Raw genomic sequence first — 71,642 nt, forward strand, 5'->3', positions numbered from 1 at the left:
GCACTTCTTGCGCTAGCATTTAAATGCAACCAGCTCATGACGATCCGACCCGCAGGACACGACGAGGGCTGAGGCTGTATTTACGTAGCGCACGTGCCACTGCCGCCATTCCGGACGGTGCAGCTGGTGCGGCAGGCTGACCGCGCCAGGGGCAGCCCCATTAGCCGCTCCCGCCACGCATGGACTCCTTCCGCCGCTGCCTCAGGCATCTGTGGCCACAGGGCCGGCGGCTCCGCCCCGCCATGTCCGCAGCTGCCGACACGAGCCGTTTCAGCTACATCGTGGACCTGCTGGAGCGAGCTAAGGTGCGCGGGGCAGGGAGAGGCTGCGGGTGCCGCTGCAGCCACCGTCGCGCGCGCTAACGGCCGCAGGTGCGCGCGGCGGGAACGGCCGTTAGGTGCCAACGGCCGCCGGGAGCAGCGGTGCCCGCCAGGCGAGCAGCCCTCCGAGGCGGGGGAGCGGCGGGGGACGGCGCCGGCCGCTCTCGGCTCGGTGAAATCCCCCCTCGTTCAGGCAGCGGGTCTGCGCGGTTCACGTGTCTTGGAGGCTCAGGCAGTGTTTGTGAGGCGCGCTCCCGAGGCTGACAGATGAGCAAGCGAAGCAAGACCCCCCTCTTCCCGAGAAAAGAGGGAAGCCCCAAACAAATGTGGCATGTTGCTCACTGGCATTTTTTTGCTCTCTGTGCTGTAAATGGCAGTTTGTCTTTCTGCTGGTTGGTAGGTGCCGTGTGCCTGTGTAGTGCATCCGTGCCAGCGTGTCACTTGGTGCTTTTCCTGACATCTGTAGCTGGTGCGGCTGCCGATTGTGCACATATTTCAGGGCAAACAGTACTACATGTGTTGGTTAAAACCAGGGAAAAGTCTGACCTCTCAGCTATTGAGGGCTGCTGATACCTATCAGAAAATGGAGCATTTCTCTACCCACCAAAGACTTTGCTGTGATGGATTTAAAAAAAAAAAAAAAAAAGCATGGAATTTTTGAATTTAAAAATAAGTGCAGTGTATGAAGGGCTTATTGGGAAGACACTCTTTTTGTCCTGAAGGCAGATCCATTCCAGGTCATTTCCAGAGACGGCTTTCAAACGGCGGTGCAGTTCACCCCCATCACTTCCCACTCCCTCTCCTGCACAGTCTGAAGGAGCATGTGGGGCAGGGCGAGAGGCAGCTTTCCTGGGTCACTTTCTGCCTCTTCTTGTGGGGAAGAGCTGCGCCTTCAGCTCTAAAGGACAGTGTGGGTGGCAGAGTCTTGTTTCTGTCACAGCCTTTGCACAAACGTGCTGTCAACTTTGCACAAACGTGCTGTCATAAGAGCTTCAGGCAAAGATCCCCTCTTGCCTGTGATTTCCCCTTGAAGGGGGATGATGCTTCTGTGCTGTCTCTCACAGTTAAACAGTCTGTGCTGGTACTCAAATTAGACTTCCCCCTGCAAGAGCATATGCTTCAGTAGACAACTGAGTTCGCACTTTCGAGTGAAATGTGCATATTTATTACAAACAGTGCTGTTCCCTATACACATAGCATCATAGTTGCCAAGTCTCATCTTGAGACTTGATGAACCTGAAGAAAAGAGGAGCCATAGGTGCATGGTGCTGTTAGCACACTGTTCTGCAGAGGTTGCCACTCTGTTTGAGACTCTTCAAGGGTCAGCTCTTGAGACCTCTCACTCTCCGCTTTCCCTTTTGCATTTCTTTCTCTGCACAGTGGGGTTTTAGGTTGCAGCTTGTTTGTAATTTATTGATGTTTTCCAGAAGCTTTGAGTTCAGATCACCACCTGCAGCTTTGCTTTCCCAGAGGCAGTACTGGAGCCCTAGTCTACACAGCCAAAACTACCCCATCCTACTGGCAGTGCCCAGGAGCAGCTCGGACCAGCAAAAGAGTAATTCTGATGGGATAATCACACTTCTTTCTCAAGTGACATAAGCCATGCCAGCAAAAGGACTGTCCTGCTTGTGAACCGTATTCACTTAGGGGCATGGTATTACTGCTTAGAGGTCTCATTAGCCTCATTTTTCCTTTCCCATTCTCTCATCAATAGTATTAAGATCAATAAAGCTGTTTCAACAAAGCCTGAGAGCAATAACATCCTCTGAATCCATAGGCTAGTAAATGCCTGTCACAGAACAATGAACTCCTACTGGAGAGCAGAATGTAATAGCAGTACTTTGCACACTCACCTGTCTGCTATGTAGGCTCCTAGCAGGTACAATAGAGCTGATTTATCAGCTTTTAAGCACTTTTATGGAGAGGGGTCATGCTGTTTTCCCACACAGCTTGCTTTCTGTGTCAAGCCTCTCAAATCAGAGCAAATCTCTCTATATCACTTTCCCAAGGGCATGTGGCTTCACAGACTTGCTCTCTTTAATACTCCAGTGTGATATTATTCTCCTGTAATTCGGTTCTACACTCACAACTTATGTGTTGTACCTGGAATACTAAAATGTTTCTATGTAAATGCATGCAGCATGGGGAATAAGCAAGGGAGATGCATGTGTGACTGCAGGGCTGCGATCTCATCGCAATTACTGAGACATGGTGGGACAGCTCTCATGACTGGACTGTGGCCATGGGATGGCTTTAGGGTTTTCTGAAAGGATAGGCCAGGAAGGCGAGGTGAGAATTGTTCATTACGTGAGAGAGCAACTGGAATGTACAGAGAGCAGTGTAGGGGAAGACAAAACGCGAGTCCCAAGCCTCTGAGTGAGGATTAAAGGGCAGGCCAACAGGGGCCACATGGTTGTGGGAGTTTACTACAGGCCTCCTGACCAGGGAGAGGAAGTGGATAAGGCCTTCTATGGGCAGCTGCAAGAAGCCTCGCGATCCCAGGCCCTGGTCCTTAGCGGAGACTTCAACCACCCAGCTGTCTGCTGGGATGACCACACAGCTAGGTACAGACAGTCCAGGAGGTTCCTGCAGAACATTGCAGATAACTTCCTGATGGAGGTGGTTGATGAGCCAACAAGGGAAGGGGCGCTGCTAGACCTGATCCTAACAAACAAACATGGTCTAGTGGGAAATGTGAAGGTTGGGGGCAGTCTTGGCTGCAGTGAACATGAGATGATTGAATTCATGATCCTGTGAGGAGGAAGCTGGGCAAGAAGTAGGGTTGCAACCTGGGACTTCAGGAGAAGTAACTTTGACCTCTTCAGGGAGCTCCTTGGAGGAAACCTGTGGGACAGGGTCCTAGAAGGAAAGGGGGTCCAGGAGAGTTGGCCCATATTCAAGCACCAGTTTCTCCAAGCTCAGGATTGGTGCATTCCTACCAGAAAGAAGTTGAGCAAGCAGGGCAAGAGATGTGCATGGATGGGCAAGGAGTTCCTAGGAAAACATAAAGGAAAATGGAGAGCATACATAATGTGGAAGAAGGGCCAAACCGCATGGGAAGTACATAGGAATATTGTCAGAGAACGCAGGGATGCAAGGAGGAAGGCCGAGGCCCATTTGGAATTAGCAAGAGATGTCAGGGACAACAGGAAGGGCTTCTACGGATATATCAGCAGCAAGAGGAAGACTAGGGAAAATGTTAGTCCGCTGCTGAATGGGGAGGGTGCCTTGGTGACGGAGGTTGCAGGGAAGACAGAGGTACTAAATGCCTTCTTTGCTTCTGTCTTTACTGCTAAGACCAGTTCCCATGAACTCCAGAGCTCAAAGAAAAGAGAAATAGCCAGGAGAGAGGAGGACTTTCCGCTGGTCAAGTAGGATTGGGTTAGGGATTATTTAGGCAAACTGGACACCCATAAATCTACGGGCCTGGATGGGATGCATTCAAGAGTGCTGAGGGAACTGGCAGGGGTCATTGCTCAGGCACCCACCATCATCTTCGAGAGGTCATGGAGGGCAGGGGAGGTGCCTGAGGGCTGGAGGAAACCAGTGTCACTCCAGTCTTCAAAAAGGGTAAGGGGGAGGAGCCGGGAAACTACAGGCTGGTCAGCCTCACCTCCATCCCTGGAAAGGTGGCAGAGCAGCTCATCCTGGAGACCATCTCTAGGCATGTGGAGGAAAAGAAGGTGATCAGGAGTCGTCAGCATGGATTCAGCAAGGAAAAGTTGTGTTTGACAAACCTGACAGCCTTCCACAATGAGGTGACTGGCTGGATGGACGATGGGAGAGCCATGGCTGTTGTCTACCTTGACTTCAGCAAGGCTTTCAACACTGTCTTCCTTCATGAAGAAGCTCAGAAAGTGTGGACTGGATGAGTGGACAGTGAGGTAGACTGAGACCTGCCTGGATGGCAGAGCCCAGAGAGTGGTAATAAAAGGGGCCGAGTCTAGTTGGAGGCCTGTGGCCAGTGGTGTCCCAGTGGTGTCCCAGTGGTGGGACCCCCATCAATACTGGACCCAGTGCTCTTCAACTTGTTCATCAATGACTTGGACGAGGGCACAGAGTGCACCCTCAGCAAGTTTGCAGATGACACCAAACTGGGAGGAGTGGCTGACACTCCCGAGGGCTGTGCTGCCATTCAGAGAGACCTGGACAGGCTGGAGAGTTTGGGTAGAGAGGAACCTCATGAGGTTCAGCAAGGACAAGTGCAGGGTCCTGCACCTGGACAGGAATAACCCCAGGCACCAGGACAGATTAGGGGTTGACCTGCTGGAAAGCAGCTCCGTGGAGAGGGATTTGGGAGTCCTGGTTGACAAGTTAACCATGAGGCAGCAGTGTGTCCTCGTGGCCAAGCAGGCCAGTGGGATCCTGGCCTGCATGAGGAGGAGCGTTGCCAGCAGGTGGAGGGAGGGGATCCTGCCCCCCTGCTCAGCTCTGCTGAGGCTGCACCTGGAGTATGGGGTGCAGTTCTGCGTTCCCCAGGACAAGAGGGACATGGAACTTCTAGAGAGGGTCCAGTGGAGAGTAACAAAGGTGATTAAGGGATTGGGGCAGCTATCTTATGAGGAAAGACTAAGTGAGCTGGGACTGCTTAGCCTGGAGAAGAGAAGACTGACAGGGGATCTTATGAACATGTACAAATACATGAGGGGAGAATGTAGAGAGGATGGGGCTAAATTCCTCTCCGTGGCGGCCAGTGACAGAACCAGGGGTAATGGGTACAAGCTGAAACACAGGCAGTTCCACTTCCATGTGAGGAAGAACTTCTTTACTGTGAGGTTGACAGAGCCCTGGAACAGGCTGCCCAGAAAGGTTGTGGAGTCTCCTTCTCTGGAGATCTTCAAAACCCACCTGGATGCCACCCTGTGTCCTGTGCTCCAGGTGTCCCTGCTTTAGCAGGGAGTTGGACTAGGTGCTCTCTGGGGTCCCCTCCAGCCTCAGCCTTTCTGTGATTCTGCGTAACACAAAGATGCATATAACAGCCCCACTATGATAGTCCTTGTGTAATCCATATGCTCACAGCATCTGTTCTGGCTCAATACAATAGTCTTTGAGACATCCTAGGCTTGCAAGGCACCTGTCACAATCGTCACAGTAGCATTTGAGCACTCCAAAATATCCTTGTGAGACAGATTAACTGCTGGCTACATTTTATAGTGGAGGCACTGAGACCGAAAGAGATCATATGACCTTCTTTCAGGGCTTTCAAGTCTCACTTCTGTTCTTAGCAAGGAAAGGCATTCAACTGCCTCAAAATCATATAACGTTCTAGAAATGGTTTGGGGCTCCCTTCCCTCTTCTTCACTGTCCATTTCCTTTTGCAATAGTTAGCACACAAATACAGCCACAATTATTCTCTCCTCCACTAAAAATTATATCTATTTTTATGGATTTATGTTTTCTTCAGGAAATGCATTGACTTCCTTTATAATAAGAACTTTAATGAAGTTTTAGCTGCTACGAATAAATACTTATTTTTATAGTGTAATTGATACCAATATGTCTCCGAGTAGTAGAAACGTCTTGAGGTATTCTTCTGTAAAAGTAATAAAATCTATAAATCAATATGAAACAATGTAAATTTCAGAGACAGGCTGGCATCACTGATACTGTGTGCACCAGCTGTTGATTTTGTTGAAATGAGGGTCTAAGCATACTCCGATTTTTTAATAAAATCCCTAGTGTCTTCTGTTATCTCCTCACCTCATTTTATCATCCATTTCTTCTCAGCATGGTTTGCAGAAGCTGAGAGCGTGTGATTCGTGAAGAACAGATTTGAAAGCAGTGCTTCAGGAAATGCATATTGAGAAATGAATGTTTCTAAAGAACAACTCCCAAACCCCATATAAGAACATGCCAGCTTTTCAAAATAATTGTTAAGAGCATAGGAAATTTTGCAAGCTCTTCACCCAGACCCTACAGATAACTGAACACCAGTTTTCTTTCCCTGTCTTCTGTCTGTTTTTATGTCATAACTGATGTACAATTCACTTGTAATGGCTTTTTTTTTCATTTCTTCAGAGAAGGATAAGGGATAAAGCTACATAGTGCTGTAAAAAACAAGTCACATGTGGAACTGAAAAGAGGAAATACAGTGAAAGTTTACAAGTGGCTGCAGAGTTGGTGAGTTTTTCTGAGCTCCCTGACTCACTCGATGAGAAGTTCTATTCCTCGACTCTTTGACTTCCAAAGCATAAAGCTGTTTCTTGCTTACATGTAGAAGGACATTTGGGTGTTTGGTTCCTTTGGGGAGACTATTTCTTTTTTTTTATCAGAAGTCTGTTTACAAAATATCCAAAAGTGTGTAAGATTCTGTGTTATGTGGAAACTTGTGCAAAAAGGTGGCTTGGATTAAAAGGTTTGGTTTAAAGAAGCACATAAAGGTAAGTAGGCGTTTGATTTTGTTTAACAGGTTAAGTAGATGTTACAGAGGAGTTTGAGTTTGAAATCTCATAGCTAAGAGGAATTTAAATCCACCTTGCCTATTTTTTCCACTTTTAATCTTAGTTACTTAGTTTCATTACTGAGTTACTGTATGTGTGTGACAAAGGTGCTTAGAAACACACAGCATGGACATGCCCTCATCATTTCAGTGATGACTTTTCTAAAGAGTCTACAACAGCAAGAGGTAGAAACATAGTTGCAGTGACATGTGAAGGTGGTGGGAACACAAGAGCGATACACTATGTGGCATATGTGTGTATTACTCATGTGTTTCATGACATATTTCATGTGGTGTCAGAAACTCTGTGGCTGAACTTACTGTATATTTGTGTTTTTTTTAATGTAAAGCTGTCACATTTAATATGCTTTTAAAAATAACTTTCGTTTCATTTCAACAGTAATATTTGCTTATAGATGTAGAGTATAAGTTTTGTTTTCTTTTTATTTTACGACCCCAAAACCTCAAGTCACCATCATTTCCTCTGTACTTTGAAATATCCAAGGCCCTTGCTGTCTGTTCAGAGTGACGCAGCTGTAGGGTAACTATCAAGAAGATGAAGGTGAGTCTGTGCTCCTAAGGCAAAAGCAGCACATTTCTCTTAGGCATCATGAGTACCAGCCTGATTGTTGAGCTAAATGTCTATAGCAACCTATGCGATGGAAAGAAACCTAGGAAAAATCAGGACCCTCAAGGTTCAACATTTAAACTCTTAAGTAGAGAAACAAACTGCACCATTGACTATACATAGAGCAGCTGTAGGCTGCAACTCTGCTGCTTCCATCCTGGCTGAAAATGCTTACTGCTCAGGGAGGAAAGTGTCTCTCTAGTAGCTTGCGCCTGTACTGCCACATTAGCTGTGGACAAATTTCACACTCCAAACGCCACGTGTCTTTATGCTGTGAACATACTGTCCCTGCTCTGATGCAAGCCTAGTGCGAGCCAGTGAGCACTTCAGCGGGGAAGCGCAGCGCCGGCAGGGAACCGGCGCACGCTCACGTGTTGGCCAGGAAACCAGTGCAAATAAAACTGTCTTGAATGAATCTGTCCTGGATTCAAACATGGCCTTGGGCGCAACTACCGGAGACAGGAGAGGGGTTGCCAGAACGCCCCGAGCTCTTCTATGCTGCAGAATCCCAAGCACAAGTAACACAGAACAGCTCAGGCTTTCTGCTGCTCGCCAAAAACTGCACCTGTCCTTCTTCAAATCATACTGATAGTGCAAATTAACACTTGGGAAACTGCTGTTTTTTGCTGATTAAGTTAGCAAGTACATTTTATCCCAGCTAGAGGGGGGAATAAAGATAATAAAACCATCCCTTATTTTCTCACCTATGCTGCTAACCATGGGAATGCAAAGCACTCCTTCTGTTCCCTCCTCAGTAAGTCCCACCTGCTGAGGAACAAGAGCAAATTATGCAGGAGGAGGTGAATTTTCCTGACACTTTCCAGGTATTTGTATATGTAACAGGAAGCCTATGGAACAGCTTCCTGACAGATGCACCTATGCAGCTAAGAACAAAACAGCTGGGTTGGTCTGACCGCGAGGCCAGGCTGTGCGTACTAGCCCCTTCTGCAGAGGCTACCAACAGGACTCTCTTCTGCTGGTGGGTTGCGCTTAATTGTATCAGCTATCAGTGCTTCATCACTGTTCTTCCTCTCAACACCTTACAGTTAATGCAGAGTTTGGCGCTGCACGGGCAGTGAGCCTAGGTGGGTGCTGGACCAGAAGACTAGCCAAAAGGTATGAGTGCGGAAGAGGGGGCTGTGCCCTTTGGAGGCCTTCAAAGACCTTTTCATCAATGTCACCTCTTAAACTGGTGGAGTAGATGGTAATTAAAATCCGGCTCTAAAGCACCAGAAGCCGGAGCAAACAAACAAGCTAATACCTTAATGATCTATTAAGGGATTGAAGAAGCACCCACTTGCAAGCCCTGGCTGGGACGGTGGTTGTCACTGTGATGCCACCGCAGATTGCTGGAGGATGGAAGGACATGAGTGCTCCAGGTGCTGCCAGTGTGGGCCCTGGCTGGCAAGTGCAGCTCCGTCGGGATGGAAACATGGTGTCCCTTGCTGTGCTGCCTGAGATGAAGCTTGTCACGCTGCTTCAAAGGCTTTGGTCCTGTCCGCAGTGGGCAGCTTATGTTGCTCCAGATCAATCACACCCAGGACCAGTGGTGCATAGTGTGCTTATGAAGAACAACAGCCTCTAAAACATGCCCCCAAAATCAGGAAATATAGGGATAGCAAAGGAGGTTAATTGATAATGTAATTATCCACAAGTGTCCAAATGGTTACTCAATGTTTAGCTGGAAGGCTGGCAACTAAGCAAGTCCTTATCAACCTGTTCTTCCTCCCTTGCTTGCTTTTATTGCTGCAGAATAGTATACGAACTTGGTCAAGTGCCGGGATTCATTTTGAATATATAAAGTCTACATCACTAGAGCATTATTAGTGTCATAATCAGAAAAATTTCAAGCCTAGTATATATTTTTATGAGGGTGGTTTCTGAGGTAAGAAGGTATCCTTAAATGTGATCTTACAGATTCTTCTAATTTTTCTTTGCTGTGCTGGACATGCAAAATCAACCTCTCTGTCTTCCTAATTTCCAAGTGTAATTTTCCATTTAAATTTCATGGCCAGGTTACAGAAGCCCAAATGCAAATAATGACCAAAACCAAATTAGAGTTTTCATATATGTTTGTCTTACTGACTCATATGAACTATAATTTTCAAGGGTGGGGGGAGGGAAGGAGCTTATGATGCCAGTGTTATTCTTTGAAATAGGCTATACAAAAAAAATGTAGGTCAAATGTAAGGTTTGTTGAACTGACAGCACTTCAGCATTCACGTAATCCCTACTCCATTTGTGTTAATTAACTGAACCTTCCATTGTGTAATATAAGGATGCTGTATGTCTTAACCTTGGATTTCCTAACTAGCGTGATTTTTCTCCCTGCTGCAGACAGACAGCACTGTTTCTGCGCCGAGAAGACGGGAGGTACAGACACAAACACTCACAAAGATTTTCAATTTTCAGCCTGTCTGGCTGCCACAGAAGCCGCTAGGGCTCACCTGGGGCATTTCTACCCCTGAAATACCATTGCCCAGCTTGCTTTCCCATGTCCTGAATGACATTATTCCCTATAGGGATAGATACACGTGTGACATTACGAACAGTGGTGATGAATGAAGGGATTTTGAATGGTAGAACAGAAACTATTTCCTCAAGGATGAGTAAGGACTAGGAACTTAAGCTCCTGGGAGAGTTTTGGGTTATTCCTGCAGCACTGGGAGCGTCCTGTGTAGTCCTGGGGCGCTGCAGACATGAAGCAGCCCTGGCCGGGGAGCCAAGGGGGCAGCGGGCAGGGAAGCAGCGGCTCTGAGGATGAGGGTCCAGAGGACCAGCCTGGGCCACAGCAGGCAGCAGTGGGGCGAAGCTGGGTGTTTTGAAGAGGAGAGCATGGGCGTTTTGATCCATCAGCCGTACGTGTCAATGGATGCCTGTTGCTGGGTGAACTGGCAACAAGGAAAATCCTGAATACTCTTTTCCTCGTCCTGTGGGGGTGTCTGGTTGGAAAGGAGAGCGTCGGGCGCTGTGTTTCGCCCTCTGGCATGCGCGGTGCTTTGTGTGCTCCACACCCCACGCCGGGGTCCGCAGCTTAGCGCAGCCGCGTCCCCGTGGGTGTCGCGTCCCTTGCGTGTGTGAGAGAAGTACTAATTTCTGCATTCACGAGGGCTGCCGCGCCCGTCGCTGCTCCCCGCGCGGCGCCACGGAGCGCCCATACACGCGGCCGCGGCAGCCGTTGGAGCCGTTGGAGCCGTTGGAGCCGCAGGAGCCGCGGGAGGCGGGGGCGGGCCCGTCGTGGGCGGGCCGCCCGCGCCGCTGGACAGCTCCGGCGCGGCGGCGGGCGGCGGCGCTGCCCCCTGGCGGCGCGGGGCGCTGCCGCTCGCGGTGCCGCGGCCGCCCGCCCGCCATTGTGCGCTGGGCGCCGCGGGCGGCCCCACCCGGCGCGGGCGGCACCGGGCGAGCGGCCGCCGCGGGGCAGCGCCGCCAGCGAGACGCCCTGCGCGCCGGCCCGCTCCGCGCCCCGCGCCGCCACCGCGGACAGGATGGAGGGCGACCGGCTGGAGCCCTCTGTGAGTGCGGGCGGGGGGCGGCCGGGGGCCGGGCGGGCTTGGCGGGGCCGCGGCCGCGCGGTGCTGCCGCGCCGGGGAGGCGCCCTGGTGCCCGCAGCGCCTGCGGCCGCGGCCGGCTCCGGTGTCCGCGTGTGCCCCTCGCTGCGGAGGGGGTGATTTGTGTCCCGTCCGCGCTGCTCGAAACGGCGCTTCCCGGGGGCTGCGGCTGCCCGAGCGCGGCCGCCGGGCTCCCCCGCGGCGCCTGGCGGCCGCCGGCACGTGCAGGCTGCCCCGGTGCCCTGCACATGCCGGCAGGGCTGCTCTTTGTGTGCAGAAAAGGGGGAGGAGGGTTCCCGGCCAGCTCCGCTGTCCTAATGCAGGCAAGGCAGTCTCAGTGCCTAAATGTGATTCACAGTTCGGGAAAAAGCCACGTTTTGCCGGTCTGGCTGCTGTGTGTGAGGCAGTTGTTCATTTGCTTGTTCTAAAAACTGCGCTAAACCTATGGATTCCTGTTCTGTAATAACTATGGTTGCTCTCGCCACAGAGGTTTCTTTTTACCCTGGGTTAGGACTACTCCCCTCCTCATTCCGCCCCTGCAATGCAGGCATGACCTGAGGATGAACTGAGTTTGCACAGTTTCAGTGGGAATGCGTATTGCCCAGTGCTTTCAGGAACGGTGGTTTAGGGCTGTGTGCAGTGTTAATCAGAGCTGTGCCTCCAAAAAGCTAATGCTGTGCAGAAAAAAAAAAAAGAAAAGAAAAGAAAAGAAAGAAAAAACGTTCTGCAGAGCTGGTCTTCAACAGCTGGTATGTGTACAGTAATGCAGTAAGTCCTCATGGCTTGTATTTTCCACACTTACACTTGCTTTCTCTCCCCATTCTGCCATGAAGGTTACCATAAAGAATATTGAGAGAGAACTCATTTGCCCAGCATGCAAGGAATTATTTACCCATCCGCTGATCCTTCCTTGTCAGCACAGTATTTGTCACAAATGTGTGAAAGAAATTCTCTTCACCCTCGAAGACTCTTTCACCGATGCAGGCTCCGAATCCTCTAATCAGAGCAGCCCTCGAATTCGAATGCATTCTCCAAGCATGGACAGAATCGATAGGATTAGTAGAGCAGGTATGTGTCAGAGATTTTCATTTTCGTGTCTTTCTAATTTTATCTGTGTTATGCTGATCTGAAGTGAATGGTATCTGTACTGTTGAAGCGTCATCCTGGTACTCCTGGCATCAGCAGTCAAATGGACAACTTTGGGAACAGTGCGAGTGTTGTTCATTTTGCACTAGGAACAATGGGAATATTTTTATTGGAAGGACAATGCACTCTATTTCATGTAGAAATAAATTAGTCTTTGTGGTATCATATAAATATTTGTAGCCATTGTTTTATTTTATTCCTATGTTCTAGTGACCACTGAGCATCAATATTTCAATTTCAACAACTTTATTATTTGTCTTGGTACTGTTAAGTTGTTCTCTCAGATCTTGCCTGCCTGAATTCTGTAGTTATGCCTTCCTCCCCTATGATCATCCTCCCTTTCCCAGTTTTCCAAGCTGAAATATTTCCTTTAACATGTCCTTAGTACTGATATTTTTTTTAAAGTAAGATGGAAAAGTAAATGTTGTCTTTGCCTTAATTTGGCTGATGCTTACATGATATGAGGGAATCCTCAGCCCAGTGGCCAGCTGTGGGATGAACAGTCCACAGTTGCTATTTATTGCTCAGTTTTTGTTAAGCTAGTTCCAGTTTCCCACAAACTTCAAGTGTAGAGAGCCTCATGGTAACTGACTTCTACTGAAGAGAAGTCCATGTACCTTTTTTCTTTTTAATCCCATAAGCATTATGTGCTTATATTCCTTCATGTGTTTTGCTTAAAGCTCTCACTGGTTTCAGTTGCAGCTTTCCACTTTATGTTTTTGCAAATTGGATATCAGACTTCCAGCGTGAGTGCCTGGGAAGTAATGAATACACAGTGGGCAACCTCCCTGTGAGAGCTGTGCCTATGAAACGTGGAAGTATCAGACAGGCAATGCACAGGGAGCAACCTCCCCATGCTGCATTCAGCAGCTTAAGCAAGGAGATAATCCCTTCTGTCCTGTCAAAACCTGTCTTCCTGCTAGCTTTCCACCAGCCACTGCAAATACAGATCTTACACTGCGTGCTCTCTGCTCGCTGTCACAGAGCCTGTGTACTGAATGAGGAAGAGGCTGTGTTGAGAGACTGATATTTAATTACTATGAGAAACCAAACACTAATGTCTCCTGTGTCAGGAGTGGGTAGCTTGGGAGATTTGAGAATTAAGATTGGAAGAGCTCAACTTGCAGCTCTACCAGACTTGTTGCATACCCTTTTCACAAGCCTTGATGTTACTGCTTCATTGTAACAATAAGGACTCCTCCCCGCTGTGATTTGTGCACTCAAGTTATTGCAGGGGCTGTAATTTTAAAATCCTAACAGCCATCCTAGCAACTGATAGGAAGTAGTACGTGTTATCTCACTTTACCTGTTGGTAGAGGGAGATGAAGGCTTTGTTAGTGGCCTTGGTACCTCTTTGATGGGCAGCAGCAGGGTGTAGAGATGTGGAAACATTAGGCTTTCTCCCTAAGGAGCATTGTGCAAATCCACATCATGGGAAAAATTAACATCTCAAGTGATTCAGATTCGCAAAATGGAAAGCATATGGAAATGGCACCTTTAAAGAATGAAAGTTAGATGTACAGGTTGTGCTGTCTTTGCTTGCAGTGTTAAAGACATTTGTAGGGTGGGAGATTGCTCTCAAAAATTTGATACCATCAGTATTCAATGAAATTGCAGCTGACATTTGCACGATTCTTGTGTCGCATCCCAAGGGACTATGTTCTTGCTTACTTCCTATGCAAGAAGACTTTATTTATTTAATTTATGAACTTATATATCCTGAGTGGGATTTGTAATAAAATATAAACAATATCCAAAGTTGTGCATCAAAAATAGTAGTTTTTGGCAGGTTTGTATAAGGCATGTTGCTGTACGTTATTTTCATACTTGAAAATACACGATACCTTTCTCATTTAATTATTTACTTTTCTTTCTTACGGAATCCTTATGATTTACTAAGGATACCAGCTATTTTGGCTTATTTTGGCCTTGAGAAACAAAAAAGCACTCATCCATATTTTGGATTAGCGTGCACACACAGCTTTCGTTTTCAAGTAAAGTTTATTGTGGTATAGAAAAGCTGGAACTGGTAGAACTGTTAATTTTCCAGTTGAAATTTAGTGTTCTTGTTAAATTTAGGGTTTTGGTTTAAAGCATGTAGTTTTATATGTAAAATGGTATTTTTTTTGATTAAGAAATCAATTTATGTTGTACATAAAGTGTGTATCATGTTGCTGATTGATTTTCTGTGATGTTAGTGTATTTAGAAAAGAACATGTGATGTGGTTATGTTGACACTTGTGCAGCATTGATGGATGATGAGAAATGGAGTAAGTTTGAAAAAAACATGTATATGTATTTATATATATTTTTTCCATCCACCTGTCCTTTCTTTTTCCTTCTTTCTACTTTAATGCTACAGTTGTTATGTGTTAGGAAAATAATCGACCTTTCCTTTCAGCCTTATAATAGTTTAACAGTCACAGGAAAGAAAACAATTGATGGTCTTCATCTGAGCCATTGTAAACCAATGGTATATCTCATTTTTTCAATTTCTAAAAACAGCTTTCTGTTCATTGTTCGCAGCCTCACAGAGGAGGTCTTTTGGGTGGAGAGGTAGAAATGCTTCACTTCTTGTATGGCTCTAGATAGTATAGTGTTTAGATCTCAAGTTAAATATTGTTGGTTAGCATTTAGTTTTCTTGTCAGTGGTCAAGTCCATCAAGTCTACAAAGTGGCTTTTGCAGTGAGCAAAGGTGCAGAAGACTTCTATTAGGCAAGCTTTTCATTCTGTTCTGCAATTGACTTAAAGGTCAACTGGACTGGAATTAAGATAAGAGTTGGATTTTTTTCATGTGTATATGTGTGACTAAACATACTTTACAGGTGCAAACACATCAGCTGTCTTTTCCAATTTAAAGCAAAAAGCAAAAAAAAAAGTTAACTGATCAATTTTCAGTAAAACTGCTGTCTTACCAATAGTGAAATACAATTATTCTGTTGATGTTTATAACACCAAGAGGTCATGGTCAACAGTATCACTTCTAAATGGAAAGCAATATCAGTTCTTCAATGGATCAGAGCCCCTTTAATTGCATCTAAGTAAAAAGGAAAGGACTGAAATTTACACCTTGCTGATTGGACCAGGTAGTTCTGCATCTCACAGTTCAGGATGGCACATACAGGTGTGAGGGAAAACTCAGTATGGAAAGCTGTCACTTTTTCTCATGCTTATCAAGCTGACTGACACGTCAGGTTGCAGGATAGATGATGTCTCTTTGTTTTGAATAGATGCAGTTCTCTGAACATGAGCAAAGATACTGGTCTGAGTGTCTCTGCCCCTGTTTGGGGCTTGTTCTGAGATGTTAGCATAAATGTTTCTTTTTAGGTGTGCTGTTCTGTCAAAAATGGGAAAAACAAATCCTCTTGTTGGCCTAATATTGGCAGACACTTGAGCAGCCTTTAAAATTCTGTATCCTTCAAAAAAGGAATGAATTGAACTAACCACAAATCCGAATTCTACACTCCACATCACTACACTTTTCGTGAAGGACAAAGCAGCTAATAGGAAGTCAGATTGCTTCAGCTGGAGAGTAGAAGTGTCATAAGCAAACAGAGATAGTGTAGGACACTTAAATACTGGAAAAGCTGAATTTATCTGCTCTGGTCACAGAAAGCACCCCTGAAGTAGGGAAGATTTTTGAAGTATTGGAAAATTACTTTTTAAACTATGAATTTGTCTCCATTTTTTTTCTTTCTTCCTACCTACAGATCTGTTTACAAGCATTAACTGAGTTTGAGGATGGCAGTATACATTTTTTTTTCTTTTTTATGCATCAGAATCCAGTTGACTTTTAAAAACTTTTTTTTTGTTTGTTTAAACTCTCACAGAATTAACATTCATGTTCTCCATAATCACTGAATGCTGGTGACACTATACTTGGAAAACACGGTTTTATCTTTAAGATGTCTTATCCCTTTGCAAACTCACAGCTGTAGGTTGGGTGACTTTTTCACAATTCAAGTGTTAGTATTTCCGTGTGGGAAGAGGATGCTTAAAAGGTGTATTTATAAGATGTGTCCGACCTAAGGGTGCTCCAGGTTACCTTTGCATATTGTAATATTTGTGAATTTAGAGTCTGAGTAGGAAAACATATTGTGATATATTTCATTTTTTAAACAAAAGTAAAAATATAACTATTTTTACTGCATCAGCAATAATCAGCTCCCCAGCTGTTCTCCAGTCAAGGTATTCACTGTTTCTGATCTGAGCTTTTTTGTGATAACCCCTAGTGCTCCACAGAATAAATACTTGTTGGAAACTGGATTGGCAAGGTGTAAAAGAGATTCTGGGAGGATCAAAGTTTTCTCTGAACTGCGCACCTAATATGCCTGTAGAATCCCTTTTTTTTTTTTTTTTTTGCTATTTGAGAGGTCTTTTTGATTGGTTGTTTTTTTTTTATGTGCGGAATTCAGTTTCAGCAAACTGAAAGTCAGACAAAGAAAAGACCATGCTCAAAGTAACATATTTCAACAGACTGCTTTTCAAAATATAAGTTTATAAATCATATAAATAATAAGCAGACTAATTCTTACTGCACGTTAATATTTTAACATTCTCACTAGGCAAAAAAGAGAATGTCTCCATGCTTTAAGTATTAAAGTGGCAGAGTATGCTGAAAGGAGCTAAGGAAGTACATTTACAGGCTTATACGTTTTGAAACAGAAAAGCAAAACAAACAAACAAATGCCTAAGCTTTAGTGGAAAGGGATGAGACATCTTAAGACACGCAGGAGTTACTTTCTGGGTGTTGGATTGCTTTCTGTAAGCATGGTGTCACCAGTATGTGTAGAGCATGGCTCATCACTACAGTCTTGTTTTGTTCCATGACTGGCAGAATGAAAGGCCTCAATTGGATTGCAACTAAACTCATCTTTGAGTTAAACCAATTCCACATTGGAGCCTCTTGGGCCAGGCTTCAAAAGCATGCTACTGGATAAGAATTTCAGACTGTATTTTAAACTTGACCACTGCACCATATTTTTCCTTGTTACCTTGCTTTGTCATTGCTTGCTTTCTGCTGTAGTGAACTGCTTGTTGGCAGTCTTGTACATACAACACTGTATCATTATTCTTCTAGTCTTAGAAATGTAAGTATTCCTTGTCCCCTTTTGGTAGCTGTTGACTGCATGATACTGCATGCAAAATCATCCTTCTGCTCAGGTCGTTGTAGAAGCCTGTGCAGAAGGTCTCTTTCCATTCTGTGCCGAGTGCTAGCTTGGAGCATACATTTTAAATAATATATATATAATGTATTTTACTGCCGTTTCTGTGCATTGCATGTGTGTGTTGCTGTATATGCCAAGTTACAGGTATTACAGGATGTACAGTTTGGGTTCTTAATTCACTTCAAGTAAGTACTAAAAAAACATAAAAAATCTCTGCTTCCCTTCACAAGAGAGTTGTAAATATACTGTTGGTTTGGGTTATTAGCACTGTGTCCTCTAAATGTGACCTCGTTGTACTGCTCGGAACCTGCAGAAAGGTGCAGGTTCCTCAGCTGAGCTTGAGACCCTCAGCTCTTATAAGCGCACTTATTCCTGCTCTGGTCCTGGCTTTTTAGCTGACCATAGTGCACAACTATTGCGGGGCATGTTTCACAGATTCGTAAAGGAATCAGTTCCTTATGGGAGTGTTTTTAAAGAGGCTGAGAAGTGCATGATAGGAAGGGAGGCTTGAAACTGCTGTTGTAGCAATCATAGAAGAACAACATAAACCAAGTGTCTCCTTGGCTAGCAGTGAAAGGACTTCAGAAATGTTGATGTTTCATTTCCTTTTGAGGGGAGCTGACTGAATACAGATGAACCAATTTCCCATCCTCGTAAAGAACCGATTTCGGCACTGTAAGCCTTTGGCTGCACACACACACACTAATCACACCTCCATTTACAGACTGATCAGTTGAGGCAGCCTGCGCTCTCCTCAAAGGGATGTTAAAATAGTGCTCCAGTTGGAGGGTGGTTTTTAGTTTCTTTGTATGTGTGAGTGCTGGTGTAGCCCTCTTCAGAACTGCTTGAGTGGCTCCTCTTCGTTGTTCCTCTTCATGAGTTAATGAGTGAGGCAGGTTGTGCTCCCTGCTCCGCAGCTTTGAGGGTGTGGAGCTGCGAGGAGCTTTGGGGTCTGCAGAGCCATTTCAGAACATGTCACAAGGGCTCTTTAAGTCTGCAGGGTTGCTTGAGCCTTGGATGGCTTTATTCTGGCGAGGAGGAGAAAGTTTCATGTAGCTCTTTGGTGGGAGTGTTACCTCTCTGCAATCAGTCTCTAAAACAAAAAGTGATAGGCTTAACTCTGTTTAATCATGCAGATCTGTGGTTCCCTTACTCGGAGTAAGGGAATCTCTCAAATATACTTGTCTCAGTGTTCAGTTTCCCTTTGATTTCTGTGCTAGTGTAGTTAGCAATCCTTTTCTATCAAGGCCATTGATGGGGGAAAGGCCGAGTCAGCCACAATAAATTTTGTCTAACTGATTTAGCTTGATTTGGTTCTTTGCTGGTTGTTTTTATGTCTCCTTTTGGGGAAAAAAATTAAGTTTACCTCAGCCAAAGCAAACTTCTGGAAGCTCAAAATTGTCTATATCCATGTGGAAATAACTATTTTTTCTCCCTCTGAGAGTAGTCGTTCTTCCCTTGAACGTGTTAGAAAGCTGGGACTATATCTGGGCAGCCTAATACTAACTGATTTCTGGAAAATACATGGTTAGTGTTTAAAAAAGGCTGCAACTTGAATGCATCCAAAACTAGATCAGGATCTCCAGGACATTCTCCTAAGGTAATGCCTTCTGAAGCTTTACATGCTGTGTAGTTGCCACAGAAGTGTTTTAGACTTATGAAAGAAAAGTTTGTTCTCCATGTAGGCACCCAGAATAGTGCCAAGTGACTTGCCATGAGTTCAGGCAGTTGTCTTCCACACTTGTGCAGAGATGGTGAGACATTCTGTAGAAAAAAGGAATTATATTGACAAACATCTGGCAATGCAGGAGCTGCTTTTAAGAAAAAAGGGTAGTGATGTTGACGTAGTGGTGTTGCAAGAAATAAAACTGCAGGAAGCAGATGATAGTATGGGAACAGTTAAATTCATCTTAACACTGAATTAAGCTTTAGAGTCGTTTGTAATGTATCTGTACTCAAACATTACAGTGGCAAATCTGTAATGGCAAATCTGTTCTCTTTGGCTTGGCAGAATGCATATGTATTAGTATTGTATTGGTTTGGATGATGTGCTAAAGTAATTTGGGATTGGTTCATAAAGTGCAGTGTTCCTAAAATACCTAAAACTCTTTGGTTTATACTCCTACTAAACCAGTATTTGCTGTCTATGCAGGCAGAAAACGCAATTCCCTGACTTCTAGAACAACTATGTTTCCTTGTCCTGGCTGTCGACATGATATTGATCTGGGAGAACGTGGCATCAGTGGCTTATTTCGAAACCTTACTTTGGAAACCATTGTGGAAAGATACAGGCAGGCAGCCAGGGCAGCCACAGCCATTATGTGCGATTTCTGCAAACCTCCGGCTCAAGAGTCCACCAAGAGCTGCATGGACTGCAGTGCAAGCTATTGCAATGAATGTTTCAAAGTGTACCACCCCTGGGGAACTGTAAAAGCCCAGCATGAGTATGTGGGACCAACCACCAACTTCAGACCCAAGGTAAGTGTGTATCTTAATACATTTAGTACAGGTTTGCATAGAGCTTGCAGACACATTTGTGCTGCAGTGGTTGTCTTTTAGGATCATTGTTGCTTTATTGACTTCTGCTGCTGTTTGAGTGAATCATAAAGCAGTGTTCTTGTTGATGATTAGGTGGTTGTTACTGGAAAGTACACAGAAGCCATATTTGAAGAGGACCCTAGACTAAAGGATATTTTTACTTTGAAGAATGGACTGTGTTATTTGTGATTTATTGTCCTTTTGTAACAGCTGATGATCTTGAACAACCAGAATTGCAGTCATTTCCTCCAGTGGTCAGGTCAAGCAGGACATATCTGCATGTGGTAAACTTAACCAAAAAAAAAAAAAAGGTCCTTTTCCTTCTCAGCTTTGCAGGTTCCCTTTGGATTTTTTTTTTCCCTGAACTCAATCTAAAATAGGGTGGGTTGGTTGGTTGTTTTATTCTTCCCTCTTTCTTCCCACCATGCGCTGGACAGTAGCAGGAGGTGGAGTTCATGTCTGCACTGTCACTACACCCCATTATTTCTTAGCTAAGAAATAATGAGGCAGAAGAGGAAAACCCAATGGCTAGTTTTCCACTTTTCAGACTTCTGCTGTATCTGAGTGATTACAAACTTTTGCAAAACAGAGTGATTGCAAACCTTCGTTTCTGCTGCTAAGCTGAAGCAGAACATGGCTGTGCCCTACTGAGTTGAAGGGACAATTGTCACAGCTCCATCTATAGCAAAAGATTCTCTTAATGTGCCTACCTGTGCAGCATGCCGTGTGGCCTGTGACAGGGGCTGATTTCTGTGAACTTGTTAGGGACAGCAAGGCCTGGCACTAGCCCTCGGGCCCAGGCAGCTGGAGCAAGGGGACACAGCAAACCCTATTAAAAGCACCTCCAGTAATGAGGCCATCTTCTGAAACTTCTTCTAGCACATTGCTTAGGTGTGTTACTGTAGAAGGGATATAGTGTGAGGGGTGTAGCTTTGGTGTTCAGGGAGTTTGGGTTTGTTATAGGCCAAAACAGAGTTTTGATCTTCCTGACCTTCATATACCACGTGCTAATGGGAACTCTGGCTTTCTAAAATCATATGTGAAGGTAGAGGTGTTGTTTAAAGAACAGCAGCAACAACAAAACCATAGTATAGATACATCAACTATAAGTATATGACTTCTTATAAAAGGTTCCACACACTTCACCGCTTTATTGTGCTGTTATAAAGATCTTTTTGAGGACTGTTTCAGTTTAGCACAAGGGGAAAGAATTGCGTATTCCATTACACTGCCCTGTTGAGGCCTGAACTGAATGCCTGGAGTATTTGTTAGTCTCCTACACAATGTTCCCAGTCATGATTTCAATTAATTTAAAACCAGACTGGAGAGCACTTTGTAACATGTGTGTTGCGGATGGGAGAGGCGCACACTGGACGGGTTGTTCCTGCCCTCCAGAGGCCTGGGCAAGGTAATCTGCTGACCTCTTCTGTCCCCAGCACTTGGCAACACCTCTTCGCATGAAGGCGAGCAAAAATAGATGGTTTCCCTTAGCGTGGCTAGACAGTGCTGCGGGAAAATTACTTCCGTGGGCTAACAGCATGACTACAGGGTTTCACAGATGCCAGTTTGCATGGCTGTCTTTCAGGAAAGCTTCCTTTCCATAAGCCAGTAGGTAATGACAGCAGAATATCTTATCACATTCTGCCTGATGACAGCCACGTGTACCAAGTTGCTGTGAGACTGATCTCTTTGCTCTGCTCATCAAAGCCTGAGGGAATGTTTTGGGGGCTGAGAGCTGGTTTCAGGGAAGACCTGCATTTTACCTTAGTGTTTCAGTATTTATACTGCTGGCAAATTTACTGTTTTGTGCTCTTCACCTTCCTTTTTTTTTTTTTTTTTTTTTTTTAATGGGTTGACTGTTTGGACCTATATTCTTCACAGCGCTGCATGCTGTTCACCTTGGCCTACAGCTGAGGACCTTTTCTTCTGTGATGGTGCAGAATAGATGGACACAAATGCTGCCTTTATGGCAGCTTTTCCAGGATTCTGGAATGGGGCAGATGTGTTTCCCTTTTTGATGTGTTTATCTGTTGTGTGAGCTTATAGTCAAACTGAATGTTATCTCTTAAGAAATTATTCCAGCTTATTCGATTTTTCCAGGTGATTTTTAGTGTACATCAGATTTTTTTTTAAAACATTTAATCTGATGCTGCAAAGGCACTCACTGTGAACAACTTCTAATTGTAGAGTCAGAAATATAAAGAAACAATTAGTAACTGGCATTAAAGGCAGCCTTTTATCTGTTGCTCCAAGAGCAAGGGGCTAAGCGGCTGCTTTGAGCCTGGCAGTTTAGCTTTGTAACATCACAGGGTTATGCCAGCACTGGCATTAGGAGATGGTTCGTAGCCCTTGCAGGAGGCAGCCGTGAGGTTGGTTTGGCAGAGGTACCCAATGGAAATCTCACTCACACTGTGGGTTCCTCCCTTGGATATCACTTGTGTGGACATGCATTAAATGATGGTGGATAAAATGACTGTACAAAGTAGTGAGGGAACTGGATACTGCTGTGGGGTTGTTTGTTTTAATGGCTGTTGAGCACCTCAGGATTTGGAAGTACACCTGCGTTCTCTCTGCTGTCTTTTCAGATTTTGATGTGTCCAGAACATGAAATGGAGAGAGTAAACATGTACTGTGAAATCTGCAGAAGGCCCGTTTGTCATCTTTGTAAACTAGGTGGATCTCATGCAAACCACAGAGTAACAACTATGAGCACTGCCTACAAAACTCTTAAGGTAAAAGTAAAATGGGGTTTGACCTGGCCTTAAGGAAGTGTACTGAAAGGGCAAACTCTCTGGCAGAAAGCCAGGATAGCACATTGTGCTAGTCTTGAGGTGTGCTCTTGTGCACCACCTATTAATGTGTGTGCCAATGTGACTGAGTGTGTGTTTGAGAAACCAAACTCTGTATTCTGTGAATTTTGAACCGTTTGAACCGTAGCTCCTTAAGAGTGCTTCCACTTTATTTTAGACAGCTGTACTGCAGCCAGCAGTATTGACCAAGGCAAAAGGTGTAAGCAGTTTTTCAGTCTGGTTTTGTGACTTGAATGAACTGACACCTTAAGAACACTCCAGATAAATTTGGATCTGAAGTAATTTGGGGGACCTTGCATGTTATGTATCTGTTAATTTCCTAAGTATAGTATAATAGGGAAGACTTGCAAGCATTGCTTTGTTATTAGAGAATGATTGCTGCCTGCTACTTCCACATTTCCCCACCACCACCCAAAAAAAAAAAAATCTGCTTACCTTGTGCTACTTGGCCTTCTGACTTGTGTTTGCAAAGCTACTGTACAGTTGCTGACCCTTTTGCAATCAGGGAAGCGCAGAGATGCTCAGAAAGTCACCATTCCAAACAAAATCTTACCGCAAAGAGTGATTAGTAACTGAGGAGGCATTTTGCTATGTTACAGAAATGCCTACAAGCCTCATTTTATTTGTTCTAAGAGAGGGCATTTGCTCTTGTGGTTGGGGAAGGGTGGGCCAACCCGGGCTGTTGCATGTTGGTGTTAGAAGCCTCTGCTCCTCTCCCTGTCCAAAGTGTTGGCCCATTTGCTGGTCGCGCTCGTCGTCGGTTTCTCCACTCCAGGTCTCCACAGTGCTGGGTTTTCAGAACCAGAACTGGTTTTCAGCCTCGTAGCCGGGCAAACTGAGTGCTAGCCAGGCTGCTTACATGCGCCAGGTGGAGATGAATATCCGTGTCCTGCAACTTGCTATTGTATTTTAACAGGAGAAGCTTTCAAAAGATATAGAATACCTCATCAGTAAGGAGAGCCAGGTAAAAAGTCAAATCTCGCAGCTGGGCCTCCTGATTAAGGAAACAGAGGTAAGACACATGACTTGCTAATTCCTTGGGAATGGTCCTTGAAGGCACAAAACAGGGATTGGCACTGTAAAGCCCTTAGTAGAGCCCTTTGATTTTTTTCTTTTTTTTTTTCAGTTAGCCAATTTCTGTAGTTTGTGTTAATATTTAATCACTCTAGCCTACTGTAGGGCATTATGGCCCTCCCTGATGGTGAGGGAGATTTAGGCAACACCATACACAGTCTGTCCAAAAGGGAAGTTCTGGGTGCTACTGCAAATGTAATAAGTTGGAGTATCAGATAAGCTTTATTTCAAAGAGAAGCTGATTAGAGTTAAGACTCGGGGTTTAATGGCACCGTGCAATTTACTCCCTCTGTTTCATTTGAGATGCTGTTGCAATAAAGTTGGAGCTAAGCACAGAAACTCCCTGTGGAACACCCAGAGCAGGGGAGTACGCTCGCATGCAAGCTAAAAGACTCCCTGTAGAAATGTCGGGAGCTCCTAGCCCTGTCCATATCTTGATGCAGGCCAAACCTGTGCTTTGTAGTTCCTTATCCATCATAGTCTGAGATGGGCCTGCTGTTCCAAGGGCATACGTGGAAAGAGAGATTTGATTCCTGATTAAGATGATAAAGGAAGCTGGAAATGCATCTGGCTCTTGGGTGTGAAGACTTCAGGGGTTGACTTGCTTTAATAGTACTTTTATGGGAGTTGTTCAGACAAAGAAATGTCTGAATATTTCAAGAAGCGATCAGAGAAATATTTTATTCTCTGATTTTCTTAATTTGCTGTGTTGAAATAATAAGTGCTTTCCAGCTTGGGTACGGTATTGCTCATATGAGCTTAGCTGTGCTGTTAAATGTTGAAAATATTAGTCTTGTCTGCCAAATACATGGCCAGAGTGCCATGATGTTTTGAAAAACCTTAAATAAGTTGTTCTACTCAAGCCACGGTACTGCAGAATCTCTCTCAAATATATTTTGTTCCCTTCTAGTGCAATGGTGAGAGAGCTAAAGAAGAAGCATCTCAAAATTTTGACAAACTGTTTGATGTTCTACAAGAGAAGCGATCAGTAGCTCTCAGGGCAATTGAAGCATCTAAGAATTTAAGGCTGGAGAAACTACAAACCCAAATAGAGGAATATCAGGGTCTCCTAGAAAATAACGGCCTTGTAGGATATGCTCAAGAAGTGCTCAAAGAAACTGATCAGTCTTGTTTTGTCCAAACAGCAAGACAGCTCCATGTCAGGTATTTGAAATATCTTCCAGTTTAGGTGCAGCTTATCTGTTGAAGCCTATTCTTTCGATATCTGACAGCTAAGTTCTCAATGCAATATCTTAAATTTGCAGAGGTTGATAGGTGGTCCAGGTGGGGCTTGATAGAAATTGCTATATTCCAGAGCATGCTAAGAAAAGGCATTCTCTCCTATAACATCTAGCCTTGTTTAGCAGAACTGCAGTATAAGGGTAGTCCATTCAGATTCCAGATACATGTCTTTGCTCAGAGATTGTATCAGGAATTTCAAAGTTAATTTAACTGTTCTGTTCTGGCTTTGAACTCTTTGATCTTAATAGTTGCTCTCCATTAGCACTTCATGCCTATTTTGTTGTTTGAACATAATGGCCCAAATAGTTCAGATGTTCTGCCATCTAAACTGTAATCTGTTCATTATCTTTACATTGATGTACAGAAGGTATTTAACAATGCCAGACATAATCCTGGGAGACTTCAGTGATTGCATGAAAATAAGACTTCTTTTAAAAGAGAAACTAATATTTTTCTTTTAAGAAATGGATATATATAAATTCCCCTCTTCTCTCAACCTTGTGCTTCCAGGATTCAAAAAGCTACCGAATCTCTGAGAAGCTTCAGGCCAGCAGCTGAAACTTCTTTTCAAGACTTTGTAATGGATGTAGCAAGGCAAGAAGAGGTCCTTGGTGACTTGTCTTTCTATTCCAATGGTAAGATGCAAGAACAGCAGGTCTTTCTTGACTCATGGTCTTTTGTCTGTCTAGAGAGAGCCTTAGATTTACACAGCATTGCAGTTAGATAACTGTCATGTCATGCAGCTTCTGACTTGAATAGAATAGTTGCTCTCTATTTCTCCAGGGTACAAAAGGCATTACCTATCAGCAATGCTAGCTTCAGCTTTTATGAACTGCCATTGTCTTCAATACTAGTTTATGTTGCCTTCCAAAATAATGTAGTTAAGTAAGAGCTACCTCATCTTGCCCGGGCTTCTCATTGCATGATTGGGTTTTATATGTTTTTTGGCTTGCCAGTGAAAGTAATACTGACAACTGTCAAAGTAAGTGCAGATAAGGGATGTACGTGGGTACGTGAAGAGAACCATCCTCAGCTATACTCTTTCAGTCTGTGAGTCAGATTTTTTTCTTCTTCACTGCACTATAACCTGTGTACAAAGGTCTTTTATGGTTAATTCTAAAACAACATAGATCTAAAGTTTAGGGTTTTTTTTACTCCTTAATCTCTGTCATTCCAGGTCTAGATGTGCCAGAAATCAATGAAGAAAAGAGCAAAATATATAACAAGGCTGTGATCAGTTGGGAAAATCCTGGAAAAGCAGATTCAGCTGATATCTATGTCCTTGAGTATAGGAAGCTTAATAAAGATGAGGAGAGTGCAACGTGGCAAGAGATCGAAGTTTGCAGCAAGAGCAAAGTAATATCTGATTTTGATAACAACAGTAGCTATGCCTTTAGAGTCCGAGGATACAAAGGGTCCATCTGCAGTCCTTGGAGCAGAGAAGTTATCTTGCATACACCTCCAGCTCCAGGTACTATTTTATTTATGTCTAGAAGGTGCTGAATTTGTATCTTTAGATGTTATGAGAAGCTATAGGCAATTTCTAGAAGCTTTCAGACTTCTGTTCTGCAATTACCCAGTCACATAAATTTATGGAAGTATTGTTAACAAATACATTAATTAGCATACTGAGACTGTGTTAGCTTGTGTGACATTTCTGGTAGCTTTTAAAAGTGAGAATTTCAAGTATCAGTGTGCTTAAAATGAATTTTAAAGCCAGATGGTTAATTTTTAATCTTGGGGCTACTGTTTTTCAGTTTTTAGTTTTCTTTTTGATGCCAAATGTGGGTACAACAGCGAACATCTCCTCCTGAATCCAAGAAGAAGTTCTGTGGAAAGCAGGGCTGGATTTCCCCTTCTGCTAGGAGCTGAACGCATACAGGTTGGATGTTACACGACCTTGGATTACATCATTGGTGACACTGGGATTACCAAAGGGAAGCATTTCTGGGCTTTTCGTGTGGACGCCCACTCATACCTTGTCAAAGTGGGAGTTGCCTCTAGCGCCAAGATACAGGAATGGCTTCATAGTCCCCGTGATGTGACCAGTCCAAGGTAAATTGTACATTCTTGCATGATGCATTTTCTGCATAAGTAGTTGGCCTTTTAAAAAATAAGAGGAAGTCTGGTCTGAATTGGTGAAGAATATGAACATTGATCAGTGTAAAATAGTTCAAAGGATCTGGTATATGCTGGGTTGGTTTTGGTTTCAGGTTCAAGGCTGGGCGGAGTGTTGTTTCTTCTTTTTTTTTTTTTCCCCAATATCAGTAGAAAGGTGTTCATTTAATTATGCAGAGTCTTACTTTATTTCTTTGGGAGAAAGGAAGTCATGTTCCTATATACATCAAGATGGTCAGATGAAAGCAGAAAGGAAAAAAAAAATAATTGCAAGACTGAAGCAGTGTTTAATCATCAATAGGTAGACTCTGCCTTTGATGCTTGAGCATGCTAAGGTTTGACTGCCATTCAGAGGTACAGTGTTTGCTGTACATCTTTGTGGTATCTTTCTTCACAGTGGACTCTAAATACTGGGTTATCCAAGGCCATCCTCTTGCACACTGTACTGAGGTGATACTGGACACAACCGAAGGTACAGTGGGCAAAGCAGCAAAAAGATTTGCAGTTCGCAAAGACAACTATAGTAATCTTGAATGTTACTAGGAAAAGCAGGCTGAGGAGGTATTCCCTGGGGACTTAAAACTTTTGAGGGGAATCTAACAGATGTGTTGGCTTCTTCGTATATAACATACTAGAACTGTAAAAAAATGCCAATGTTTTGAATTGATTAAGGTCAGAGAGAGCCTTTTTGCAAAGTGAGAAATTAAATCCAGTTTCCTTATCCCTTTTTCCTTATTCACATAAATATGCATAAATGTGTAGCTGACACAAATCCAACAACACAAAAACGCCACCTAGGAATTCAATGCACAGAATAGCAATGGCTTGTATGGTTCTTTGACCTGTCTTCATCTTTGAATGCAGGGATATAGTGAGGAAGGCCAAAGCCCCTTTGGAAATTGAGTGAGCAAGAGATGTTAGGGATAACAGGAAGGGCTTCTACAAATACATCAACAGCAACAGGAAGGCTAGGGAAAATGTTAGTCTGCTGCTGAATGAGGAGGATCCCTTAGTGATGGAGGATCCAGAGAAGGCAGAGGTACTAAGTGCCTTCTTTGCTTCTTTCTTTACTGCTAAGGCCAGTACCCATGAACTCCAGAGCCTGGAGAACAAGAAAGAAAACCGGGAGAGAGGAGGACTTTCTGCTGGTCGAGGAGGAGTGGGTTAGGGATTATTTAGGCAAACTGGACACCCATAAATCTACGGGCCTGGATGGGATGCACCCAAGAGTGCTGAGGGAACTGGCGGGGGTCATTGCTCAGCTGCTCTCCATCATCTTCAAGAGGTCATGGAGGGCAGGGGAGGTGCCTGAGGGCTGGAAGAAACCAGCGTCACTGAAGTCTTCAAAAAGGGTAAGGGGGAGGAGCCGGGAAACTACAGGCCCGTCAGCCTCACCTCCATCCCTGGAAAGGTGTTGGAGCGGCTTGTCCTAGAGACCATCTCTAGGTGCGTCAAGGAAAAGAAGGTGATCAGGAGTAGTCAGCATGGATTCAGCAAGAGGACGGGGATGAACCTGATAGCCTTCCATGATGAAGTGACTGACTGGATGGATGATGGGAGAGCCATTGCTCTTATCTACCTTGACTTCAGCAAGGCTTTCAGCAAGGCTTTCGACACCGTCTCCCATAACATCCTCATAGGGAAGCTCAGGAAGTGTGAGTTAGGTGAGTGGACAGTGAGGTGGATTGAGAACAGACTGGATGGTAAAGCCCAGAGGGTGGTGATAAATGGGGCCAAGTCTAATTAGAGGCCTGTGGGCAGTGGTGTCCTACAGGGGTCCATACTGGGCCCAGGGCTGTTCAACTTGTTCATCAATGACTTGGACGAGGGCACAGAGTGCACCCTCAGCAAGTTTGCAGATGACACCAAACTGGGAGGAGTAGCCAACACTCCTGAGGGCTGTGCTGCCATTCAGAGAGACCTGGACAGGATGGAGAGTTGGACAGACAGGAACCTCAGGAGGTTCAACAAGGACAAGTGCAGGGTCCTGCACCTGGGGAGGAATAACCCCAGGCACCAGGACAGATTAGGGGCTGACCTGCTGGAAAGCAGCTCCGTGGAGAGGGATTTGGGAGTCCTAGTTGACAACAGGTTACCCATGAGGCAGCAATGTGCCCTCGTGGCCAACAAGGCCCATGGGATCCTGGCCTGCATGAGGAGGAGCGTTGTCAGCAGGTCGAGGGAGGGGATCCTGCCCCTCTGCTCAGCTCTGGTGAGGCTGCACCTGGAGTATTGGGTGCAGTTCTGGGCTCCCCAGGACAAGAGGGATGTGGAGCTTCTAGAGAGGGTTCAGTGTAGGGCCACGAAGATTATTAAGGGATTGAGGCATTTGTCATATGAGGAAAGACTAAGCGAGGGGGGCTTGTTTAGCCTGGAGAAGAGAAGATTGAGAGGAGGTTTGACCGTGTTCGAGTACTTCAGGGGAGAATGTAGGGAGGATGGGACTAACCTCTTCTCAGTGGTGACCAGTGACAGGACAAGGGGTAATGCGTACAAGTTGAAAGACAAGAAGTTCCACTTCCATGTGAGGAAGAACTTCTTTCCTGTGAGGGTGACAGAGCCCTGGAACAGGCTGCCCAGACAGGTTGTGGAGTCTCCTTCTCTGGAGATCTTCCAAACCCACCTGGATGCGGCTCTGCGCCCCATACTCTAAGTGTCCCTGCTTGAGCAGGTGGGTTGAACTAGATGATCTCTACAGGTCCTTTCTTACCTCAGTCTTTCAGTGATTCTGTGGTTCATCTGGTAAAGATGCAAGGGAAGACTTGGTAGATTGCAAAGATCTGGCTACAAGCTTCCTCCAGTCAGCAACTGGGAACCAGGAATTTAGGGATACCTCTCCAAAGTCTCCAAATTACTTACTTTCGTTTCATTTCATTTCATTTCATTTCATTTCATTTCATTTCATTTCATTTCATTTCATTTCATTTCATTTCATTTCATTTCATTTTTTCCTAAAACTAGAACATAACATGCCATGTTGTGAATTTAAAAGACAATATAACATAGCAGTGACATAGAAAACTCATAATACAACAATAATATTAAATGTGCTTACTCGTGTTGTTTAATGTTATTTAAATATGTTCCAGTTAAACATATCCTGCCTGTAGTGATTAGTCATATTTGCTGAACTACTGTTCATGTTCATTTTTTTCCTGTAATTTCAGGTTCATTACAGATTATCTTTCACAAGTATGTTTAGGCAGAATTGCAACTTGAGTTCCTTAGTAAAACCTTCTCTGGTCACATCCTCATTAGTGTTAACCTGTGTTAACTGTGTTTGAAGTGACCCAAATAGGTGTTCCGCAACTATTAAATGCATCCTTCCTCCTGACTTATGAGACTCCTTACTGCACAAGTTTTTGTGACCATTTGTGTAGTGTTACCTATCTTACACATTTTTTTTTCTCATGTTTGAATTGGTGACAACACTTCACAATTTGACAAAAGCTAACAGTTGTTTTTCTGTTCTAGATATGAACAAGACAGTGGTCATGACAGTGGGAGTGAAGATACCTGTTTTGAATCATCACAGCCTTTTACACTCGTCACTTTAGGCATGAGAAGCTTCTTTATCCCCAAGGCACCTGCTGCCCCCAAAGATTCAGCAAGCAGAATTCTTCCCATGCCATCGTGCATAGGGGTCTGCCTTGACTATGACAAAGGCAAGGTTGGATTCTATGATGCAGATCATATGAAATGCCTTTATGAGCGCCAGGTGGACTGCTCTGGAATAATGTATCCGGCTTTTGCTTTAATGGGTGGCTCAGGAATTCATCTTGAGGAAGCCATCATAGCAAACTGCTTGGAGTTGGAAGATGACATATAATACGGTGATTTCTTCCCATTGCTGTTTTGAGATGGAAAATGAGAACAGAGGCGTACTGCCTGAGCGTTCAGTCCTAATTAATTACATCATATTTAAGTGCTGCACACAAGCCTTTGGGTCATGTTTTTTTAAGCAAACGGCCCAGCTGCTTCTACAAATGGGGAACGTTCTTCCTTCTATTACTCTCTTGCCTTTCTTGTGATCTGTGCGATGCTCTTCTCCACAGACTTTCTTCCAAAGGGGAGGCGGTTGGGAAGAAATTTGACTAGCAACCAAAATTACTCCTCGGGGTGGAAATCTGCCTTTTAAGTAATTCAAATCCTTACACAGTTAGTTTTGCATTAACGGAGTTGAGGCTGCCAGTGTGTGACTGCCATTATAATTTAAGAAATCTGCCTGAGTGCATTTGAGTGGTCAGATGCTTTCTGACTAAGCTGTTAGCTGAGCCTTTCAGTGCTAAAGAACACTTGCACAAATACAGTGAGAAATCAGAACTGCAGCTGAACGTTTAGGTTGTATTTGGAAGGAGAAGGGCAAACTAAAAGCTGATCGTATTTCATGTGTCTTTAATGTGACTATAATATAAAACTCCAACATGTGGTGTATAGTTGGTGGCTTATTATGGTAAGTTTCTTTGCTCTTCAGGTTTTTAGTATAGGCTGCATAATATAAAGAAAGTGCAATTTGACCGTAAACATCAGACTTCTAAATGAGAAGTCTGAACTATTTGCATGTATGAGTAACAGTATCTAGTATGTGGGCAAAAGCAAATGAGTTATTGACACAAGTAATGAAATGCGAAATTTAAATTCAGGTATTTCTGTTAAATCATGTTTTATAAGTTAACTTTGTATTCAGTAAAGGCTTGTTTTTAGTAAGAATGTTAAAAAAGAAGCACTGATTAAGTTTTGAGACCCAAATTTTGCCTTAAAGCTTGTCTCTGTGCAAATTCTGTTGCTCTCATGTTTAAGGCTGTTCTGGGTAGTAGTGTTTGCATCTGTCTGGAAGGAATCTGTGTAAAAATCCATTCTAGTAGTACTTGCATTGTGGAAAAAAAAAGGGGATATAAAGTGAAAGATGTTTCTAATACATCTTGGTGCTTTCTGATTTTAGGGCATAGTAGCCCGTCTTGATGAATGTGTGTGGAGTATGTTTATTTAAGTGCACGTAGTAGAGTTGTAGAAATGGGACCTGGACATCAGAATACACTTAAATGAATGTAGGTGTCAGTGCAAGAGCTGTGCTTTGCATTGTGGCCGGCCATAGAATCATCATAGAATCATTAAGGTAGGAAGGGACCTCTAGAGATCATCTAGTCCAACCCCCGTGTATACACAGGGTCACCTAGAGCACGTGGCACAGGGTGGCATCCAGGCGGGTTTGGAAGATCTCCAGAGAAGGAGACTCCACAACCTCTCTGGGCAGCCTGTTCCAGTGCTCTGTCACCCTCACTGTTCAGAAATTTTTCCTTGAGTTCCTGTGGAAATTCTGATGCTTCAGTTTCTGGCTGTTTCCTCTAGTTCTATCAGTGGTCACCACTGAAAAGAGGCCAGCACCATCCTCCTCACTGCCTCCCTTGAGGTACTTATAGACACTGATCAGATCCCCCCTCAGCCTTCTCTTCTCCAGGCTGAACAGGCCCAGCTCCCTCAGCCTCTCCTCATAGGGCAGATGTTCCAGGCCCCTGATCATCCTCATGGCCCTGCGCTGGACTCTCTCCAGCAGCTCCACATCCCTCTTGTACTGTGGAGCCCAGAACTGGACACAATACTCCAGATGTGGCCTCACCAGGGCTGAGTAGAGGGGCAGGATCACCTCCCTCGACCTGCTGGAGATGCTCTTCTTAATGCACCCCAGGATCCCATTGGCCTTCTTGGCCACGAGTTTGGTATCATCAGCAAACTTGCTGAGGGAGCACTCTGTGCCTTCATCCAGGTCATTGATGAATAAATTGAACAGGACTGGACCAAGGACTGACCCCTGGGGGACCCCGATAGCTACAGGCCTCCAACTAGACTTTGCACCGCTGATCACCACCCTCTGAGCTCTGCCATCCAACCAGTTCCTAATCCACCTCACTGTGCACTCATCTATCCCACACTTCCGGAGCTTGCCCAGGAGGATGTTGTGAGGGACAGTGTCAAAAGCCTTGGTGAAGTTGAAATAGATGACATCCACTGCTCTCCCCTCATCTATCCAGCTGGTCATTCCATCACAGAAGGCTATCAGGTTAGTCAGGCAAGATTTCCCCTTGGTGAATCCATGCTGACTACTCCTGAGCACCTTCTTGTCCTCCGCATGTTTGGAGACAACAGCCAGGATGAGCTGTTCCATCACTTTTCCAGGGATGGAGGTGAGGCTGACTGGCCTGTAGTTGCCTGGGTCCTCCTCCTTGCCATTTTTGAAGACTGGTGTGACACTGGCTTTCTTCCCATCTTCTGGCACCTCCCCCGTTCTCCTGGACCTTTCAAGGACCGTGGAGAACCACTTAGCAATAACATCCGCAATAACATCCACATACTGATGGGCTGTAGAACCCAGCCCACACGTGACCTCTCTGCTGAGGCTTCATCCAGTGGCTGCTGGTGACAGATGAGAAGGGGGCAATGCAGAGGGGTCGGGTGTTCTGCTGCCGCGCGCCCGGCATCTGGCACCTACCAGTGATAAAAGTCTTCTATACCAAGAGGTAGCCCAAAGGATTCCTCCTGTTCCACCCTCCCCATTTTTATTTTTTTCGTATCCGTGTTTCCTACCTGCCTAGTTGCCCGTGGTGTGGAAGCTGCTCTGTGCTTGTGAACGTCCTGTTGTCCATCTCTGTCTTCTCTCGCCTTTCAAAGGTGAGTAGAGCAGCGCTCTGTACAGACACACTTGAGGGCTCGCAAGGTTATGAATTTTGGTTTTTACCATGGTTTTACATTTTTTTCTGCTTGGTCGCAGTGGTGAGTTCTAAACATGCTGTGCACATGCAGGATTTTCCCCCTCTGTATGTTATTTTTTATTTATTAATGTTGAATTTTATCTGTCAGTTTGTCTAGTGATTTAGTACTTAGGGCCTCCTGCAGCTCTTCACAATTGTTTCTAGACTGGATTGTTCCTGAGTGGTTTTGTAGATGACAAAATATCCTTTTTGGATTCATCCCTTTCCTAGATCATTGTGGAGCATTTCAAATAAGTTGTAGTGAGACCTTGCAAATCTCCTTCCTAAACGATATTAATGGTTCCTTCCATTTTATTTCTCTTTTATTCATTAATCCATGGGGTGTTCAATGAACTGCTGAAAACTTTTAAGTTCTAGTGCACTGTATTGACTAGATCCCTTCTGTGTGTGAGATCAGTAAAGCTGAATAAACCCAGGAGACAGGATTCTGTCTTCAGTAGCTGTGTCACCATCTCTCCATTTATGCACCGAATCTATAAGCTTAAACTGTACATTTTAGAGAGTTGGACTTTCTGGTCTGTTCTTTCCAAACCAAATCTTTTTCTACAGATGAGTATCACATATGTCATTTTTGATTCCAAGGTTTCAGTAACTGATCTAAATGGCACAATTTATGTCATGATTAGCATACCACAATTTTGTATTGGATTCTTTGGAAACATCTGGAGCAATATCCCTAGCTTGTAGCAGTTCGTTACTGTTTTAAAGAAACGTTTGTAAACTGAACACTTTATCTTAAATAACCAGAATCCCTCAGACTCATTTCTCGAAAAAAGTCTTCATTTTAGAGTAGAGATAGGGGATGAAGAATTCATTTTTTTCTACTCTGGCCTTACCTTACATTCATTTAAGATGTGCTCAGCTATGCAATTACTTACTCTACTGAACGGAGACTGATTCTACTTTAAAAACTCCTTGACAAAAACTATCTATGTTTTGATATGTCTGTTTGTTTTGATCTTACTGAGTTTAAAAATTGATTTGGCATTTGGTTTTACTTGCATACTTCGGACACACTTCTTACAGTACTATATGGTGCTTACTCCCATTTCTTAAAAATAAAACATGCTGTTAGAGACAAAGGAGATTTTCTGTTTTCACTGCAGTGGAAAAGTATCATCTCTTCAAAATGCAGTTCCGCGGTACCTGCTTATCCAGATATTTCTTTTTTCTCCAAAACAAGTTTCTTCCTATAAAACAGCACTTTACAATGTAGAGTTAAGCTAAGAATGGCGTGGTAATGTGTGGGTCCTTGTGCAATATAGCTGTTTGGTAACTACTGTGTGATCTGCAAAGCTCCATGCAGGTGTGAATCATGTAGACCATTTTTCTTAAAAAGCTTTAACAAGAAGGCCTTGTTCAAAAATATTATGAAATATAAATGTAATGTTACTTTTTTTTCTTAAAAAATAAAAGTCGTAAATGCTCAGTTGCTTGCTCATTCACATTATTATACCCCCGCACTCAAGCTCCCCCATTGAAGTGACATTTTTTACACTAGATGCGGGCAGGTGAGCTGGGGGGATGAAGAACTGCTCTTCCTTGCAAGGGGCTCGGCCCTCAAGATTGCCCGTAGCAGGCGGCTGCTCCACGCAAGTACCTCCAGCTTTTCACCAAACAAGGGTCTGGTCCGGGCTAGCTGCCGCAGCAGGCATTCCCTAAGAGGGGAGTGTTGGGAACCTGGCTCCTGGGAACCTCTGCGCTCGGGAGAAGGGAATGTTCCTTTGGAAGGAACTTGGCTCTTGAGCGTGTTCCGAGGAGAAATGAAGTTCCTGATGAAGCAAAGTGCTTAACTCAGCCAGGTGCTCAAATTAGGTCGGGTGAACCTAGCCCCTTGTTCAGCCTAACCTGTAGTTGTGAAAGCTGATGCCAGGGCTTGTGTCCCTGAGAAGCGAGTTGACACCCGGGGCAGTTACTGCTTGTGAGATCCAGCCCTGCGGGTTGCCCCATTCAGCCCAGGGGTGCTGGAGACTGGATTCACACGAGCCCTGCGAATGGTGCTAACGTGACCAACATGGCCTCAAAGCCAGACCTCAGGCAAAAAAAAAAAGTGTGTGTGTGTGTGTATATATATACACATAGCACACACAACACGTACACATAATGTTTAATGGGAGAACAACTGACACCTCTTGGAGGTAGGAGTATCAAAACTAAATACAGTGTGTGCTGAATTTCCTCAAGCTTCTGATTTAAGCTCAAGGCTCGAGTATGTTGCTCAAATCTACAAATGAAAGGTTTGTTTATTGCTTGAGTAAAGCCAGCTCTGCAAAGGAAGCCAAAGGAGTGTCTGAGGAAGCACTTGAAAAAAACCTCAGGGTGAAGAATGTTCTTTGAGCCACCTCAGCAAATGAATGCAGTTTTCTGGCACTTAAGTGTGCTCCATGAGAGCTAGATTCAGATGGTGCATGCTCTTTGGCTCACCTCCTGTTCAGCATCACTTTGCTGAAGGCTTATTTTAGGGTTCAGAAAAGCCATCATTCCACAACCGCACATCTGTGTGAGAGCAACAGCTTCAGTTTGCACTGCAGTTTCAAATTAGAAGTAAATTTGACTGGGCCTGAAGGATATTTCTAGCTCCCTTGGCCAAATAATAAGTCTTTTAGTGTACTTATTACCCAACTATAAACACTGAGCTGGGCAAATCCAACTTAGCATGAAAGGATCTGTTTGTTTCAGCCATCCGGCCTGGTTTGACCGGCTTAGTCCTTGTTCTTAACCCTTTTACTTCTCCTGCCATGAGAAAGATCCCATAATACCTTTGCAAGGAAGAAGTAGAGGGCTCAAACATTTTTTATCTTTCTTTTAAAGTTCTTCTCCCAGATCTTTTTCCTACTTGTTGATTTAATTTTCTCTCCTTCCTCCGTTCTATTGCATTCACATCAGCTATGCTTTGCTGTAGGTGCTGAATTTTCCACTCTTTTCTCAGGCCTGGGAACAGCTACGAGTAGAAGTATCCTCTGCTCCTCTGTAAGATGTAGCTGATGGTGGGGAGAGGGCAGGGGGAACTATAAAGGGAAAGAGAGAAACTGCCCTGAGCAGATGCCATAAAAGCAAGTTAGCAGAGAGGGAAATGGGTGTTTTTTCCCTCCAGGGCCTGCCTGGTGGTTGTCCTGGGCGAGCTGGTGCCGCTGGGCGAGGGCAGCCACGCGGCCACGGGAGGTTCCCACCCGAGCCGCTGACAACGGGTGCAGCTTGGCATGCTGCTCAGAATGGCCGTTCTGGAGCTAGAAACCCACTGTGATACCATAGCCTAATGCCGAGGGTTTGGTGCAGTCCTTGTGGAGCAGGAACGTGCAGATGCCTTCGTTTCTGCCATGGCTTAGGCAAAAAGTATTGTATCTGGCCTCTGTGTGTCCATTTGATTTATAAAGAGGGCCATCTCCTAGGAAAAACTATCGTCTGAATTGCTACACAGGTATCTACCCAGTTTTTGGTGTCGGAGGGAAACCTGTGGTGTAACTTTAAGAGTAGAATTGATATTAATGCAATTTGAAGGGATTGTCATACTTAACTTACGTTATGTCGTAAGTACAACTAAACTGCTGGAATGAAAAAAAACTTTCAAGGAATTGTCTCATAAAAACGCTTTCAAAGTCAAGGCAAACAATAAATGCAGATTAAGAAGTAGGGATTCATTTAAGATGTTTCATAAGAAAACTGCAGAAGTGAAACTAGCCACTTGACTCTGGAAAACCAAGAGCACTTAATTCATCACTGAACCTATGCCGTATAAACCGTATAAAAATACGTCTATATGGGATGCATATGTGTGTATATGCCTTTGTTTCTATGTGCAGAGCTCTTTGACTTCTTATAAATAAACAGGAAGATCAGAAAACAGTGACTCATGCAATTAGTAACAGCAGTTGCTCTTAGGACCTTATTCATGGCTAGATCAAGTGCATTCACTGCATCTAGCTATTTAGAATAAAAGGTGACAGACTAGAAACCTTTTAATATGCACCTGGGTATGTATTTAGGGAACGGACTATTTGCAGAAGATGCACGACAACCTGGAGATGTGATGGGATGACCTAATTGAAGGCGGGAGCACCGGGAATGCATCCTGCAGGATGCAGGCAGAGGCTCTCGACCGCCTCCCACAAACAGCGACGCTGTGCTCCCTGCTGCTGCCCTTGCCAGCTCCAGGCCCCTGTGCAGCAAAGAACTGCAGCCCTTCTGCTCTCCTGAAAAGCAGCCTTGTCCCTCCCGCAGCCCGTTTTGTAGGGGAGAGAGTCAGTGGCTGCAGGGGGGAAACCCCCGTGTGGAGCCCTGCGCCTGCAGTGGGCTCCCGATGCGCAGGAGGGGCTCTCTCTTGCCCAACAGATGGGCACTCCTGCTTGCAGATGGGATCTGCCCAGAAAAGGCAGCCCATTTTCTGCAGCCTTTCTGGACATTGGCTGGATTTCTCTCTGATTTCCTCCTGAAGAAAGAAAAGTTAACAGGTACCAAACAGCCTCTGATAGTTCACGCAGACGTGAATCCATTCTTGCTCCAGGCGTTATTAATCTCTCGCCTTGTACAGACTCCCTGCTTGCAGGGAGAAAGACAAGAACCCATTTCAGAAAACTATTAAGACAGACAAGTAAGAGTAAGGAAAGATAAGACCAGGACTTGTTAATGGCAAAAAGTGCCATATACACACACATTTTTAAGTATATACAATTTTAAAAAGTGTGCATATATATGTACACATTTATATATATATACACACTCATATATAAAAGTGTGTATATATAGTGTGTGTATATATATTTAAATATATATTATATAGAGAGCTATATATATATATATAGTGCCACGTACTATTTTAATTTCTTTTCTGAGACTTTGTTTCCTCCAGATACGAAGATCATAAGAACGGCATTTTCGAGGCACTACTGAGTAAAGGCAGTAAGAACCTCTCTACAAACCCTGTTTCTCTTCTTGAGTCACTTGCTAGTCCACAGGTTTTTAATTTCGTGCGGATTATATTTTGTCGTTGACTTCAGGAAAAAAGGCTGCCCCTGTTTCGAAAGCCTGTCCTGCTGTGGAAGGAAAAATAACCCTTGGTTTTGGCTGCTGCTTGCCCGTTGGCCCATGCGCAGGCGCAAGGGGAGGCGCCCACGAAAGGGGCACACAGCCCGATGCGCAGCAAGCCCAGGGGACGGGGATTCATGGCACGAAGAGCACGGCAGGGCACTGTGTGGGTGCAGCTGACTCCTCTTCCCGGCCCTGCGTGGCTGATGCTGCCGGGGGGCTCAGCTGGGAGCGCTGCCCGGGCGCTGCTGCTTTCCCGGCCGCGGCATCCGCAGCCCCATCCTGCTGCCCCGCAGCAGCCAGTGCCCACCAGCCGCGGCGCTGCTCCTGCTTAATTAATACTGTCATCAAAGGGCAATTGCACAAATCGTGCAGATTTGCAGTGCAAATATGCTCCAGAGACTTTAAGCATTAATTTATCTTCCAGTACTTTTTTTCCATATTGGTTCTGTCTGTATGTGCTGTGGAGCAGCCGGTGCAAGAGGACACGTGAGCTGGAGGGTCTCTCCTCCCTCCGCGCTGCAGGAACATTTTTCCCCGGGTGCAGGCAGCAGGCTGGGAGCTCAGCAGCTGGATCCGATGATGTGCTTGAGAGCTCCAGGAGTGGCTGCTGCCCTCGCATCACACCCTCCTGCTGAGGCTTCCACCATGTGCTGGGTAGCAGGGATGACTGGTTCCTTTTTGCTGAGCTCACAGTGCCTCCTCCTTTTCTTTTCCCTCTCTTCAAGTTTTCCAACCTAGCCAGTACATAGATTTCTAATATTCATGCAAACAAAAATTTATTTATTTATTTATTTATTTATTTATTTATTTATTTATTTATTTATTTAAGAGAGGCAGTAGAGTAGACAAAACATGTCCTTGCAGAACACAATTACATGTGGTTAGGAGAAAATACTACATAGTACCTGTTTGCAGTGTTGACATCACACTGTCTTTGTTCTTTGATGTCTCTAACTAATAAAGCACTGGGACAGCCAGGAGAAGCCTTTAACACAGCATGGGCTGCTCTGGTGGGTGCAGCGGCGGCTCCCACCAGCGAGGCCAGCGGCGTGGGCTTGTGGGACTGCCCGCGGAGCAGGGCACGAGGGGGCAGCAGCGAAATGACTTAATCTAACAGTGCATGAGCAAAGCGTAGCACGTGGGAAGCAGCCTGGGAAGATGGTGGTGGGTCTCTCAGCAGGTCCCCGGAGGACAGACGGAACCTGCTCTGTGCAGCTTCTGTCCAGGCCGCACGTGCTTCGCTTCAGACACTCTGCAGAGCCACAGATGCCCCTTTACTTCTCAGGGACAAGGGTTGTGCGAGGCGCTCTTCCAGGCAGGGCCATTCCTGGCTTTAGAGTATTACTTGCTGCTGTTGGTAGGTGGTAATCCTCCACAAAACGCAGCATATGTGAATGCAAGGGCACATGAGCCCTTGAGTGCTTTGAAGTAATTCCGGGAAACGCATCCTCTCCTTTGAAATGCAAAGCTGGCGGCAGAGCCTCTGCTCCTGAGGCTGCCGCTCCCTTTCACGGGGCTCGGACAATGCCAGCGAAAGCGAGCGAGTGACAACCAAAGCCTTTGAGAAGCCAGAAAAAACAAATTCTTGTCAATTTGTTTTATGCAAAGTACTATTTAGCCTGCTGAAATAGAGTTCAGCAAGTAGGGTAGGTCTGCAGGCATCTGCTTCTGGAAATTAAGTGGAAAGGTTGCACTTGGAGGGGATGATTTTGCTGTGTTGCAGTGTTGAGGTCAGCTCACATTTACAATGGGTCTGCAATGGAAAATTCAGGTTGCGCTTGGTCTGCTTCTATCCAGATTGTTGTGACATCTACTGGAAGTTTTTTAATTTTCAAAAGACACTTAGTAAAGAATGTTCTTCGTCAATATGAACAATATTTCCTAATCATCTGCTGAGATTTGTTGCTGTTGTCATACTAGGGATAGTGAGGATAATAAAAAGACATAATAAGTAGTAACAAAGTTCTTGCTACTTAAAAATAAAAACAATGCATCACTCTTGTGAAATATTGATGCAGTAAGGATTACTGATATTTTGGCAAGTAGATCCTTCCTGTAGCCTTTGACAATTTCTAAATGAATCAAGAAATCAATGTACTTTTTTTCTTTCTTTCTTTTTTTTTTTAATCTTTAATAAGTGTACAGCGAAATGCGTGGAAGTACTAAGAGAAGTAAAGCAACCTCCTGGACTATGTGGAGAGACACAAAATTTCTCTAAATCTCCATCTGCAGCATGACAATTTTGTGAATTTAGCAAAGAGCTGAATGTCTTCCATTTCTATTTTCAAAATAATATTAAAATTTCATTTGAAGAAGACTAAGAAATTAGGTGCTAGACTCATACATAATCATTTTCAATGCAGATGGGATTTTAACAGTGTACTTGAACCTAGCATAGTTATTGCTATGGTCTGAACTTAACCAGTTTACTTACATGTTTATATCGTTTGTGAATAAGACAAAGAATAGCCAACCCAGACTGTATGAAGTTACATGGTGGGCTTTCTTCCAAAGCTTGCTGAAGCACATAGACAGAGGAGAGCAGTCAACAAACTGCAAAAGAAAACAATCAATCAACTTCCCAGAAAATTTAGTGAGGGTTGTCATATCACATGGGAGCCTGCCATTTTTTATTTCTCTCTTCCACACCTCGGTTTCAGGCCAGAACATTTATGCCCCTCTGCTCTTCCCACTCCTATAAAAAGTTTGGTCTCAATGCCTGTATAATATTGCAGAATATTATCACAAATATTGGTGCAAGTATTTACAGATAATTAATGTTAGATCATTTTATTTAATATTTGGGCTTTTTCTTTGTCAAAATGATAGGCAACAGTACTGCAAGACATGAGTCTATTTATGAAAGAGGAAAGAATTCCCTGCTCTACATCTTCATTGACAAGCTTTCATCAGATTCTTGTGTGGTTATCATCTGACAAAGTTGTCATCAACGAATTTCAGTTTCTCTTACAACCATTATGTAATTGGTGTCTTTCTGCATTGTAGCATGATGTGATGCAGGAAGCAGTAGTAAACTAGCCCCTGATACAAAAAGTGCCCTATAGAAGCAAACCCACGGAGACTCCAACTGTGGTCATCTATAACTATCATCTCCCCTGCCCATCAGCCCAGTCCTCCGTTTCTGACACTGTCAGTTTGCTAAATCACATTGTCCCCAAAGCAGCCAAGTGTTGGACATTTAATTACTAAGCCCCATTGCTGGACTCAGAGGAAGAGAAATAGAATGTCTTGAGCTGGAATTAGAAGATTTTGAATAATCAGTCTCCTTTTGAAACAGAGCTAATCCCTTCCAGGTTTAGCTCAGTTTTCCTGAGCTACTTAATAAACTGTACTCCACTGAATAAAAAAAAAAATGATTACTTGCTGTTGAAAGACATCTTTCATGCAACAAGGTCATGCAACAAGACACAGCCAAACAAATGGACCAAAACCAAGTATGAGAAAGTAATTAACATTCATATTGCTTGCATTAGCATCAAGTTTTCACCATAGAGTTTCAGTACCTTCATAAATTCGAGAACAGGCCCTTGAAAGAACTCAAGAGCAGTATGTTCCCCTCAGCTCCCAGAGACCTTCTCACTGGATGGAGTAAGGTTTCTGCCCATATGGATGTCAAGGAATGGTAAAAGTCTCTGCTTAACAACAGCCGTGGTCCATAACACATTAAAATGAAATCCTGCAAGATTCTTGCTAAGAAGTAGTTGTAGGACTTTTTCATGTTCCAAAAATATTTGGTATTTCCCTCCTCACACACCTGCAAGTTTTACTGCTCAACAGATAACCATTTAACAGACAGTGACTTGAGGTGTGTTTTGAGCTTATTCTTGGATTATCATCCTCTGAGATCATTGCTTTAGGCAACTAGCACAATGGCCTCTGTTTTTAGCTAAATATTCATATTCAATCTGAAACGTTTCCTTAGCTGAAACACCAGGTTTCTGTGTCATTGTGCTGACTGCAGTTCTCCAGCCAGAGGCCCTAATTTGAAAACTGGCAGGCAGTGGTTCACAGCTGGCAAAGCAGGAAGAAGCAGCTATGGTCTTTTCTAGGTCTGCAAATTAATATAATTAAGTCATGAACTTAGTTCCATTAAGTTGATGTCATTAAGCCATGTATCTGGCAATCACAACACCTCTTGTGAACTGCTGTGGGTTCAGAGCAGTTAGATGTTCAAAATGGAGACTGAGAGATTATAACTGGAAAAGTCTCTTTAAACAGCAAAGGAAGATATTTATTCCCTTATTCCTCAAAGCCATTGTATTTTATAGGAGCATAATCTAATCACCCATTAAATACAGGGAAGTTGTATGTTAGTGTCTTTACATTCATTTATTTTTAAGAGAAGTAAGCAACAGAGTCTGCTACAGGAGGCCCGCTGGAAGCATGGCACATCTCCAAGTAAAGCCCCAGAGCCCATTTTCCGGGCTGGTGGGGTGTTTCTGCTTGTGCCACGCACCGTGCAGGTGCTGCAGCCCTGTGCTCTGCAGGGCTTTGTGGCCAGCCTGCAGGCTGGCAGACTGGGGTGCCCGCAGCAGCTGTCTGGGAGGCTGGGCATGGGTGCCCACTGCATGTGGTGGAAGGGGGCAGACCTGGTGCCCTTGCAGTGCAGCTATGGCAGGGGCACAGGCTGAGTTATCAGGGAAGTTGTCTACCCTCTGGCCCTCTCAGCAACAAACAACCTATGTTCAAACAGGTCTCCTCTTTTTTTTCATATAGTTGGCTATGGACCTTAGCACTACAAACACAACTCCAGATAGATTGTGTAAAAGGATAAGGGATGTGGGAATTTGGGGTGTTGTGATAGGCAAGGGGAACGCGAGCAGAAAAAGCTCAAAGCGCGATGCCTGTTTAAGTTCAAAGCATGTGAAGGAGGTGCTGCAGTGCTCCCCGTCACCCGTTGCTCCCTGCAGGCGGCCGTGGTCATTAACTCGTGCTGGCTGGATGGACAAGCACTCTCTAGCCCCATGTTTCAACACACGCAAACATAAATCAGCTACAGCCAAGGCAGAGCACTTCTGGATGCCAGCGGCAGAAGAGGAATAACCACTTAGTGGATTGACGGCTACAGACACCTGAATAGTGAGTTACAAAGGCCACTGAGCCTCAAGTGCCCACAGTGTGAATCATTACTTTTTTCTCCTGTAAGTATATGGTGTTTGGCAGCTTGGGCATGAGCGGTTAGTCACTAGGGACAAAGAGGGCTTTTAGGAGCAGGGCCCGTGAACACATCGCTATAAACGCGTCCCTAAACCCCCGTGGTGCAGGAACACCAGACCCGCGGCCCTGCTGCGCCCGGCGCCGCGCGGCCGCGAGATGGCGCCCGGGCCTGGCGCTGCCGCGGGCCTGGCCTGCGCCTAGGCCTGCGCCTAGGCCTGCGCCTCGGCTCGGGCCCGGCGGGGTGTCGGGGGGCCCGGCGGGCCTGTGCCAGTCAGGAGCAGTTCCCTGGGAATCTGAATCGCCCTCTAAATATATTTTTTGTTTCCCAAACAAAAAATTTTGTTCCCAAAAGCAGGCCTGCAGGGCGCAGGCAGGTGTACCAGCAAGATTATCTATTAATTTTCTTCTTTTTCTTTTTTTCTTTTTCTTTTTCTTTTTCTTTTTCTTTTTCTTTTTTCCTTTTTCTTTCTTTCTTTCTTTTTTTTAATAACACATATGTGATGAAAACTGTGCTATGATTAGCTCATTAAATAACCACTTCAGTTATTGGTGTGTTCAGCATCAGAATAATTTGACTTGATGTCACTGATGTTTCTGTTCAATGCTCCCACACTTAATGAGCTCCTGCATCTAAATTTCAGTGGATAATTCTTTATTGAGAGCTAAAAAGAGAAAAATGAAAAAAAAAAGAAAAAGAAAAAAAGAAAAGTTTTTAAGAAAAAGACTGCTTCTTTAGGCGCATGTGCCTCTAGCTGGGCACATGAAAGTATTAAACTTGTGTTCCTCAAAAATTTGGCCAGATGACTGCTAGTGCCCCTGAGATTAGCCAGCCAGCTTCTCAGCACTTAGGGCTTGATACTTCTGATTTTACAAGCTACTCGCTTGGAGAAAGCTGCAGGAGAAGCTGGCACTTGACAGGCTCAGCTGTTGCAATGCCACACGCCTTGCTGACTGTGTTTCCCCATGTGCCTTAGCTGCGCTTGCTGTCTTCATGCATTCTTTTGCTGTGGATTGCTTCCTCAGCTCCACTTAGGAGCATCACACGCCTGCCCTACAAGTAGTGCAGTAATCACCACAGCCATATCTTCCTGTCTGACGCATGCCTACTCATTTCTCTGGAGCATTTCTGTTTTATTTAAGGACCATGCCGTCAGCACTGTGACATGATTAAGTGAAGAAGGGACGTGTTTTGGGTCAAGACTGCTAAGTCATATTTGCTGTGAAAAATAACGGTGATTGCATATTACACTTTTTCAGAAGGTTTAAGGAGCCTCTGAATGGGCTGCTGCCAGCTGCCCATTCCTCTCACTGCGGGTGTATTTTTTTGAAGGTGTGGAAACTGATAGGACAGGGATGAGAATGAGCAGTGACAGATGAGAAATGGGCAACCATGAGGCCACGTTAGGAAAATGTAATGTGCAAGTATGTGGCTAGATATTCCATACCTATCCAAATACCACAGTGATCTCTTCTCTTCTTTTGTGGGACTCTCTTGTTATGCTATTATTTAATAAGATAAGCAAATTTCAGATAGCCCTGCTAAGCAGCCTTTTGGGAACCTGCGTGCTAATGATTAACCCTGACCTCCAGATCAGTCTCCTGTAGCAGGCTGGGTGCCCTGCATCTTCTGTGATACATAAATAGGTATTCTTAATAAGAGAATGGCAATTGATTTTCCTCCCCATTTCTGTAGATGCCTCTTCTGGCAGTGATATTTAGCACTGTGATGCTTATTCTTGATCTGCTGATGCTGACTTGTCAGACAGAGGGGAGTTTTGTCACAGTCCTGGCTGCTTCTGGGCGCGGGTGCAGCAGGCGGTGTCTCCCACGGATAGCCGAATGTCTGGTGCGCAGTGTGGCATGAACAAGCCCGATGAGGTGGCGTGAGAGCAGAGCAGGCTCAGTTCCCAAGCAGTCACTGTGCGCCAGGGAGACCTCAGGGGAGCCACGGCTGCAGGTGGCTGTGTGGGTACTGGCTGCCCGTGGGAGGCAATCACATCTAGTGGCTCCTCCAGAGCACATAGCAGGGAGAGCCGTGGAAAAGAGTTTGGGGGCAGCTGCAGTCCCCCAAGCAGCACAAGTACTGCATAAGAAGGGAAGGTTCATTTGTTATGTATGTGTGGAGGGTAAACGACAAAAATGGCCAAGTGCTTTGCACTGCCTTGATAAGCTTGACCTGTGGCATTTCAGCTCAGGGCTTTGCATAGACACGTGGAGTTACTTGTCTGGGCAGCACTGAGAACCACAATGCTACAATGCTATATGCATGAATCATAACGGGACCGTAGAGCTGGATAACGGCAGGAAACAATCAAATATGTGACAGGTCCCAACTTCGTGTATACCACTGCAGAGTTTATCTACAGCTGCATGTGTTTCCCTGGGTTTTTGTTTTTCTGTGAGAGCAGTGGGTATCCCTTGCATAGTGTTCTGGGAGATCTATTTCTTTCTGTTTGTAAAGATATGCCCACAATGGTGCTTAGTTTATAAATTACTTATTTAACAATTAGGGATATTTTTGATCATTCGGTTATTGCTGGAAATTTCTCTGTTTTGTAACTCCAGATAGACAAAGGAGCCTGTATGAATGTTACCTTCTCTCTCTGCTTCAGAATTTTACCACAGCTACTGGTTTGTGGAGGTATCTAATAAGACATATTATGGCTGAGGATTATTCATATATTTATTTTTAATTCTTGAGTCATGACTCTTTGTTCTCTATTTTGAATTGCAATGAAGTGTCCTAAACTCAGAATCTCTGCACTGTTGTGTCACTTCCTTGGAGAAAGGTCAAATACACTACATGTTGTTATCAGTCGCTTAATGACACTTCACTATCACAGCTTCAGAAGACTATATTTTAGACCATGCAAATGCTCATGGTGGGACCTTTCTAGCAATGTGAATATATATATTTACATGTATATATATATGTGTATGTTTGATAGAGAAAGATGCATGATATGGTGGTATTTGCTTTGCAGAGATGCCCTTTGAAGATTTGATGACCTCTAATTAAATTTTTCATGTATAGGGCTACTGTGCAGGTTGAAATGTTTCCTCGTTGTGCTGTAGATTTGGCTTGGAAAATGAGTATTTAAACTTCATGTGAGCCATTCTGACTGTAGCTTATGCCTTGTATGTGAGAGATGAATGTACTGTACTGTAAAGTTCACACTTGTGCCTCTGTTTCCTCAGCTTGGAGGGTCCCATGGTCTTGTTCCATGGTAGGATCCTGTGTCAGTGAAGGCAACAAACTCTCACTTCCCAGGTGCTAGTATCTATCCTTATGCTACAGTGCTCTGTGTACTTGGGTCTCATGCACAGAGTAGCTATGGATTCCCTCAGCCTTAAAGCTTTGTATGTATTTATGAATTTCAGAATATGCTTACTGAGCCTCAGGTTCAATATCTGCGGCAAAACAGCCAACAAAAAATCAGATGGTAATGGAGTGGCCAATACCTGTGCCTTTTTTATTTTTTGATTTTTTTTTGTTTGCTTGCAAGCAAATCTGAGGGAAATCATCATATAGAAGGAGAGAGTGCTGTAGGGAGGGTGAGGAGTGCATTCAGTTGCTGTCAGCAGCGTCAACAGATCCGCTGAACTAGGGGTTTACCCACTCCAGTGCTAGCCCACCCACTCATAGGAGGTTAGCCAGGAGGGTGATGCCAAGACATGTGGATCACCCCTCCTGTTGGAGTGAGGCAGATCCCTCAGAGCACCAAGCTGGGATTCCTTGCTTGTTTGAGGAAAGATGTCTGATTTTGTAACCTTGATTCCTTTCTGAAAATTAACAGACACAGAAAAGGTACCAGAAGGAATGGGGATTTCATGAGCTGCATATTTGTACGTAAAGCAGAGAATACTACTTTACTTTGCTGCTTAAATGCGAATTAATTCCCTGAGATCTGGAGAGCTGTGTCCACTTACAACAATAGTGAACATAGCCCTGTTTTACTAATGACTATGTGCGTCTGCGTGACAGATCTACAGTTTGGATGATGCTGTTCTTTCTAAATTTGGCAATAATCTAAGGCTTCTTTTTAAGTATAGGACAAAACGAGATCCTATTATTACTCCCATATCTAGCTTAAGCAAAATATCTATGTCCCCCATTTCCTAATTGAGTCACTCTCTCCACCTATCATCAGCAAAGATCATTTCTCTGTGCCAATGTTCTTGGCAGAGTACAAATGACCAAGACAATAAGGAAATGTGTCTGGATACCTAACCTGATCAAATTCAATAGTTTTACTCCTTTGTTTGCTTTCTGGTACAGCTTGGATATGTGAAATTCATTCTTCTGGTAGTCCCCACAGTAACAAAAATATATGCATTCTGTTACTGAATAAAAACATAGAAATGCTTATTAAGAAGGCAAAGAGAAGACCTCCCACAGTAGGGTCACAGCAATCAAACAAACAGAATGCCTTGTCTTTCAGCTTTCCTGGGGTTGTTAGGATAAGTCTTGTAGCTGGATGGAAAGGAGTTATAAATATTTTTCAAGCCCCCCCAAATATTTAACAGAATCACAGAATCACAGCATGGTTGAGGTTGGAAGCAACCTCTAGAGATCGTCTAGTCCAACCCAACTGCTCCAGCAGACACACCTACAGCACGTGGCACAGGGTGGCATCCAGGCGGGTTTGGAAGATCTCCAGAGAAGGAGACTCCACAACCTCTCTGGGCAGCCTGTTCCAGGGCTCTGTCACCCTCACAGAAAAGAAGTTCTTCCTCACATGGACATGGAACTTCCTGTGTTTCAACTTGTACCCATTAACCTTTGTCTTATCACTGGCCACCACCAAGAAGAGTTAGTGACTCTACGCTGGACCCTCTCTAGCAGCTCCATGTCCCTCTTGCACTGGGTAGCCCAGAACTGCACCAAATACTCCAGGTGCAGCCTCACCAGAGCTGAGCAGAGGGGCAGGATCCCCTCCCTCCACCTGCTGGCAACGCTCCTCCTCATGCAGGCCAGGATCCCATGGGCCTGCTTGGCCACAAGGGCACATTGCTGCCTCATGGTTAACCTGTTGTCAATCAGGACTTCCAAAACCCTCTCCACGGAGTTGCCTTCCAGCAGGTCAACCCCTAATCTGTCCTTGTGCCTGGGGTTATTCCTCCCCAGGAGCAGGACCCTGCACTTGTCCTTGTTGAACCTCATGAGGTTCCTCTCCAACCTGTCCAGGTCTCTCTGAATGGCAGCACAGCCCTTGGGAGTGTCGGCCATTCCTCCCAGTTTGGTGTCATCTGCAAACTTGCTGAGGGTGCACTCTGTGCCCTCATCTAAGTCATTGATGAACAAGTTGAACAGCCCTGGGCCCAGTATGGACCCCTGTAGGACACCACTGGCCACAGGCCTCTAATTAGACTCCGCCCTATTTATCACCACCCTCTGGGCTTTGCCATCCAGCCAGTCCTTAATCCACTTCACTGTCCACTCATCTAACCCACACTTCCTGAGCTTCTCCATGAGGATATTATGGGAGGATGCCTCATTGTAGAAGGCTATCGGGTTCATCCCCGTCCCCTTGCTGAATCCATGCTGACTCCTCCTGATCACCTTCTTTTCCTTAACGCACCTAGAGATGGTCTCTAGGACAAGCCGCTCCATCACCTTTCCAGGGATGGAGGTGAGGCTGACCGGCCTGTAGTTTCCCAGCTCCTCCCCCTTGCCCTTTTTGAAGACTTCAGTGACGCTGGTTTCTTCCAGCCCTCAGGCACCTTCCCCACCCTCCATGACCTCTCGGAGATGATGGAGAGCAGCTGAGCAATGACCCCCGCCAGTTCCCTCAGCACTCTTGGGTGCATCCCATCCAGGCCCGTAGATTTATGGGTGTCCAGTTTGCCTAAATAATCCCTAACCAATATCCTCCTCAACCAGCAGAAAGTCCTCCTCTCTCCTGGTTCTCTCTCTTCTCTCTGGGCTCCGTAGTTCATGGGGACTGGCCTTAGCAGTAAAGACGGAAGGAAAGCAGGCAGTTAGTACTTCTGCCTTCTCTGCATCGGAAGGAAAGCAGGCAGTTAGTACTTCTGCCTTCTCTGCATCCTCTGTCGCCAAGGAACCAAAACAATTCCTAGCAGAGGATGGTTTCGATCCATCGACCTCTGGGTTATGGGCCCAGCACGCTCCCGCTGCGCCACTCTGCTCCCTGTAGCAGCTGTGTGATTTATGCACTTCTGATACGCAGCCTTGCTGCACTCCTGGCCACTCTCTCTGCCTTTGCTTTTGACTCTAAAGGCTGGACAAAGGACATAGTTATCTGAGCAAATAAGTTGAAAAGAAAAAGGTAAAAGCGTGCAGTGCAGATATTACCTTAAATAACAACCTTCCCAATGTGAAAGGCTGTTTGTTTCATCATCTGTAAGTAGATATTTAGTCTAGAAGAATTTGTTAACAATGTTCATGTATTTATTTAAAGATTGATAACAAAATAATAAGAAACCTGTTAAACCAGCCATCTCCTGCAATGGTTGCCATTGGCCAATGACATTGGTAGAGTAGAGTAGAAGTTGCTGTGGAGACAACAAGCCCTGTTGCATGACGAGTGCCTTTACTGGAAAAAGTGCATTTTGTTTGCTGTTATACACCAAAAACATACAGTTACTTGCAAGATGAATGTGAAATCTGGTCTTTACTCGCCTCACAGAGGACTTCACCTCCGATTTTAACAGGGCCAAGATGCTCCTCGCTGTTCTCCCTCCCGAAGTCTTACATGGTGCAACAACCCATATTACATGAGGGCTTTGTAAACCCCATGCCTGAATTCATTTGTCACTCGGCTTGTTTTCATAGGGAATGCTACATGTCTGTGCATTTTCATTTTCATGTTAAATACCAAAGCAAGGCTGAATTTTGAAAACTCTCTCTGTAGGTGTCACTAACACACTCTGTTTGCTGAATTATCTTGATTTAGAAACAAGGACACAAGGTCACAAGGAATCATTGCATAAGGAATTGCACGGCTATGCTCTGTCTGGCAGTATTTATGTCAGCTACTTTTGGTCATTTTCGTGCAATGATTAGGATTTTCAAACCCTGTACCACTTCATCATACATAGTTTTTGTATGAAAACTGACTTATTTTGTACAGACTAATTACTATTCAAGTCTATTTTCCCCTTCCCCATGTGCCTTTATAATAAATTAGAAAAGTTTTATTATTATTTTCTCTAGAGAAAGAAAGGTTTTGAGGGATCTGATTATTGTAATATTCATAACGAAGAGAACCCTTTCAAAAGCAACGAGATGCTGTTCAGAATGAAGAAGAGTCAAAACCCCAAAACAAAATTTAAGCTGTAAGAAATCAGAAATTCACTTAGGGCTACTTCACTCAGAAGGACCATGTATGGAGAGGGTAAATCCAACAATAAATGGCCCGGTGATGTTATTAAATGGTAAGATTCAGGTACTGATTTAGCAGAGAGTTATAAGGTAAGCAGTATATAAACAAGAGCTGGGACAACTCATAGCTGAGAGGAGGTTGTTTATTTTACTTAATGGTCCTGCATCCCCCTTACCTTAGCTCAAAGATTCACCTCTTGAGAATCTAACTGTATAGATTAATTTTCTTTTTCCAACATCCAGGGTCTTCAGAGGGACAAGTGACAAGACTGAGGAATCTTGCAGAAGTGCCTATTTCAAAGTTTTTAGGGTAGCACCTCTGCACCCTGTTATGTGCTGACACACTTGGAGGACTCAAAGGCCAAAAGGAAGGGGCATGTGTGTGGGAGAGGGTGGCTGAGGGGAAATAGTGGGAGACCATGTGCAGTGGTGGAGCTAGAGCAGCCCAAATCCCCATGTGAGATGGGGATATCTGGCGGCAGGAAGGCATCGCGGTTCTGAAGCTGCTCCGGAATCACACCCTCGCCCAAGGGCCACTGCGATCCTTTGGCGGATCTCTTGAGCACAGAGACGAAGACTTCATTTTTGACACGAGACCATGCAGAAAATGCATCTGCTCTTTAAATTTGGTTAAGAGACATCCCAATGTACTAAGGTAAGGAAATGCATAGGCTGAAGGCACAAGTTTCTCCAACCTCTTCCACGCTGTTCATTCCAACAAGGGTACCAAGATGACTGAAAAATGCTGATGTTTGAAGTAGGTGGCTTCAGTTTTTTTGTAAATTTACAGCTGGGTACTTTCCAGGACACTAGGACAGGGTGGAAGTCATGCCCGTGTTTTTAAAAAGGGAACTGCAAATGAGTTTAGGTTAATCTTTCGTTGATTTGTGGCCAAAATATAGAAAGATTAAAAGATGGAAATACAATTAATGTCAGTCAGTATGGCTTAAGGAAAATAGGTCTTGTCAAATGTACTTAATTTAATTGCCTGAGATCAGAAACTTGGTTGATAAAAGTTTTCTGGTCTCCCCTTTATGGACAAGTACCAGTCCACAGTATTGGACCAAAAGCCTTGGCCATCTTCTGCTTTAGGCTTTGGAGATTTCGGGTGCTGTGCCTGGTTTTGTGGCTGCCTCAGACTTGCAGCTGACCAGAAAGCCTTGCCTGTGTGTAGCTGATATGTACTCCCAGGACCTCGACTAGTTAGGCACTCTTTTGCAGTACAGCAATCTCCACTCTGTCTGCAGCATGGATGTACTCTTCTGCTCAGAAAACATTAATTTTGTGGAATTTCTGTGTTTTTCTGTCAACTTCTGTGTATGCAGTGAATGCATTGAAACGCACAGTGAAATTGTGGGATTAGGAAAGCCCTTCAAAGACTGTAAGTTTGACTAGTGACCCTGCAAGGGAACATTTAGGAGTTTGGTCTCTAATTAGTTTTTATGATATAAAAGTACTCATGTGTAGTAGTATATCTGATTCTCCTTAGTCCTAAAAATCAAAAAAAGAAAAAAAAGAAAAAATATGATTGTACAGTCTTACCATGGGCTAAGAAAAATGGTCTATTTGGAAGCTTTCAGTTATGGCTCTTATCTTTATGACATATATCGTGTCCATATGTGTATATTATAGAGAATTATGTCTATATGTGTATATAGACATAATCTATTCATAGTATATCTATCCATATATATAGAGAGAATGATCCCAATTCTTAGGTGCCTGGCAGATCATGCTAAGTGTTATTTTATAGCTTCTGCTTTTTGGCTTCACTGTACCTCTAGACCAATAATATGTCCAGCAGGAAGCATCTACTACTAATTGCAGAAGCACTTGTTTACTCTGAACCAAAATATCTGCGTTCACATGCTAATCTAGATCCATGCTTGTAACTAATTTATTTAGTTCCTTTGACTTGTCTGGGGTTGCACTCATTAACACCAGTTTAATTCTTTTAGGAGGATACCAGAAAAGGAAGACAAGCCCTTGAAATTGGCTTATCTGTGGTATCTATGTTTTCCATCAAATGGGAAACATTTATCAAAGCAGACATGTTGTCTCCTGGGTCCAAGCAGAATACTTGCCTCTGACTTCAGTAAACTTTGCCCTTACTGTTTCGTAACATGGCCAGCTGGATTCATTTGTCTCTGTGTCCCTGAAATAGTGTTCAGATACAGACTTGGCAACAGGGAAATATATAATGCAACTTTTCTCATGTCCTAACCTCAAAGGCCTTTTTTTAAACCACTAGTTTGACTATACCTCCTGCTTTAGTATAGAATTAAAACAAAGATATATGAACATAGGCAGCTATCCTGTCAGCTGTACAAAGCTAGTGTTTCACACAGTCAGAAGAGTACAAACATGCACAAAATTCACCCAGATGAAAGCATAATCCCTTTGGAAGTTCAACTTGCAACATCTGTTTAGGGTGTGAAAAACACTGTATTCCAGTGAGAGATTCCTGAAGACACTGAGTTGAAACAAAACTTCACCAGAGTTTTGAAGGTAGTGAGATCTAAGCACAGAGTTTTGCTCATTGCAGATGTACTTGAAAATGTATGTGAATAGAAATAAACAGTGAACTTGGAGCTTAAAAGAATTTCACTAGCATAATATCCACAGCAAAATTAGTTTCTATGAATTCCCCCTTCTCCTGCTCCTGCCACACACCCTGCCAGAATCTCTGATCTGCTGCGTATCTCTGAATCTTAAGTTCTCTTTGCCTCCTATAACCTGATATTGCAGCAACAAGGCAGTAGATAGCCAAGTATCTGATAGCTTGTAGTCTGACTTTCTTAAATAATGTATATTGAAGAGATGTGCAAGCTGTCTAGTAATATCTTTATACACAAAGAAACTTAGATTTGGAAAATTCTGTCTAATTACACCATCATAAACTTTACTGATAGTTTATTGTAAAGCAGATGACATTATGTATTTTTAAGATCACATTATTTTTTACTACTTAATGTTGTAAGATGTGTTTTTGTTCACTGCAGGATAGTGCACAGTGTGGTTATTTTATAATTCAAACCATATTTTGTGTCTAAACTTTATGCATGAGTAGCTATAATGTCTTCTGATTCACTTCAGTCGTCCGTCGTGTTGGCAGAAGGTAAGGGCCACCAAGATATCAAAAAAATGATCATCCTCCACCTTAAAAAATGATAGTGAACGGCTTTCTATTCTCTTCTTTGTATGTGCACTTGCCCATTTGTCAAGACTGTCTGTTCTGGTCTCCTGGATGACTGAGTTCATCTCTTCCATCAGAGATGCACTTGATTTCTCCAAAGATGTTAGAAGAACCTCTGTTAATCACTGATCTACATCTGCATCTCAGACAGGTTTCTGATTGACAGCCTACAGAAAGCCAGCCCCAGGGAAGAGCTCTGCTGAACTCGGGAGGTTGTGGAGCAAGTCTTTAGTGAGAGGAAAGCAAGCAAAAAGAACTTACGCTTTAATCCTAACTCTGGGTTAAAAAAGCAGGTTATAAGGTTATGCCAGTCAGCTCTCTGATGGGAGTTTCTCTTTCATGCTCTCTGATACACCATTCAGATAACCGCATAGCTTCAGGGTGCAGGGACATAAACTGCGGGAAAATGAAATAAATTATAACAAAATGTAAGAAGCAGAGTGGAGTGGGTGTCAAAACACAACAGGCTGCAACAAGGTTGTTAATGAAATAACCATGTAATAGCAGAGGCAGCCATTTCCTGCTATTAAATGTGACTGTAGTTTTAAATAGTAATTAATGCAGGCACATCTGTTAATTCAGACTCCATCTTATAGAAGAGGATTTCTGTCATCAAAGACAGCAATCAGTTTTCACCTTTAACTTTTTGCTTGGCCTAGAAGACTCTCTTCGTGTAAGTTTAAGTCTTCCCTTGGTTTAATGAGCTTGGTCAAGTGTTACTGATGGTCCCATCTGGATTGCAGGGTAGAATTGGACAGACGATCAAAGAATCCCACTTTGGAGTTTCTGGGGTTTCTGCCTAATGATTGTAAAACCATTAAAAGTTTGCACAGCAGGCAGAGAGGGGCTGTGAAAATGTGAGTTTTCAGGAAAACCTCCCATGATGGCAGCGTGGGAGATGGGCACTGTGGGTCTTTGAGAACCACCCTTGTAGATTACTGCAGAGCTCACAGGCCTCTTGGAGATGGTGGTGACCTAATAAATCACCCAACTTTAGGAAAGGCCAAACAATCCCTCAGTCAGCAGGTCTCTGGTGACACTGACTCGGGGACACTGTGTCTCAGTGTCTCAGGAATGCAGGCAAGAGTCTTTCTTGTGCTGTGTATAAAACATACTTATTATAAGTGATACCAGAACTCAGGGAAAGAAAACAGCAATTCTTCACATACAGCCCAGTTTTGCACACACAGCAGTCTATAAATTTTGGTAGATGAAAAATCAAGAGAAAAAAAAAAAAAAAAAAAACAGAAGAGTCCACCCTCCCTGCTTACTAGAGGCAGACAAGGTTTGTATTTGGCAGCAGTGCCAACTAATCTAGAATTCGATGGGCATCAAATAGGGCAGAGCTCTACTTTTTTGTTTCAAAGAGCTCATATTCCTATAAAGAAAATAAAAATCTGAAGAAAAGTCATAAACTGAAAGCAAACTTTCTGACCCTCCAGAGAACTGTAACAGCTGCAATGGGAGGTGTGAAGTGCGACATCCACATCCATATCAGAACTCCAGAACTCCACCCTCAAAGTGAACCTTTAAATCTTACTATTTTTAAGCCAGTCACTTTTTTGTGAAAATCTCATTCATCTTCAAGAAAAAAGTTGCCCGGCTACTAAAACCCCCATTTCCACCCCCACAGAACTGCTGCAGCTCAGCTGCTGTAACATGTCAAATCTGCAGCGAGCTGCCCAGTGAACATGTGAGGACAGTGACGCAGGAGCAGTTGACCAAGGAGGCTCTGCTGGGAGCAAAAACAGTCTGGGCACCAGCCCGACGTCTCTGCCAGCTGAGAGTAGTTGGCAGGTGCTGCGTGAGGGCCCATTCCTGTTGGGGTCTCCTGAATTTACTGCACAGGGTTTGTACACTTCCTTAGATTTTTTTTAGTCTTCCCACCAGCTCGACTGTGTCAGGGATGTCTCCAGGGAAAGATCAGTGAAGGTTTGAATGTTTGCTGTGTGCAAGCGCTGAGTCATTTTTCCAAACTAAATTTTATGTTTAAGTGTTATTCTCCTTCATAAATAAACATTAAATGTGTTGTTAACATTTATATTATTTACTCCATAAAATGAACAGTCAGAGCAGGAATTCAGGGAAAAAAAAAATCAGTGTTAGCATGTGACATGTTGCAATATAATTCTGAGAAAACATAGCCAACCATAGGAAAATTTCAGGACCTGACCTGTCAGTCTTGGTTTATAAGAGCAATCTTTACTTGTACAATTAATCCCATTCCATTTACAGACAAGGTTTCTGTCTTCAGACTACATATTTGCTCCTTCTTAAAGGGGATCATAAAGTCTTGTGTTATTGCTGTTTTCAAATACGTTTCTTCAGAAAATGAACCAAAACAAAATTTTTTGAATTTTGGTGTGTTTCATATGTGTTTATTCTTACGTTTTTTTTTCTGCTAATGCTTTCTTGATTTATACAGTAACTTGGATATAAATGTAGCTGTGCTGAGGCAATCTATATATATAATGGAGGACAAATGATGAACAAAGTTCTAATTATTTTTTAGCATTGTGAAATGTGATAGTAACATAGAAGCCTGGGTCCTGAAAATATTTTCTGAGTATCTCTCTGCACTTTCGTATTTCAATAGCTGATATAGTGAATATTTTAAGCCTTTCTTCCTTAGATTTAGATAAACACAAGAGGGCACAAGAACCCTTTTATTTATTCAAGCTGATGTGCAGGATAATGCCTTCCATTCTATTGACTCGTTAAAGAGCTAGGCCAGTGAAAATGTTTTTTTAGCATTATTTTTCTTGCTTAATAGGATTAAACCACAGGCATTTGTAAAACCAGAGGTGGTGAAGTAGGCAAGGGAATGACCAGAGAGACAACAAAAATTGCATGGCAGAAGTTGCCCCTCGTTAAACAACGGTTTGGTAGTTACTCCTCTTTGATGGGTGGCCTGAAATACAGTCGTGCAAGGCTGGGTACGTGTAGCATCTAGCAAATATTTTAGAAAAGGTTTTAGGAAATGGTGGTTAAATAGCTTTTTTCACTTTAGGTCAAAATCAAGTTGGGAGTATTAAACTTCTGCAAATGCAAGCATATAGGTGACATAGCAAATCAAGGCTTTCTTTTAGGAGCTGTTTTTGAAGCTTTATTTAGGGATAGGGTTGAAGCTCTAAGTCTGTAGCTGTGATTCTGCAGTGGAAGTTCTCCTCACCTTTTGAGCTGGGCAGTGGTTATGAAAACTGGATTATTCAGCTAGTGCTGCTGAGTGTGCCTATATTTAGCTGGAGAACAATTGCTTTATTTTCAGCTGATGCATAAAGATAAAGAAAAGGGAGAGGGTACAAGGGTAATAGCAATAAACTATTGCCTCAGGCTCCCAAGATTTTCATTTTATTGCCTGTAATCGGATACAGTCAGCAGTACTGCGCAACCAGGAAATTCCTTTAAACTCCAAGCAAGATTTATGAAATCTGTTGTTCTCCAGTGCCATGAATTTCACTTCTTCTCCTTCTTCTTCTTTTTTTTTTTTTTCATTTCTCACCCCTCTCTTTATTGCTTTGCTACAAAGGGGCCCCCTTTATGTTCCATTGTTCTTCATCTTATTTCCTTATCACGAGGAATCTTTTGTTGAGAGAGAAATTCCCAAGGCCCTATTCTTCCCGAGGCTCACTATAAAATAAGAGAATACACTTCATATTAGTATCTAGGCACACTTGCCTTACATATCCAGTTGTGTAGATACTTGGTGCAGTGTGTTGCATGCCTTTTTCGTGAGGTGGATTAGGAACTGGCCGGATGGCAGAGCTCAGAGGGTGGTGATCAGCGGTGCAGAGTCTAGTTGGAGGCCTGTAGCTAGCGGGGTCCCCCAGGGGTCAGTCCTTGGTCCAGTCCTGTTCAATTTATTCATCAATGACCTGGATGAAGGCACAGAGTGCTCCCTCAGCAAGTTTGCTGATGATACCAAACTGGGAGGAGTAGCTGATACCCCAGAGGGCTGCGCTGCCATCCAGAGGGACCTGGACAGACTGGACAACTGGGTGGTGAGAAACCTCATGCAATTCAACAAGGCCAAGTGCAAGGTCCTGCACCTGGGGAGGAATAACCCCAGACACCAGCACAGGCTGGGGACTGACCTTGTGGAGAGCAGCTCTGCGGAGAAAGACCTGGGTGTCATGGTGGACGACAAGTTGACCATGAGGCAGCAGTGTGCCCTCGTGGCCAAGAAGGCCAATGGGATCCTGGGGTGCATTAAGAAGAGCATCTCCAGCAGGTCGAGGGAGGTGATCCTGCCCCTCTACTCAGCCCTGGTGAGGCCACATCTGGAGTACTGTGTGCAGTTCTGGGCTCCACAGTACAAGAGGGATGTGGAGCTGCTGGAGAGAGTCCAGCGCAGGGCCACAAGGATGATCAGGGGCCTGGAACATCTGCCCTATGAGGAGAGGCTGAGGGAGCTGGGCCTGTTCAGCCTGGAGAAGAGAGGGGACCTGATCAGTGTCTATAAGTACCTCAAGGCAGGGAATGCAGAGGATGGTGCTGGTCTCTTTTCAGTGCTGGCCACTGACAGAACTAGAGGTAATGGCCACAAACTGAAGCACCAAAAGTTCCACAGGAACTTAAGGAAAAATTTCTTACCAGTGAGGGTGACAGAGCACTGGAACAGGCTGCCCAGAGAGGTTGTGGAGTCTCCTTCCCTGGAGATCTTCAAAACCCGTTTGGACGCAGTCCTGTGCCACGTGCTCTAGGTGACCCTGCGTGTGCAGGGGGGTTGGACTAGATGACCTCTGGAGGTCCCTTCCAACCCTAAGCATTCTATGATTCTATGATTTTTAGCTAGGGCTCATGAGGCTCCCATACCTTTGTGCTCCAGGCTCCCATGGTTTGGGTGTGCTTCTCTCAGGCTAATAGCTCTCATTCTTTGTGGCTGTGTATCTGTTACTGAATTTGTTTACAGCCATTGCAGAGATTTTCACTGTTTTATGGTGCTGCTTGAGACCTGTCACATTGCCAACGGGATCTTCTGAGAACCAGAAAGGAAGATGATTTGATAGGGGGGGGTCAAAGAAACTGGAGGCTAAACTAGCTAGGGAGCAGAGTGGATTGCCTCTGATCAGTTCTCATTAGTATTTGTGATTGCATGGAATGCTCCCCATGAAAAGGGAAGAACTTTGAAAGTAATATAACATAAACTCTTTCGCACTGGTTTAGATTCCCTATAGACTCACTTAATTTATTGGACAGGCTATGTGATGTGTTTTGAATATGACGCTATCCATGACAACATTGTTTCTTTAGTTCAAACTGTAGAGACGTAGGAAGAGACTGTTTGAATGATAAAGGTTGCCAGGTCAGTTCCTAGTGTCAGCTAGGTTTAAAGTTCATCATATATCACAGTAGCAATATGACACGTATTGTATACAATTGAAGAATCCCTTGATTATTAAGCAGTGCAAAATTAACTCAAAGGGAACAGCAAACCAAAGTAAAAAGACCTATTTAAAGGCCTCATTGCACAGCAAATCTAAATATAGCCCAACATCATGTGAGGATTTCAAAAATTGAGAGCTGCACTGTTGTTAATTGTTTGGGATATTATGCTCTTATATGTAATAATTCTTCTATACATACATATTTTTAACTGTCTGTGGAAAAGATGCTATTGACAGAGTGCTAAATATCTTAGACATAATACCAACCTATGAAATTCCCTTTATCCTGTCAAATTCAGTCTAGTTTTATTTATCTTGTTTATGAAGTGGCCAAGAACTTGATAATGAACCACTGCTAAGATGATAAATTCTCACCTGGCAGGGAATAACTTTTAAACCTATATTGCTGAAATTGATTAAACCATTTTGGTAGGTAACCTGGCGAGTGGCCATGGTATTTAGGATGTTTTGTTAAGTGTGCCACACTTGCCTGCCAGTCTTCCATTAGTTCTAGTAAGTTAATTGGAGCTGAGTTGCCAAAGGCCAGGTTGCTGAAACAGGAACATGACCCTTAGCTTAGAAATTAGATGCAGGGCGGTTGTGTATTACTAAGGCATATTTTTTCAAGTTCCATCAGGATAGAAAAGAGTGAACATGATGAAAATACTGTTGAGCTATTTTATACATGCAATAATATATGCTGTATGTGTATTATTTTATAGAGAAAGAAAGAAAGAAGTATGCTTATGTAAATCTGCTATGTATAACATAGTGTTACAGCTAAAATGTCACTGCAAAGTTATAGAGTCAGACAAATAAAAAACATTTTGTGGAGAGATTCTCTGCATGTTAATGGTATTTGCAATGGAACAGGTTTTTGGGTTTACAGATTGTTTTAGTCTACCCTGCACAGCTGTAAGTGAAAAAAGGGAGATACCTAGGAAGGTACTGTCATAGCAGAGTGTATGCACATGTTGTATTAATAATGCATATATTCACATTTTCATGCTGGTACAAAAATGTACAGTATTGGTGGCTATTAAAATTGGCCACTTTATGAGGAAAAAAGAGGATCTGTGAAAGTGCACAGTCACGAGTACAGCAGTCCTTTGCGCTGCTGTGGTTGCACTGTTTCATGGGCAGGGGACATGTCCTGCAGATACTCCTTTCTTGGGCCTTGCACTTTTTTATAGCTTACTCTTCCCTGCCCTTTTGGCTTATCATGAACCTGCAGGTTCATGAAGAAACTTGTTGAAATTTGAGAGAAAGCTGGAGAATACCAAAAAGGTCAGAAGGAAAAAGGGCTGACAACTGAGAAAAATGTGATTTATTTTCCTCTTTTACCAACTTGCTGTGTAACCTTGAGTAGGTTGTTTTTTATCACCTAGTGTTTCAGGAAAAAAAGGAAGAGGACTGCAGAGTCACTGACTGAAGAGCTGAGATAGCGTGAGCCCTTTTATGGGGCCAAGGTAATTGCGATAAGGGAATTCAGCAGACAGCACAGATGCCCTGCGGGCCCCCGGGATCAGTGGGATCTGAGGGGTGCAGAGCACATCTCCTTTTGCTGATTATGAGTGTGCAGCACTGCAGGGTGCTGTGGGAGCGGGCACCGCGGCTCCGTGACCTGTCACTGCCTTCCCCTGGGGCCAGCAGGTCCCTTCCCTCCCTGGGAGGTGCAAGGGAGCAGCAGTCTCCTGGGGTAGAGATGCTGTATGCAATTGCGTGAAGGGAGATTGCTAAAAGGTGCAGGATTAAAAAGCGCATGTGTATTGATTTCAAACAGCCAAGTCACCCAAGGTCTGAGAGTTACCCTTATTTGATGGAGATGTCAAAGGTAACAGCGGAGGGTTTTGCAGACATTTTCTCCCTTTGCTTGTCAACCTGTGAACCTTTTAAAGCTGTAGTAGTACACTCTTGCTGCTACGAAGCACTCCAAAGTCCTTGGACACTGACAGACTGAACATTTTCTCCTTTGCTTAATGTGAGGGAGCTGTGCAGAGTTATGCCATTTGTTTAACGTGGCAAGTCCCTATTCCCCTGCGGGGCAGAGTGACTCTTTCCCTGCTGTTTTCCTGCCAGTGCAGGGGAGAGGGTGGCTTATTTCCTTGCTTGAGGCCTGAGCTCACCTGGGGCTGGTGCCCTGGAGCACCCACCTGGAAGGCCTGTCCTGGCTGCCCTGTGCACGGTTTGTGCTTCAGTTTGTGCTAAAATCTTAACACAGCTGTGAGGACAGCTGTACTTTTCCCCAGTGAAAAAGCAATATGCCTCACGACTTTGCACATTCATTTAGGATTCCCTAGGAGATTGAATTTGGTTTGAAAGATAAGCTGACACCACCATTAGCTTTCAGCTAATAAAATCAAAGAAGTTGTAAATTACCTCTTTTATAGTGAGGCTTTATGAATGAATTCATTTGTCAGTATGGTTGATGTATATATTTTTTAGAGCCAGAGGAAGAATGGAAAAAAAGTAAATGCCTTTGTACTCCTCAGAAACTAACCGAGTGTGCCTGGGTGTTATAGCAGGGTTCCTGGGAGCCCACTCGTGCCTCAGGTGCCTGAGGGAGCCATCAGGCCTGTGGGGCAGGACAAATGTAACTTTTTTAGGGCCTTTGGTTGCATCTTTGCCTGTGTGTGGTATTTCATGGGGCCTCGAGCAGATGGATAAGAAAGGCCTGTGAAAAGGCTGTGAAAGGCTGGTGGAGCCCAGGCACCGCTGCGGCTTGTGGCCCTGCCTGTGGCCAGCAGCATCTCCCGCAGCTCCCCTTGGGCGCAGACCACTCGCCCTTGCATGGCTGCAGTCACGGTGCATGGATTTCGTGCTTTTTACATTGGCATAAGGTGCCAGCCTCCTGGCTGAGCATCTCTCAGTGTCCCTTCCAAAGAGCCAAAGCCATTTCGTTCGTTACTAAATTGTTAATGAAGTCTTTCAAATGTGGGCTGCTTGCAAAAATGAAAGAGGAAAAAAATAAAATAATCCTCCAGTTAGCAAACATCTGTCTCCTCTAGGAAACAAAAAGCCTTGAGGGAAGTCATGCAGTGAGAATGAAGGACACAAACTGTCTTGCAGTCATTGAAGTGCATAAGGAAATAGTATTCAAGCTGCAAACACCAGATAATCAAATGATCAGAGCATCAAAATCAAAAGTCATACATGAAATTTTATCATGGTTGTAGACAGAATTAATTTCCTGGAGACGTGTGTGTGATGATGACCTTTAGTTCCTAGACATGGAGGAGAAGTTAGTGTCTAACTCTTGATGCAGGCACTCAGAAATTCAAAGTAATGTATTTTCCTTCTTTGGCTGCAGTTTCTCCCACTTAATCTACCTGATCGTTCTCTCTTTTTCCTTTTTTCTTTTTTTTTTAATGTCCCTGGTGGTAGGTAGGTTGCATATAGAACAGCATTTTATAATACTTAAGTAATCATTTCTTCAAAGCACTACTGAGAAGGAATTTAATACAAAGCAGGCACAATAGGTTTCTCCCGAAATGACTAGAGACCTTTGCTGGTTATTAGCTCTGCAGAGTGCTCTCTGTTGTTATCAGCAGGCTTCAGCAGCAGTTACTCAGAGAACACTATCTTACTAGGTCAACTAAAAGCCTGAAGAGCTTTGATTGGGCTCTGTTAGAATAGAATAGCTGGTGGGGAACCACTGCATTTTATTGCTACTCTAATGGTTACTTTTTTAAGGAACAATGTTTGGAAATTAAAATTCATAAGTGGATGTGGGATTTTGTTACCTTCCACATTAGATGAGTGCAAAATTAATGGTATAGTTATTGAGGACTACCTGCTGACTGACAGGGCTAGAGGTGTGCAGTTTTTTGGCAGGGTAATAGCTGGGTATTTGTGAGTAAAGCTGAGGTTCGCTGTGTCTGCTTCTTATGTGGCGTCTTGCTCCAAAGAGGTGTGTCTCACTAGCGCAACATTAAGAAATGCAGATAACAGTACTCTTGACATCAAAATAATAAAGTCTTACTTCAATAGTCAGTATCCTGTTCAACTGGTATAGCAGAGACAGTGGAGATGTAGTTGTGATAATGTTGTTTAGCCTGCAAAACATGAAGAGACCAATGGCTGAAACAGGATCAAAGGAGATGAGGAGGAAAACATTTCTTTAATGCAGAAGCTCTGCCACATTGCCTAGCTCAGCATGGACAACTTTAACGTGTTGACCAAAGGAAGCCATATGGTTTGGGGTGGCTGGATGGTATAATATTGTTTCCCTTAAGGACTGCTATAGGTGCACATTCCTCCTTGGAAATACTACAGCTGTTTTTTTCTAGCTGTGATTAACTTCTAGAACTAGCTAACTTATTTTTGTGGTGGATTGTTATAGTAGCTCTTTATCACTAGATGTTTTTTATATGTAGGCTGGATAAAAATTGCAGATGTTTTGGTTTTAAGGAACTATAGGGCAAATAGTCATGGTAGTCTCTTGGTGTTCTTGAATTTTGGTTGATTGAGGCTTTCCATTACTTTCGGTGATTCCGGTATGATTCCTGGAGCTGTTAACGTTTCTTTTGACACTTTTCCAGCAGACTTGCTGGGAGCTGTTCAGTGCCATTGGTGAGGGATATTTCAATGGGCCCCTCACTACAAGAAGGACATGGAGGTGCTGGAGCGTGTCCAGAGAAGGGCAGCGGAGCTGGAGAAGGGGCTGGAGCAGAGACCTTGTGAGGAGCGGCCGAGGGAGCTGGGGTTGTTCAGTCTGGAGGAGAGGAGGCTCCGGGGAGACCTTGTCTCTCTCTACAACTACCTGGGCGGGGGTTGATCTCTTCTCCAGAATAATCTAAAATAGGACAAGAGGAAATGGCCTTAAGTTGCACTGGAGTAAGTTAGGAACAATTTCTGCACAGAAAGTGTGGTGATGCATTGGATGGAACAGGCTGTCCGGGGAAGTGGTGGAGTCACCATCCCTGGCAGTGCTCAAGAAATGTGTAGATGAGGTGCTTAGGGACATGGTTTCACAGGCAGTGTGTTGAATGGTTTATGGTTGGACTCAATGATCTTGAAGATCTTTTACAAACATAATGGTTCTATAATGGCTCATTTTGTAATGAGATGGGACCAGTAATAAGTAGATAGGTGAAGAACTCTTCATGAGCAATTCCTTGCTTATTCTCAAACATTGCTGGGTGACTAAGGTGGGAAGATGAACTGTAAATAGCAGCAATTAACTACTTAATCTTCTGTTCAGCAGTGGCATATATTCTGAGGAGTTTTGGCCTTGATTTAGTTAGGAGTCAAAGGGCCACCTTATTTGTTCAGAATTGCTCGTAATGTTTTTTTGAAACTACTTGCAGAGAAACAATTTCTTCAAAATAGTCAGTTTTCCTAGAATTATTATGTACAAAATAATTCAACAAATATAAAAGACCTAATTAAAAGAATTATACCAGTAATGTTTCAAGATGGGCTGTGGTATGGAGTCTTTGATATGTACTGTGTAGAATACTAGGAACATCTTGTTAACAATGATCTGTAGCTGGATATTTGCATCTGGTTTCCTTCTAGTTCAAGGAATTTAAATATAAGGATCTTACCTTTAATGCAAACGTATTTTTGATCTTCCACCGCAGTTATTGTTCTTGCTATGGAGGAAAGTAAATAGTAATATATATCCATTGCAGGTGATAAATGATGGTGCATCAAAAAAATTACAAACTGCAACAGAGAGTCAAACAAAAGAAGGGATTTTGCTTCAGACCGATGCATGCCTGTCTCACTAAATACTGTTTCTGACACATTCTGTCCATTCCTGGAAGTCTAAGAAAACCAATCTTTCCTGTTTTATCTGCAGTTTTATTTTTCAGTAAAATCTAGACAGAACTGGGCAGTCAATGCACTTCTTTGTGAAAGTTTAAAACGTGCTACGGCACAAATTAAAATTTGTGCTATAAAATTTCTGCTACAGCACAACTACAAAAAGCACAGCATTGCTTTAACCAAGTGTTCAAATGTTAACCTTAGAAAATTGTATATTGCTTAAATTTGTGAAAGCAGGGCTAATGTTATTATATTTTTGGTGGTGTGTTCACTAGGCAACAAGTGCAAGATAATGAAAGCAAGATAAAAGAACTGGTTTGAAAGGTCAGGCTTGCCTTGCAGGAAACTGACTGAATGTGTATTTTTAAAATTGAAAACGTAGCTTAAGCTTCACAAACAAAAGCATTCTTCAAAACTGAACTTGTGTTTTTCATCATTTTATCTCCTTTCACGGAGAAGGGTAGCCTGATGTTTATAAACTGCAAGGAGACTTCAAGATGCCGGGAATGTTGCTCTCAGGTTCCTTTCTTAAAAGCATCAGAGAAAGATGTTTATGTGGAAGAAAGAAAAGTGAAATAATATGGAACTGATTTTTTTTAATGTGTTCCACACCTCCATAATTTGGACTTACTCAGGAATTATTGCTTAGCTTCTAAGCTTTGTATTTCAGAAATCGTATCTCATCTTTTAAATGTTGTGATTTATAATCTGATTAAATCTCAGCTACTGAGTTTTTTTCCAGTCTTCACTTGCAATGCTTCTTATGATTCCTAGCTGGTTCTGGCTGCACGTAGAACTGCTAAGACAAGACTAGGGAGAAGTAACTTTTATTTAAAAGAGAAATGTACTGGCAGAATTTGACTGAAAACTCTAGCTGGAAGAAATAAAACAACATTTTGCTTATTTTTTCTAGGTAACTTGTTACACTGTCGAGAAGCAGGCAGGCGGGGCTTTGCTGCAATTCATTTTGTCTCCTTTACTAAAGAAATTCAACCTGGAGGGGGAATTCTCACCCACTGCAATCAACAGGTGTATTTGGATAAAAATGGAGAGCATATATCATTTGCAGTCTGCATGCCATTTGTTAACAGTGTTTCTCAACATTTCAGTAGGTGTCGTGGTATTTTTTAAGGGTTGGTATTGCAATTACATCTGCTTTATTTGCATTTGTGTGTTTTAAGAACTTATTTGCTGTTGTGGTATCTGTTTTTTTATCTTTTTTTCTACTAGGTGTAGTAGATATCTACTAGAAGGAAATGTGATTAATGTATACTGGTATGCAGAGTCTGTAAATTATTTGTTGGAAGAGGAGAAGGAAAAAGGAAGAGAGATGATGTGTGTATGGGGAGGGGAAAGAAAAGACAAACTTTGAGAAGCTGGTAAGTAATGCAGTTACTTAAGGATTATGGTTGATAGTTTAGGTATGCTTTCTGATGTGTTTTGTCTTGAATTCAAAAAGCATGAATCAAATTATATTAAAAATATAGTTCAGAGTACTATCAGCAAAATGTTTGAACACAGTTCTAGCAACTTAAAACTTAAAACATAATAAGTGCAGATGCAAATACCATTTATTTTAATAGACTGTACTATAATCTATGTGCTGCTATATAAAATCTAAAAAGATAAAAGAAAAAGCAGTGAGTCTTACAAGTACTGAAGAATATAAAATTGCATTTTTGTTAAATAGAGACTGATAACTGACATCTGTGGCTATTTTTAGAAAATAATTTGAAATCCTAACAATAGTGACAAGCCTATCTTTTCCTAATGATGTATAGGACAGTGCAAGTATAGCTCTACATTGTGCTGAAAATCCTCAGAATAAAATGTTGCTTTATTACAAACCCAGCGTGATTAGGATTCATACAGAAGAATGATTATTTTATGTTTTTAAAACATACATATTTTATGTTTTTGCAACACACATATTTTGCAATTGCCAAGGAATGGTTTTGCAGAAATTTCTGTAAACCAAGGAACGTGGGCACGACACTGCTGGTTTTGCCAGCTGGCCTTTGCAGAGTCTACTTCACCTTTGCCAAAGTTCTGTAGTATTCAATGGTTTTGATGACAGCAATAGATGTGATACCTGAAGACATTTCTCAACTTGCTGGAAGTAAGGACACAGAGATTTTAAACTATTAAACTACTGATTGAAGTGTTATATATAATGCAATATTCTGCCGCAACAGGTTTGTGCTGGAATAAGTTTTCTTCATTATGATTTTCCTTTGAGTGAAATTGCAGCCTGATTACCCTAACATATATGTGACACTTTGTTGTTCCCACAAGTTCTGAGTGGCAGGGAAATGTGCTTTTGGCAGACTCTGAAGAACCTCACGTCTGTGATTTCAGGCCCTTAAGACCTTGACCTTTCTCATAAGTTGGCTGAATACCTGCATGATTCCAGGGCTGGCAAGTCTGCATATCTCTGAGAGACTTGCGACTGTAGAACAGAAACTGGCCTGGGTAATCTCCTTGCTCAAAAGGATCTCTGTGTTAAAACCATGCTGTGCACACACGTGTGTTTCCTACTTCCCTGCGAGAAAAAAAAAAAAATCCCACGCAAATAGGACGTGATGCATCTACCCATAACTCTTCAGCTGTCCATTCTAGTAACTATTTTGCGGTGAGAGCTATAGCAAGAACTGAATTTCTGTTTCCTGGCCCTACAGACTCTGGCAACCCTGTCCCATAGTATCACTATGCACACACTATGTGATTTAAATGCACAGAGTTCTGGGAGAACCTGATGAGCTGCATCTCCTATTACAATCTGCTTTGGGGTCTGCTCTTGCAGGAATACTTAGGAGTCGTGAGGACAGGCTGACTCATCGCCCGTGCTATGATTGTAATTTTCCATTTACACAGTAAACCTGGGTTTGTGCACAGAAACTGATGGAAAATTCCAGCTGTCCTCCTGAGCAAGGTTAAACCTGAACTAGATGCCACAGACAGAAACCATAATGCAAACCTAGTGTACACAGTCTGTTGTGAGTCAGTTGTGCTCGCATCATTGCTTCCAATCAAAATGCTTAGGATCTAATAAATCTAATGACAATAAAATAAAGACAGCCCAGTTAGTATCTGGAAGGTGCCATCAGTCGCTCTGTTTGTCACTAGCTGAGTTGATAGCATGCATTTTAGAAAATTTTATCACTGAACCCTTTCCATTAAAATCTCGTGTCGTTATATAATGTCCCATGCTCTATCTTTTGGCAATGATGAGTAAGCCTCACTCTCCAGCTGCACGGTCTTTTAGCAAATTGAGATCTTCTTCTAATTGATCTGAATATTCAGACCTCAGAATAGCACAGAGACAGCACTTCTGAGGATAACTAATGATATTTTACAAAATTCAAATTCTGGCCATCTACCAGCATTCATTTTGCTAAATCAAAGTGCAGTGTTCCTTTGTGAGCTGGTATTAAAGCTGAATGTAATTAGAGTCATGCGGAAGGGTTTACCAGAAATCAAGATCTCTCTTGACTCTGGAAAGATTTCTGTTTTATAGTAAGAAGAGAAAAATAAAATCTTAATTACTGTTCCAAAGTCCAAACTTACCGACAGCATTACAAATTATAGTGAGGTAAACAGGGTTTGAACTTGCAGCATGTCAAGCTCTGATAAAGAATTGCCCCTGCTTTATGACAAAGACAAGGTAGTTCTTTCCCTTCATTACTGTGGGGTAACCTATCTGAAATTATGTAGTGCCTACCACAGTACAGGAGCATGCGCACAGCTATGTGAAACAGCTGCTATGTGGTAATTTGTTCAGTATCTGCACACTGTATTTCTTACCATTTTGTTAAGGGAAATTAAAGTGTCTGTCAGGCAGGTATCTGATAGTTTGAACACCAGTACACAGTAAGTCAGGGATTCTCTTTTTTGTTTGTTTGTTTTCTCCTTTAGGCACTATATTCAGCAGCAGTAATGATCATATGTCACCCACTGTTCACTGAAGCTGCAGCTCCTGGGCATGTGCCAAGCCCTTAGCACTTGGGAAGTCATTCATATATTGCAGTTTGAAGACCCTTTCATACATTGCATGTATTGATAAACTTCCTTCATCTTAAAAAAAAAATCAGATGTGAGAATCCTGCAAATATAGATCATATTCTTTTCTACTGCTCGTAATTTCTCATTCACAGCTAACTGTGCGGGTTCCTGTTAGTGAGATTAGCGTTAGACAGCAAACCAGCTCAGCGAACCAAAACATGTTCCAGACAGCCCAGCAAGAAGGTCTAGTTCACTGCACAGCCATGCAAACAGTTGCATTACTGCAGTTAGGGACAGTACAGAAGAACTGAATGTCAGGAGTAATGTGCCTGATGTTGCCACCAAAATAAATGTTTATCAAACATACTTGGACAGACTGGATTGATGCCCCTTAACCACCATGCACAGAAGAAACAAGTTAGAAGAACCCTAAAGAAGAGCTGATCCAAGATAATCTTGTCATCTGAGTACATATGACAAGATATATGAGTACATATGACATATGTACATATGAGTACATTTTGCTTAGAAGCAAAATACATCAAGCCAAGTTGTTAGACTATGGTTAATAGTCTGTATTGCGTCTATGTCTTTCTGCATCCTGAGTTGGTATTTTCATACACACATATAGACTTTCTAGATCTATCCTTCTACACAGTCCCATGCAAACGCTCAGAAAGGTTAATTAGCGGCTTTTTAAAGCCAAGTTACAAACAACTCTGGGCCTTTAAGTATATGGTCTATCTGGTGTATATAATTTTGGATTCTTTAAAATCTGTTCTGTAATCTAAAATATTTTATAATTTTATTTTCTGCAAAAATCAAGTTGATGAAATGAAAGGGGAGACACCCAACAAATAAAAATAAATTTGACTAAGAAAAAAAAAAGACATTGCAGTCATTCCCTAGTGACTAATCTGCTTGTTTCATTGAATTATCCCCAACAAGGACATTATTATTCTTACTCGTGTATGTAACTCTTCTGTTTTAACAATTTAGGTGACTCATCCAGAGGAAATAGAGCAAGAAACATCTATTTAACTTTGAGTTCAGCCATAGCTGGAAGCCATTTAGGTTTTTAATTTAAAATGCACCTAAAGAGAAATTACATTTGCAATGGGGAGGGGACGGAGCAGGGAGGGGGGAAATGATTAATCTAACCAGGAATACCACCCACTCATTGAGATAATGGAAAAGGTTTGGTATTATGAATATGAGAAATCACTGGATCCTGGCAAGGTGCAGAACCTTCTCAATTCCACTTCAGTTAAGTGAAGGACACTAAGCAGTACCCAGGGGTTTAATTCCAATGGAGGAAAAGACAGGAAATTTGTCTCAGATCTAGTATCTGCTGTTGTAACAAGCCGGAACTGCTAAAGATTATCATTGTTGTCTAAAATGACAACAATACTGTTGTTTTAAGTAGCATTTGAAATAGCCAAGTAATTTGTGATTTCCTAAGGACTATTACGCTTTGTCTCATCTTGTCATTGAGTTGTTAGCTCAGCAGAAGCAGGCTCTTCTAGTCAGCCTTATGTCCAGTCTATCCGTGGATGTGCTTGCTTAGGAATCGTGTGATATTTCTTTTCTTTGCATTGTGTCCAACTCTTCTGCTAAGTGGGAGTTAACCAACCGCCCCTTGGCATCTCTGTGGGTTTCTTCTCTTTATTTTTCATGTTCCTCTTTCCTGCTGGTTGCATATAAAAGCCTGAGTTCATCGTTAGTAGTCCCAAACTCTTCTTGCTCTTTGAGTCTGTATGCTCAGAATATGGAGAAATAATAAAACTTGCAACTGCTAGAGCTTTGAAGGGCTGAGCAGAAGATCAGATTCAGCTATCCAGATTATTTATCAGAAAGAGGAGAAAACCTGCAGTCTGCCTAGATATTACATTTTAAAATGTACACTATATACAATATTTTGACTATAGCATTATGAGG

The 71,642-nt window shown here is 43.4% G+C and overlaps 1 protein-coding gene across 2 annotated transcripts; it reads left to right on the forward strand.

Annotated features, from left to right (window-relative positions):
- Window positions 1-261: 261 nt before the first annotated feature.
- On the forward strand, window positions 262-31,395 carry TRIM36 (tripartite motif containing 36). Of its 2 annotated transcripts, XM_088524581.1 has the most exons (10): window positions 262-305; window positions 11,769-12,003; window positions 19,403-19,728; window positions 22,374-22,520; window positions 23,515-23,610; window positions 24,583-24,836; window positions 25,425-25,549; window positions 26,092-26,385; window positions 26,672-26,969; window positions 30,507-31,395. In XM_088524581.1, the coding sequence occupies exons 2-10, from the start codon at window positions 11,958-11,960 to the stop codon at window positions 30,859-30,861; spliced, it is 1,941 nt and encodes a 646-aa protein (XP_088380707.1). In that variant the 5' UTR covers window positions 262-305; window positions 11,769-11,957; the 3' UTR covers window positions 30,862-31,395. The 2 variants fall into 2 exon arrangements, with proteins under 2 accessions (XP_088380707.1, XP_088380705.1); XM_088524579.1 differs by lacking the exon at window positions 11,769-12,003 and having other exon boundaries at window positions 279-305.
- The last annotated feature ends 40,247 nt before the right edge of the window (window positions 31,396-71,642 follow it).

This window comes from Tinamus guttatus, unplaced genomic scaffold (genome assembly GCF_059628265.1).
Source record: "Tinamus guttatus ecotype Peru unplaced genomic scaffold, ASM5962826v1 Tinamus_guttatus_pri_ptg000022l, whole genome shotgun sequence".
NCBI classification, from domain to species: Eukaryota; Metazoa; Chordata; class Aves; order Tinamiformes; family Tinamidae; genus Tinamus; species Tinamus guttatus.

What these genes read in the sequence shown, in the direction of transcription:
- TRIM36 (XM_088524581.1), top strand. Translation starts at nt 11,958, where the DNA reads ATGCATTCTCCAAGCATGGACAGAATCGATAGGATTAGTAGAGCAG. An exon ending in CGATAGGATTAGTAGAGCAG is followed by an intron (nt 12,004 to 19,402) that starts GTATGTGTCAGA and finishes CTGTCTATGCAG; the next exon opens with GCAGAAAACGCAATTCCCTG. An exon ending in CCACCAACTTCAGACCCAAG is followed by an intron (nt 19,729 to 22,373) that starts GTAAGTGTGTAT and finishes CTGTCTTTTCAG; the next exon opens with ATTTTGATGTGTCCAGAACA.